This window comes from Physcomitrium patens, chromosome 13, assembly GCF_059467195.1.
Source record: "Physcomitrium patens ecotype Gransden chromosome 13, ASM5946719v1, whole genome shotgun sequence".
Taxonomy (NCBI): Eukaryota; Viridiplantae; Streptophyta; class Bryopsida; order Funariales; family Funariaceae; genus Physcomitrium; species Physcomitrium patens.
Genome location: NC_143422.1, coordinates 5972892 through 6042975, shown reverse-complemented (window position 1 = coordinate 6042975; position 70084 = coordinate 5972892). Strand labels below are relative to the sequence as shown.

The 70084-nt window shown below is 35.0% G+C and overlaps 8 protein-coding genes across 22 annotated transcripts in view; 1 reads left to right on the top strand and 7 right to left on the bottom strand.

The window, feature by feature from the left end:
• The first annotated feature begins 10221 nt into the window (after nucleotides 1-10221).
• Nucleotides 10222-13925, top strand: LOC112290621 (uncharacterized). 4 transcript variants are annotated; one of them, XM_024537093.3, is made up of 5 exons: nucleotides 10222-10655; nucleotides 10835-11344; nucleotides 11473-12249; nucleotides 12547-13337; nucleotides 13579-13925. In XM_024537093.3, the coding sequence occupies exons 2-4, from the start codon at nucleotides 10880-10882 to the stop codon at nucleotides 12769-12771; spliced, it is 1467 nt and encodes a 488-aa protein (XP_024392861.1). In that variant the 5' UTR covers nucleotides 10222-10655; nucleotides 10835-10879; the 3' UTR covers nucleotides 12772-13337; nucleotides 13579-13925. The 4 variants fall into 4 exon arrangements, with proteins under 4 accessions (XP_024392861.1, XP_090111392.1, XP_090111394.1 ...); XM_090255266.1 differs by having other exon boundaries at nucleotides 10227-10655; nucleotides 13475-13925; XM_090255268.1 differs by having other exon boundaries at nucleotides 10260-10655; nucleotides 13576-13925.
• A 3697-nt stretch (nucleotides 13926-17622) lies between these two features.
• LOC112290150 (floricaula/leafy-like protein FL1) lies at nucleotides 17623-20067 on the bottom strand. Of its 2 annotated transcripts, none has more exons than XM_024536141.3 (4): nucleotides 19883-20067; nucleotides 18883-19282; nucleotides 18455-18747; nucleotides 17623-18237 (listed from the first exon to the last, which is right to left on the bottom strand). In XM_024536141.3, exons 1-4 carry the CDS (start codon nucleotides 19910-19912, stop codon nucleotides 17914-17916), a joined length of 1047 nt encoding a protein of 348 aa, XP_024391909.1. In that variant the 5' UTR covers nucleotides 19913-20067; the 3' UTR covers nucleotides 17623-17913. The 2 variants fall into 2 exon arrangements, with proteins under 2 accessions (XP_024391909.1, XP_024391907.1); XM_024536139.3 differs by having other exon boundaries at nucleotides 18883-19285; nucleotides 19883-20064.
• Nucleotides 20068-23910: 3843 nt separating this feature from the next.
• Nucleotides 23911-28912, bottom strand: LOC112290864 (putative envelope ADP,ATP carrier protein, chloroplastic). 5 transcript variants are annotated; one of them, XM_024537657.2, is made up of 12 exons: nucleotides 28845-28912; nucleotides 27717-28184; nucleotides 27098-27350; nucleotides 26825-26881; nucleotides 26624-26686; nucleotides 26233-26289; nucleotides 25996-26079; nucleotides 25544-25612; nucleotides 25328-25440; nucleotides 24947-25116; nucleotides 24649-24727; nucleotides 23911-24306 (listed from the first exon to the last, which is right to left on the bottom strand). In XM_024537657.2, the coding sequence occupies exons 2-12, from the start codon at nucleotides 28061-28063 to the stop codon at nucleotides 24201-24203; spliced, it is 1398 nt and encodes a 465-aa protein (XP_024393425.1). In that variant the 5' UTR covers nucleotides 28064-28184; nucleotides 28845-28912; the 3' UTR covers nucleotides 23911-24200. The 5 variants fall into 5 exon arrangements, with proteins under 5 accessions (XP_024393425.1, XP_090111390.1, XP_024393427.1 ...); XM_090255264.1 differs by having other exon boundaries at nucleotides 27098-27290; XM_024537659.3 differs by lacking the exon at nucleotides 28845-28912 and adding an exon at nucleotides 28521-28818 and having other exon boundaries at nucleotides 27098-27290.
• Nucleotides 28913-30335: 1423 nt separating this feature from the next.
• On the bottom strand, nucleotides 30336-33615 carry LOC112290742 (25.3 kDa vesicle transport protein SEC22-1). 2 transcript variants are annotated; one of them, XM_090255265.1, is made up of 6 exons: nucleotides 33110-33615; nucleotides 32607-32767; nucleotides 32237-32383; nucleotides 31663-31739; nucleotides 31289-31388; nucleotides 30336-30619 (listed from the first exon to the last, which is right to left on the bottom strand). In XM_090255265.1, exons 1-5 carry the CDS (start codon nucleotides 33295-33297, stop codon nucleotides 31302-31304), a joined length of 660 nt encoding a protein of 219 aa, XP_090111391.1. In that variant the 5' UTR covers nucleotides 33298-33615; the 3' UTR covers nucleotides 30336-30619; nucleotides 31289-31301. The 2 variants fall into 2 exon arrangements, with proteins under 2 accessions (XP_090111391.1, XP_024393148.1); XM_024537380.3 differs by lacking the exon at nucleotides 30336-30619 and having other exon boundaries at nucleotides 30889-31388.
• A 1964-nt stretch (nucleotides 33616-35579) lies between these two features.
• On the bottom strand, nucleotides 35580-38002 carry LOC112290167 (arabinogalactan endo-beta-1,4-galactanase). The gene is made up of 2 exons (XM_024536178.3): nucleotides 37795-38002; nucleotides 35580-37346 (listed from the first exon to the last, which is right to left on the bottom strand). Exon 2 carries the CDS (start codon nucleotides 37131-37133, stop codon nucleotides 36081-36083), a length of 1053 nt encoding a protein of 350 aa, XP_024391946.1. The 5' UTR covers nucleotides 37134-37346; nucleotides 37795-38002; the 3' UTR covers nucleotides 35580-36080.
• A 2593-nt stretch (nucleotides 38003-40595) lies between these two features.
• Nucleotides 40596-45376, bottom strand: LOC112290896 (uncharacterized). Its single transcript, XM_024537746.3, has 9 exons — nucleotides 45234-45376; nucleotides 44983-45070; nucleotides 44575-44879; nucleotides 43328-43500; nucleotides 42827-43142; nucleotides 42482-42703; nucleotides 42060-42108; nucleotides 41647-41757; nucleotides 40596-41493 (listed from the first exon to the last, which is right to left on the bottom strand). The coding sequence occupies exons 3-9, from the start codon at nucleotides 44689-44691 to the stop codon at nucleotides 41102-41104; spliced, it is 1380 nt and encodes a 459-aa protein (XP_024393514.1). The 5' UTR covers nucleotides 44692-44879; nucleotides 44983-45070; nucleotides 45234-45376; the 3' UTR covers nucleotides 40596-41101.
• A 16260-nt stretch (nucleotides 45377-61636) lies between these two features.
• Nucleotides 61637-63388, bottom strand: LOC112290815 (uncharacterized protein At2g23090). Of its 2 annotated transcripts, none has more exons than XM_024537540.3 (2): nucleotides 63013-63388; nucleotides 61637-62465 (listed from the first exon to the last, which is right to left on the bottom strand). In XM_024537540.3, exon 2 carries the CDS (start codon nucleotides 62307-62309, stop codon nucleotides 62064-62066), a length of 246 nt encoding a protein of 81 aa, XP_024393308.1. In that variant the 5' UTR covers nucleotides 62310-62465; nucleotides 63013-63388; the 3' UTR covers nucleotides 61637-62063. The 2 variants fall into 2 exon arrangements, with proteins under 2 accessions (XP_024393308.1, XP_024393307.1); XM_024537539.3 differs by having other exon boundaries at nucleotides 63214-63388.
• Nucleotides 63389-67762: 4374 nt separating this feature from the next.
• LOC112290743 (protein LURP-one-related 15) overlaps nucleotides 67763-70084 on the bottom strand; it is a 2802-nt gene continuing 480 nt past the window's right edge. For 3 of the 5 annotated variants that reach the window (XM_024537383.3, XM_024537382.3, XM_090255263.1), the window contains exons 2-4: nucleotides 69389-69793; nucleotides 68747-68959; nucleotides 67763-68395 (exon numbers count right to left, since the gene is read on the bottom strand). In XM_024537383.3, coding sequence (XP_024393151.1) covers nucleotides 68258-68395; nucleotides 68747-68959; nucleotides 69389-69658 — 621 coding nt within the window. In that variant the 5' untranslated portion in view covers nucleotides 69659-69793 and the 3' untranslated portion in view covers nucleotides 67763-68257. The remainder of the gene's footprint in view (nucleotides 68396-68746; nucleotides 68960-69388; nucleotides 69794-70084) is intronic. The other 2 variants (XM_024537387.3, XM_024537386.3) reach the window with 1 other exon arrangement.

Sequence of the window (70084 nt, the reverse complement as noted above, 5' to 3'; positions counted from 1 at the left end):
ACGGTTGTGGCTTTGGAGTCGAATTTCAGCAAAATTAGCAATTTTACAACAGGTTGAATGCATCAGTCACTTGTGCTGGACCTCATACTATTTTTTGACTGAGTCGATTGTTCTGAATAGATCATGTTCAAACCTGACTTGAAATTCTGTAAATCCAAACGGAATCTCTTCTTTTGCGGCACTTACACACAACTATTTGTATCGGTACGTGCAGGCATTGGGACTCATCAAATTTGTTGCTGGTAAAGCAGGCAAAGAGTTTCGTCGCAAAATTCAACGTCAGGCTGCAGCAGTTCGACAGTTATTACATTACAAGTTAAAAATTGTTTCACCTTGCAAGTCTAATAATATGCTTTCAGTTGTTTTAGACTGGTCTATTTACAATTACAGTTTTGGTGAACATTCTAACTGTCGGTTACGCAAGTCTAATGAAAAAGTTCTTCATGATTTAAGATCTTTATCTGCAAGTCGAGAAGTTCTTCACCATCTTTAGAGAGGTATTCCTTTGGAATAACAGTCTTTTTATTTTATGCAGGGGAGTACGGGATGCTTTGAAAGGAGATGCTTTGAACAAAGCTGACGAATCCCTTCAAAGATTTTCATTTTGCATGTCATGGTTCAGATGAGAAGAGACTTTGCCTACTACAGATTCGCATTTCAGAGATGATTAGATGACGATGAAGACATGGGCAGACTAATCACTGAACTTGTATGAGTGGTTCTAAAAGCAAAGTAGTCTCTCGTTTGAGATAAAATGTGCTGTTATAAGCACAGAGTACACGACGGTTGCAGTGGTGGTGAAAATTGCGAAGTTGACACCACGTTTGTGTGCTGAGTCGTTAAAAAACCTTAAATAAGCTTCAATGAAGGGAAACCTGAACGCCTGTTAGCTGCAGGATTATTATTTCATCAGGTACGGCATTCTTTGATTCTTGCATGTTGAAGCTAATATTGAAAGATAGGAAAATGTTGTGCTTTGTTTTTTAATTTTCTGATTGAGTGTCACCTTCTTTCTTTTTTTTCTTTTTTTTTTTTTTTGTTTTCAATCCAAGTTTCAAGGCCTTCATTTGAGATTTGTGTGAACAAAAAGCATCTTTACAATTTGTTTTCATTGGTTGCTCTACCAGATTAATTGTGCAATAGGAGTTGGTTTTTAGGCAAAAAGTATACAAAGGTAACAGTACTCTTTTTTACTCTATTCAACAATTAAATTTTCTACTCATTTAATTTTATTTTCTTCTCTCTCCTTTTTTTTCTACCATGTATCTTAGATCAAACTTGAACAATGTCCAAAAGCTTAAGACTTGTTACCATAAAATAAATAAATAAATAAACAATTCCAAAATGTCACTTATTATCCTTGTCAATTGGGCTAAAGAGGAATTCCACCATGTGAAATCACTAATCTAAGGCACAATTAGCAACATCCTTAACAAATATTAATTACATTTACAAAGGGATCACAAAAATATGGCAGCAAAACGCATCCATATTATCCACCATCTCCAACTTAATGAAGCTCTTGCTAATTTGATGTTATGATGTTAAACAAGGAAAATTGTACTTTTTTTAGAATTAATAAAATAAAAAGATATATATATATATATATATATATTAATTGGGTGATATTACACTAGAATTTTTAAATTCCAAAGTTGCTATAGATTCCACACATCCAAACTATATAGAGAAGGTAGATTAGTTAATATTGTGGCTATTGAGAAAATTGTGCTCTCTATATAAGCAAAATTTCTATAATATGTTGAACAAGACATCTATAATATACATAAAACATGTCTTTCTTACTAGATGGCATGAAATAAAAGTATTGCATACTAGCAAATTGAAGAGTTAAGGAAGGTAAAATATTACAAATATTAATATTTTTTTTATGCTATTGCTTTAATAATGTAGAATAGTAAAGCAAAACAATGTAGAATGACAAATACTAAAGTCTATTGTCTTCTTTCCAATACTACTTCCAAGATCCAAGCAATGGATATTGGAATTATTGTTATATTTAAGAAAAGATATTGATGCATCCAATTCTAAAATGCTATTGACAAGAATGAACAAGGAGAGACAAATATTTACAAGATCAACCAATTAACAAGAATAAATTAATGCAAATTAGCATAGAGTAGAATCTTAAAGTCTACTATTAAAAACTACTTTCAATAAATAAGATTCTTTCAATCAAGACGAAGAAGAAATAAAAAAAAAAAGATTCAATTAATGTCATATAATAATTTTTATGTACAAATCATATATTTATTGAAGTTACATCTAATAGAAAAAAAAAAAAAAAAAAAAAAAAAAAAAAAAATGCATTATATGAGCTTTTTGATGAAGATCTACTTGGTATTATTACATCATATAAAATTATAAAAGTTCCAATGAAAGTGGATCAAAGTAGAGAGCCAACTCTGATTTGAAAAGAAGAGTTATATGTTCTTTAAGCTACTATTTCTCATTTAGATCTATACAAATCCATAAATATTATTGCCTTCAAGGTTTTGCACAAGCTATACCAAGAACTTTGAATTGTCAATTACCAAAAAATAACATTAGATAGTTAGATTGTATAAGTACTTACATTGATTCATTGATAAATTTTAATGAGGATCTATTAGTTATTAGATATTAAAGATTATTGATTATACACCACAAAATAGAGATGATTCTCAAAATTTTAATTAATTAATCAAGGTTATTAATTATTAGAGGATTCATTATTATGATAAGCATTATACATGTATTATCTCTTATTTATAATTTTTATTTTTGTTTTGATAAAATATTAGTAACAAAAATAAAAATAAAATAAAATTTATTGGAAAAATAAAATAAATTATTGATATTTATGGCCTTGATAGAACACATAATTTCACATATCTATTGGAGAGTCATATATAATTTTCAATAGCAATGGAGCAATGTACAAATGCATGGAATACTAAAGTAATATGTCAATATCTTCTTAACAATTTTGACAAAAGTAGAATTGTCAATGTTATTACAAAACAATTCTATTGACTATAATTTTCTATTTTTTATTTTCAAAATAAATTAGATTAAAGATAAAAAAATAATTTTAAATCAAAAAATATATTATTTTATAGCAATAAAATTATTTTAATTCTTAGTGTTATCTTAAAAAATTAAATAAGATTAAAAAAAAGCTATTAAGATAGTTTTATACTTGCACCTAATTTTTTTGAAAAATAGAAAAAAATATAAAAAAAAAAAAAAAAAAAAAAAAAAAATGCAACTTCTATTGGCATTATTAAAATTAAAATTTATTTAACTATCTAAATATATTTCTTTGGTCTCTTTATTTACTTAAAATTTACCAAAATAACAATGTTGTTTGAAGTGATTCTTCTTTATTCTTAGTTTTTCATAAAAAACACCTTCAAAATATTTTTAAGTCATTTATTAGAAATTTCATAATATACCTCAAAAACATCCATAAATACCTTTCAAAAATATCATATAATATTTTTATCTTTAGGTTATATTGTAATATCTTTCAAAGTGTAGAATAAGATTGTAAGGGAAAAAAAACATTAAATTATAAATAAAATTTTGAAAACATGAAAAACACAAATAATACAAGATAATTATATAATTTTATTTTTTAAAAATATTATTCCTATTAAAATGATAATTTTATATATATATCTAAATTTTTAATATTTAATTTTTTAAAGCTATACATATATATATATATATATATATATATATATATCATATAGTTTTCTTATTAACTTATAAATACATATATATATATATATATATATATATCATAGAAATAAAATTAAAAAAACAAACAAACAAGCAAAAGAAATTAATTTAAAATCTTAAACATGTTCATAATAAGTATGTATATATATTTACATATATATATATATATATATATATATATGAATCTATTGAATGTTGATATCTTAGCTTTCAATTCTTATGTTATCAAATTATTCTTCTACAAAGTATTATCAAATTGAATATGTTTTAAAATGCCAAATCATTACTGAATACATCAAATGTGTATAAAATGGAGTCTCTATAATAGTATTCTTGGAATGCATAGTGTATTGGAATCATAATTCTAATAATAATAAAAAATTGTAGTTAGATTGTGTGTATATATATGTATATTAATTAGCTAGCTTGGAGTTGGTTGAGAATAAAAGAGCAAATAACTAAGGAACTGATAAGTCCAAAACACAAAGATTGTAGGTTTTCATGCAATACCTCTTGTTGTCATTCAATACAATAGATAAGCTGTGGAAGTTTGAATCTTAGATTACAACTTGATTCCCCTACTAATTCTAAGTTTTTGACCACACAAACTTGTTTACAGTATAATATATACTGTTGGCAGAGAGTGAGTGAGTGAGTGTGAAACAGTGAAGGATGGTCTTTCTAATTCTCCGTAGAACATCTGAACTGCATTCTCGGTGAGGTTCAATTCCTGGAACCCGATTTCGTGGGAAACAAAAAACAAAACAAAACAAAACAAATAGAATAATGTTCTGATCAAAGCAAAGCTCTACTTCTCATACATGTTCATGTTGGATTGACTTCAGAAACTTTGCGTTCTTTTCAGTGCAGAGGTGATGCGACCTGAATAGTTTCTGAAGAGTTGTTTCTATGTTTAAAAAGTATTGATGCCATTTCAGTTGTAGTGTTTCAGATCATACTTGCTGGACTTGGCAAGGTGCTAGTTTTGGGGGAGGGGGGGTGTGTTCGACAATTGAGCCCCCTGATTCGTCCAGAATTCCTTCCTTCCACATGAATGGCTCGCCCTTGCCAGATAACAAACACCATGTCTGGAAACACGGCGAGTTCAACGCAACCGCACCAGGAAGACCCTCCCATCCGTTCCGGCGAGTAAAGGAACGTGACAGCTTTTCGTTAAGATTCTTCAAAGCATCGTCTAACAAAGCCCTTCACTGGCGAACATCATGGCGGGCATAACCCAATCGAAGAAGAAGAGGTATTTGAATCCAAACCGATGCGAATCCAAACCACTCAACAGCAGCCCACATGCATCGAATCGCGTCACTGATTCCGCAGGAAGCTTACCATAAAACCAGCACATTAATTATTCCTCAAGGGCAGAATACAGTGAATGAATCAAATCAAATAAGGGAGATAGGGAGGGAGGGAATGAGGAGGGCATTGGCAGGCAGGCAGTGAGTTGGGCGGGGGGGGGGGGGGGGGGGGGGGGGGGTGTGTCGAAACCCGAGGGGCTGGGGATGCTCGATGGCTGGCTGGCTGCCTTGACTCCTGCAGAAAGCGAGGGGCATATGAACAGTGAAATCCCTTTCCACCCCTCCACCCCTTTCCTTGACGACCATCTCGCTCGCTCTCCCTCATTCTCGCTCACTAGGCGTTGGAGATGACGCCAATTCCACGCTTCTTTATGCACACAACTGGGCAGAGAGGGGAAAAGGTATCCTTTGGACTTTGTGGCTATCTATCTGTCTAACTCGCTATCTATCTGTCCATCTACTCTACTCTACTGTACTCTACTGTAGGCCGGACCCCCACTCCCCTCGCTTCCCAATGCTTCCCCTCCCTTCCTTTCTCTTCTTTTCTCTACTTCTCTGCATTGCCAGCCGGCTACTTGCAAAGTCTGGGCCTCGTTGGGTGCCACGACGCCATTACCATGGTGACGGGCCTCCTTCCTGCTTTCATTAGCATCAACCCACCTTTTTTGTTGTTTCCTTTTTTGTTTTTTGTTTTGTTTTGTTTTGTTTTTTTTTTTTTTTTATTAGCATTTTGCTGCTTCTCGTATCATTTGGTGACAAGCCTTCATTTGTTTGAGTCTGTGTTCTGGCTGCACCATCTTGTGGCTGGTAGAGAGTGCGTCTTAACACCGACATTGGGCACTGTTGTGGTAGAATCTGCGTTTTTGAAGTGCCCTTTTGTGGTGTGTGTGTGTGTGTGTGAGAGAGTGTGTTGTGTTGTGTGGTTGAATGGCTGCTTGTTTTTCTTTTTTGTTTTCTTTTCTTTTGATGAAAGATCTGTGAAGGCAGGGTTGGACTTTTTGAAAGATTGTTCTGATATGCCATACACTCCTGAATTCCTACATGAGTTGGAACTCATTTGGAAAGGTCTGATTTTGCTGACTACAATAATTTTTATACATAATTTTCTTGAAAATAAATATATTATTTCCAAATGCAAAAGATTCAAAACATAAGAAATATAAATGCGCTGGATTTTATTGTTTTGGTTGATGGTGTATTTTTTAAATATGTATAAAAAAGTAGTAAATTATATAAAATTTTGATGTTCTTTTATTGATTTGTATATTTTATCAGAAAAGATCTTCATATAAGTAAAAAAAAAACAAAAAAACAAAACAAAAAAAAAAACAATTATACCATCACAATTATCATGAGAAATTATAGAGGGTTTATTTTTTTTAATTTTAATATTATACAACATGTATGCGCATATATCCATAGTTATAATATTATTTACCCACAAACTATAACCATAAATATAATTTGAGGTATTACATGGTTTTCTTTGAAAATAATATGTATAAAAAAATTATTTATGTCTAATAACATACAATATAATAATGAATTGACATACAGACAATATAAGCAAGAATCACACAAAAAGGTTTATAAATATTACAAAAATTCTTGCTAAAATAATACAAATTAACAAACAAACAAACAAAACAAAAACTATATAACTTAATAGAAAATCACCATTTGATTTGTAATAAAAAGTGTATATTTAGTATATAAATATAGACGTACTACAAATTAAAATGCTTATCAAGTGCATTTGTATTAAAAATTAAAGCTTTTGCACTTATTAACTTAATAAGTACATTTTTGTAACAAATAAATTTATTAAGAATATTCAAAAATATAACTTCAAAGGTATTTAATAAATGTTTTAATTTATTAAACGAATCTTCTAGTATTGACTAAAGATTAAAATATTACTTTAAGGTTTATATATAAGATTATATTTTTACTAAGATTTATTAAAATTACATATATTAGTTGAAATATTATTGATTGATATTGGATACTAAATTTTTAAAAATTAGAATCAATTTGACTTTGTTTTGAGCTTGGATTAAGATAAAAATATGTTTATTATTATAAATTTGTGTACTACTAAAGCATAATATCAAAAGTATATATTAGATGTATAGTATCTTTCTTGGAAAACATTAACAAATGTTTTCAAAACCAATTTAAATTCAAATAAGTATTGTGTAATTACAATAACATCTAGAAGGTTTTTTATTTCTAAATAGTTAGTACAAAAGAATCTTCTAACTAATTTACTTGGTCAAAAAGTCTTGTAGTTCTTTAGATGCTTTTTACATAATTTTCTTGCTAATTTATTTATATAGAAGCAAGACTAAAGCCATCTTCAATTTTATAAATATTTATTTCATTCTTAAGTCTTAATTTAAGACTATTTAAACCTTTATACTTGACAATAATTATTTTAATTCTTTCTTCTATCATAAAAATATATATTATTAGCATTATTTTTTAATTATATAAAGATAAGTTTTTGAAGATATGTATCCATTATTATATTATTGAACCTTAGACGTAATTCTTTATTTATTTTTACTTTAACCAATATTAATATTTAAAATATTTTATATATAGTAATCATAAAACCATATATAAATTAAATTAAATATCTGATTAATTTTTTATTTGTCACAATAGACAATAAAAATATATTTTAAAATCTTGGCATTGAAATTTATATTTTGTTCAATTAGATACATAAAACATGCACAATAACCAAATGTTGTTATACGATTATCATCTAATTTCAACCAATCCGAAATTAATAAAGAATGTCTATTGAAGATTGAAATTTTCAATCCCTCTTTCTTTTTTCTTTTTTCTTTTTTTTTCTTTTTAATTTTTACATATAAAAGATTCCATGTAAACATGATTTGTTCTAAAATTACTAAAAAGATGTGATTGAATAACATCTTAAATCATTTATAAAAAAAATATTTTTAATAATTTTTCAGTAGTGCTAATTTGCTGAATGATATATTGGATTGAAAGTTGTTAAAGAACTTTAATTTTACAGCATAGATCAAAATTTTATAATTTACATTTATTCACATAATGTCTTTGCAAATACTTAAGGATTCTACAATTGTGTTTTTTGCAAAATAAAATAAAATAAAATAAAAAATTCACAGCTAAAAAATCGTATGAAGGATTAGATTTGGATTCTAAAAATAAAATATCTCGTGTTTTGAAAAACTATCAAAGAATGTAATTTATTACTTAGCATATTATAAGGATACGTTTTGAATAGATGTACATACATCATAGCAGAATAGTTCTAAAAATCTATAGTTTATTTGATACCATAAAGGCAAAAGCTTTAACAATGTTGTTTTCTAACAAAACAACCTCCACTAAATGATAGTTTTCGAATTGATTCAAAGAATCAAACCCCAAAATTCTTATATATATATATATATATATAAATATATCAGTCAGTGTAACAAAACTAAGGAAGCATGGTCCAGCTGCTGATGCTATTTTATTGTTTATAAAATTTAAGGAGTTGGTATACATCTTGTCATGGTTAAATATGAATTTAAAATGATTTTAATGCCAATTGGTTGAAGACTACTCACCTTATTTGTATTTTTGTTGTTTTAGTGTTATTTTGTTAAATTAAAGTTAACCAAACAATGTTTGCTTACCAAAAATAAATTCAACTCTCAAAGATTTCTTTGGAAAAGTAAAATTAGGCATGTGCCAAAGTGTGGAATATGTAAATCCTTGTGTGTATTAAAGTTAGGTTCAAAATCAAGTTTTATGTCAAGGAGTCCTATACCTAAAATTGGTATGGCACTTCCATTTTCTAAATACACATTTTCAAGCAGGTTTAACTGGTATTAATTTTGAAATTACTCCTTAAGCGGTGTCAGACGCTGTGTACGTCCAGAATATCATAGAAAACACTTGGAATTAAATAAACTAATGATGAATGAATCGCTGTAAATAGAAAACACATGTACAATATCAAACAACCTTGAGATGTTCCACCAAATATATAAACATTCACTATAAATAGGAATATAATGAGATTAATATTGTTTAGAAGCAAAACAACAAAGACTGTTACAATTGTAGTACCTTACTTCGTTTTGTTTGTTTTTTTTTTGTTTGCTGTTTTTCAAAATCTAGTAGATTAAAATAAAATTAATTAGAATCTAGTTAAGATTTATAAGGATATTGAGTATATGACTTTCTTTTACATTATATCAGAGCTGTATCCTGCAAGTAATGGATAGACCACCTAACAAAGATGTTGGATTGAAAATTATCTGTAAATTCTTCCTTTAAATATATTATTACAAAATATTTCTTTGTGTGTATGGCTAAATTATATGAAGTGGAAGGTTTGATGAATACTATTGTTACGTATAAATGCATGGTACAAAAATGTGCTTGAAAACATGGATAACTTTTAATTTAGTAAATCTCTTCTTAAATGTGATAACGGTACAATCTGGTTCAAGGAAACCATCCAATATTTTGCAGCCCTACTTCTTTAGGGTTCATTCACTACAATTGTTCAACGAGACATTTCCTCTGCTGAAATGATAATATGTTTGCAACAGCATTTCATGTGAATAATAATATTAATAATAATAATAACAAATAATAAATAATGCCCAAATGAGTGGTTGGGTGGGTCACAAACAAGGAGCTCACCAGGCAACAAGACAAGGCTGCAGTGAGAAAAGGGTCCATTCCAGCTAGCATTAGGCAGCGGCCAGCTTTCACGGGAATAGGGGAAGCGTTTACCCGGTGATCAGACCGGCAGAAGTCACCAGTCACCAGCTAAACTTAGAAAACAGTGACTGACTAACTCCTGATTACCGCCAACTCTAAACCCCTAGAAAGAAGACCCAATGAGAAACTGAAGTTAGGCATAAGGAAGGAAGGAAGAGAACTTGGCGGCGCTCTCTAAGTTTAGCCCCAAATGGTGATGGCCCAGTTGCAGCCCAATTCCGGCAATGCCCAGTTGCAGCCCAGTCCCAGCCCTGCCCACTTCGCGGGACCTCTCTTCTTCTCCTCGTCAGCTTTGTGCTTTTTCGTTCATTATTATTTTATTATTTTATTAGTTTGTTTATTTATTTTTCTGTGTGTTGCCAGCCTCTCTTGTTACCGGCTTTTCTCGGACGTCCCTTCAACTCTCGGGGCTTCCACATTCTTCCCAGAAGAGAGCTCTCTTCTCGTGATTGCTGACATCGGCGTGGCTTGTTTTGTTGCGCCTATTTGCGCAGGATTTGGGTGTGCAGAGCGGGAGTGTGATGGTTCGGCACGGGTGTGCGGTTTAGGAGGATAGGGTTGCTCCCGAGGGTGGATTTGCTGCAGGGGAGGACGGAGAGAAGGGAGGGAGGCGGAGAGAGGATTACCCTGCACGCGTAATAGTAGTAGTATTAGTATTTGTAGTAGTGCGTGTGTGTGTGAGTGTTGAATGGAAATGTCGGTATCGCGGTCATGTGGAGCATTGAAGCGTGGAGAGCGAAGTGAGGCGCAGGACGATTTGTGAAGGTGGCGTGGTGTGACTGTCGCGGGAATAGAGCAGGCACTTTACCCTTGTCGGTGCGGCTCTTCAGGATCTGAGAATCGTTATATTTTTTCCGTTTTATGGAGAAATGATAGAATTGTAGAGTTTTTTTTTTTTTTTTTTTTTTTTTTTTTTTTTTTTTTTTTTGTGAACACAGGGCTATTCGTTTTCACGATTTGACGCACTGTGCGGTTATCATCTTGAGGTCTTGCAGCGACCAGCAGTATTTTACGGTAGAGTTCCGTTGTCAGCTACGGCGATGGGGAGACTGGAGCTCCGGGAGGAGCAGAGTGTGAGGGGTGTGTTGAAGCAGGCGGGCCACTTATGGCGCATGTGTTTGGTTCCTATCTGCATCCTTGCCTTGGTCTCGGCCTTTTACTATTATGCTATGGAGACGTTCGCGCTGAGTCGAGGGCTTGCCTTCGCTCAGCTTGATGGCAACTATAGCTTTGCCAATTCTTCACTGGGTCATGCTCGCAATTCTCAAGATCTGAAGATATCTCGAGAGAGTTTCGAAGGTAGTCTTAAAGAAGGTACGGAGGACAAGGGCTTCGTGGCAAGACACCTAGCTATGTTCCTCTCCTCTTTTGATGAAGCTATCATGGAAAGCTTGGCAGATTCCAGGGAAAAAATGTCAATGCATGAAACTAGGGCGTCAAATTCAAGAACGGCCTCTTTAAAGCGGGATGCCTTGCATGCCAACTACGCAACTCAAGTCTCTGAGGTATTAACCTTCTTACAGTTCTAAGAGCTTAAGTTTTAGGCGACTTTTAGGATGTGAGAGTTTCTGAATTGTGTAGATACTGAGATTCGAAGATCGTTATTTAATTTTAATTTTAATTTATTTTATAGGGTCCTCAAACTACTGCGGATATCCCGACTCATATGGGAGCAGAGGAAATCCCAGAGGAAACGATCAATGCCAACGGTGCTGGTGACATGGAGCCCCTTCCCAAGTTTTCCCTTAAGTTGAGAGTTTTGGGGAAGAATGAAAGTACCGAGTTCGAGGATACGTACGAGGAAAAAGTTGGTTTAGTTGTACCCTCTGCTCGTTTGATGGGAGGGAGGAATGTTGACCGACCAGTTCCTCAGTTAGGTCTTACCTTGCTCTTTATGCTGAGCGTGCTAGCAGGCGCTTTTATGGCATTTTGTGCCGTGATTATGTTGCAACATGCGGCTCTTTTGGGAACGGTTGCCTACAGCGTTATCAGTGCGTATCTGGGCAAACAAGTTGGAGTGGTTCGAGCTGTGAAATCTGGTTTACGTTTGGGAATGATCCGATTGATATGGCTTGGTATTCTTCATGGGACTTTCCGGGACTTGATGTCTTTGTTCATCATGAAGTCCTTTGTTGGGGGTGGAGTTCTGGAGCCAGAGAAAGCAGAGCGGCTTGTGCTCCGACTGTCTATGATGCCATTCTCGTTTCTAGCGCCCTTCAAGGATGTTGAGGCTACTAGCTTGGCATTGGCCGCACGGATTGGAGGACTTGTGAGCGTGGATTATATGCTTGAAGGAGCTATCTCATGTATCTACGTCATGGCATGTTGGGTGACTATTATGGAGAGGCAATACTGGGGGTTTTCTGCACTATCACGAGGATGGAAGTTGGTCTCCAATATGCAGCACCAGGTGTGTTTATTTCGGGCACTTGTGACCAGGATACATCTGCATGTTTTATTTTCAATTCTTTCATCCTCTCCTTGAGGTAGTGGGTTGTAGTGCTGTTGTGCACTTTAACTTCGTTTCATTTTTTCAAAGGTCAATTAGACCTTAATTTTGCTTCATTAGTTTTCCATATTAACTACACTTTATGTCAGCTTCAGTTAAATGGATTTGAGCAGGATTTAGTTCCTACTGATATTAGTAGCGACATCAAATTCTAACAATATCTGTGTTTCAGATCCTAATTCTAGTGGGCATGTACAGGTGCTAGCTGTCAAGCTTCTAGAGAGTATTTTATGCGGCAGAAGTGCTCGCTGGGTTCTGTCTCAATTTATGGGGCCCTTCCTTTCGATGTTGGTCGTTTCGGTTGGCCAATTGTACTTCATTATATGTTGGCTGGTCTTATATCTGTCAGCTCGTTGCAAGCTTGATACGAACCCTCGATTCAGTCTTGGTGTTTTAGAGGATTTTTTGGACAGAGTCAGATGAAAGGTATCGGAAGATTTGCAGTCCAGTTGCTTTTTCAAGACAAGCTCTGAATCTATATCATGATGGTGTCCCTACTTGCATTCTGGTGTGGAAACTGGATTAAAATCTGGGCAGTCTTGGATGCAGAGCTTTTCAGTATCTGATTGCTTTCACTCATCTCTTTGAAGATCCCACATTAAAATGTAGTGATGGAAACATCAAGTCCTTGACAAAAACTCACGACTAGATATATGAACTATTTGTAGAGCACTTGTTAGCATCTACAGTCCATAATTTTGTGGTGGATCATACTATGTGATTCTCTCTCTATAGTTTATCTATAAGTCTCGAAAGCAGTTTCTGGGCGCTAGGGAATTGTCTTGCTGGAGTTTGTGGCTCGAAGAGGGGTTTTTTTTCCCCAGTATTAGACAAGTTCTATTCAGATATTAAGAGGGTGAAAAAGTTACAATGGTTATATATCTTTTTGAATTTGAGGCATACTGCTGGAATATCTTTCTGAGGAAATTAAGAATGCTCAAGAAAGATTCCTGCAGTTGAAGCCTTGCACACGATTTTTCCAAATCAAGGTATGTTCTGTAACTCAGGCTATTCTGCTTTGGATGTTACGAGTGGTCTTTTTCGGAATTATGTTGGTCAAGGCCCTGGCTTGTGATATTTTTTGGAAGAGCTCTAAATCTCTAAAGCTTTTTGCTTATTGCTTCAGGTGTTAAACTCAATTTTATCATTCCGCTTATGCTCTGTGGGTACTGCGCTTGGAAGTACTGCATTTACTTTTTCATTTATTTATCGATAGTTCTTGTTCAGCAGGCTGTTGGACTCGTGGCATGAGCATCTAGTAACCTGCGCACATACACTCGGAACCACTCTACTTTGAGGAAAGTTGGGGAAATAGTGCAGCATGTAGTGGTAAATATTGGATGTAGAATGTCCTTAGGTGTTGATTTGAACTGGTTTTGTGTAAGAGCTTTTTTTCGAAGCTACATAGTGTTGCTTTTACAAGTTCTAGGTGAGGGCTACTTAAGATAGATTCATCTTGTCACTACAGTTGGGCTGCTAAAACGCATCTCTCGTTTAACAATTCATGAAGCTTTGGTGCTGCCAAAGACTTTGACCATCTTTTTCAAAAATGAATTTTGAGCATTTTTTGACTTCCATCATCAGGATTTTATGATCGTGAATTTGCGACATGGATGTCATGTAATGTGATCATTTGGTGAAGCCAGTTGCTCGACTGCCGTAACTCGTGCATCGCACTACAGTTCTGTCTTGGTGAAACGAATATTCTCAGTGAATAGTTTGTAAGAGAGACAATAACTTTTTTTGAGGCCCTCGAATGATAATTTATAAGATAGAAATGAGGGAGTTTCCATCACTCAACACCAATGTAAGCTTTTTTGGTGGAACTCATAGTTAAGAAAAACAATGTCATGGAGATTGACTTTTACTTCCTTATAGAATCTTCCACACTATTTTATAACTACTTTCATTCTTCTAAAATCTTTTAATTTGCAAGGGGCAGGATACTGGTCTCAAAGAAAAGAGGCCCTGAAGTAGAAAAGTTCTAGGAACTGTCCACAAGCAGTTGTTTTGGAAAATGGGATGTATTCACTTTAAAAACATGTTCTCTTGCTAGACTTTAAACTGCTACATTATGTCGGAGGCATTCAGGCAGGGGATGGGATGGGAGGTGATCCACAGGGATATGTTTGAACAAAATCTTCCATTAGAGCTTATTTTTTATATTTTATTTTCAGTGTGTTTGTCTCTTTTGTATAGATGTTTGTGACCTAATTTCGCAATTAAATTTAAGTATTATTTTAAAATGATACAGGATTCAAAACCCAACTTGTTATGCACGTGGAACACTGATAGTACAATGAAACCAACTGGTTGATCATATGATGTTAAATGTCTCTAAACTGTCTAAAAATTACAATATTAGCATAGTTCCATTAAGATTCAGCAGAAAAAGAAAAAGAAAACCTAATGGTATAATCTTCAGAACCAAACAATCTGATAGTAATTTAACAATTGTTGTTTGAAACGTGGCATGTCTCCATCTAATAACAAGATGAGAAAAATGCTTCTTGTGTAGGTCGAACAAATTATGGGTGATAAAAAGAATGATTGGACCAAGAATACATATAAAATAAAATGGAATCTTAAAAGTGCCACAATGTGATTCAATAGTGCATGAAACAACAATCATGTAATTACATTGTTTGGCTTGTATTTTAGTCTTAATTTGTGTTGCTCTTAGCCTTGCCCTAAGCTACAAAGAGTAAAACACTTAGTACACATTAACAAATGACTAATTCAAAGCAGTAGAAATATCTCATTTTACATTTGTTATACATGCAAGATATGTTTTCATTGTAATTTATACTAAACTATAATTGTTAAAGAATATTAGATTATATGGTAGTGAAATTGAGATTAGTAATAAATGTAAGATATTTCTAATGCCACCACAATTTTTGCTATTGCCACTACAAATCTCTTAGCCACCACATGCATCTTTATTCATTACATTTCAATCCAATCAAATTTTATTTGTTCAATACCTTTCAAACCATTTGATTAAACAATTTTTTTGATTGGAATAAAAAGACTAAAAAAACATGTTGAATAAGTGGCAGGTTGTGGTGGCAATAACAAAAATTGTGGTGGCATTAGCAAAATCCTAAATTTATCTTATATATTATATTAGGTGAAGTTACTTTAGAAACACAATTTATTGTAAATGAGAAAAAATACAACTTGTAAGTATAATTTCTTAGAGAATAATTTATTATGTTTTTAAATTAATAATAATACTCTTTGTTTTATTTTATTTTATTTTATTTGCATGAAGTAAAGTTTCTTATATGGATAAATTTATAAAATTTATCTTAATCTTTTATAAATTCTTTAAATAAATCATATATCTATTTAAAGGTAGAAAATTGCTTATATATATATATATAAACTTATGATGATAAGGAAGTATTTGTTAGAAATAAGTTGTGCAAGATATGCAATAGAAAAAAGATAACATCCAATATAAGTATTTTTTTTAAAAATAGAAAGATATAGTCAAGAATTAAATTGATGGAAGAATATGACAACTTGAGTGGTTATTAGCACAAGAAGTAGCAAAAAACAAACTATGAATAAATTATGACAAGTTTTTTTTTTTTTTTTTTTTTTTTTTTTTACCTTACTAAGTATTTTTTAGACATATACTATTAAAGAAGTATATAGACAACCATATTAAAAGTAATGGAGATTTGGAAGCTTATGATTGGATGGATCTACTACAATCAAGGAAAACTACATCTACAATGATCTAAAACTCACAAAGAATTGTATCAAAAGATATCTCTCAAAGTAAGCAATTTAAATTCTCATTTTACCTAATAAATGTTATATATTAATTATATATATAATAAAAATAGGAGAACGTTAAATAGATCCAAGCTTTTATTAAATTGACCCACCCATTCTAACCATTATGATAATAAAAAAAATTAAAATATAAAAAATATCTATAAATTTATTTCTTTATTGCTAAATCTATATAATTAATGAAAATCAACCACATTCATTATGATTACCATATTCTTCATCATGAATGGGTCAATTTAGTAAAAGCATGAGTCGATTTAACATTCCCCTAAAAATATTTTGTCTTTCTAAGTTTAAAAAGAACATTGAATATCAGAATGTTGGATAATTAGATTTGTTGATACAACTTGATTGCATTCAAAACATCTAATTTCTGATTAGATGTATTTTTAGAATAATTAAAACAGCACTTTTTTTATTAGTAAAAAATATTTTTTTTATTAAAATCTTAATTAAAAACACAGTACAATTTATTTTGATGTTTTAACAAGCATATGACTTTTACTACAATGTTGAAAAAATAAATCATTACATTAATTTGCTTGAAAGAAATATCTTCCTAATACTATTCTTTTATACTTTGTAAACCACATTGAATAGAAATTAGTAAAAATAATTCTCAGGTTCTGAACTTTCTAAAATTGACTAATAAGATTACCATAGAAGCAATAGTTAGATTAAACTTCTTTAAACTCACCATATATTCTTGTACGTTACAATTTCTATTTGCGAAAAAGTGATGATATTCTGCATAGACAGGTTATCAACAAGCAAACCTCTTCCTGGATTTCTTTTCTAAAATTAAAGGTGTGGGTTCTTGTCCAAGACATGCAAGAGAGATTAAACCACTTATAGATTATGGAGTTTAGAATAACATTTAGTACTAAATCAACCCAATTCTTTAAGAGAAAGAGAGTACTGTGTCGTGATACTCTGCATCAAAGATCAAACGAACTCTACGAACATCGATCTTACGGACTCTTGCAGCCAAAGCGAGGATGATGCCAGTAATACCATATCCAAGGAGAAGTAAGCTTTGTTACAGTTATAATTTCACGATTCTGATGCAGCTAATTACGATGTTATTGGTCAAGATCTCATGGCCGCAGCTGATCACTGCCGTCCTCCCTGTAAACCCAGTTCTTTGATGTCCTCGGAGGAGCAAATCGCTTTACTAATTCTATGAAAACTTTGTCCGGATTAAGTCCACGTTTAATCACCTCCTCTGATTCTGATCATTGTTTCCATGAGAATTCATCAAGGCTGTTTTAATCGTTATCAGTGACCTGCCCACCTCAGAAGCGCAACACAAATTTCTCTTCCACTTTCCATTAAAGTCGCCTGGGTTAAACGGTTTAGGCGTGTGAACGGAGAGTCATTTTGGTTAACAAGACGGTTCATTCGACGACCAAATTTGGGAATTTTGAAGCCTTAGGGTTAGACACGCTGTATAAATAGCTTAGATTCCAGTAATTGCTAATTGCAATTGTAATTATGATATATTGCAACTATGAAAAGGACAGGGGGGGCACAACCTACAGAGATTTCTACAGATTCCTGTACAAAATTAAGCCTGTCATCTACATTAAAAACAAAGTGTGTAGATTGGTGCAGTAACCCCGTACATAAAATGTGTAATCCTACCCGTGTGTTCCAGGAGACTCCAAATGTGAATCCGATACAATGTAAGTTTAGAATGAAGAACTACTCCAACCTCAAACCTTGACATAAGTATACTATTTAATGTACAAGGGCTCATTCACCGTGCTTCATCCTCTCAATGTGACACAATTGCCGGAGTTTCGTGGGGACATACCAGATCCGAAGCTTGTCATTCCGATTAAAGAGGTCATCAATATCCCACTCATTCTGCCTTGCTAATTTAACTAGAGGGAAATAGCACGCTTGACACCAGGCACCAACATTTTCTCCACGCTCTTTGTACTCTTTCCTAAGGTTATTTGATGTCTCCACGTCCAGACAATGCAACGCATAGCAATGCACGTAGTCCCTCATCTTCGGCTTGTTGATGTAGCCAGCACCAGTGAGTTTTGCGTGACGGAAAACCTCGTTGGTGACCTACATTGAGACACACATTAATGGTTGTTACAGCGTGATTCCCAGGTATTCACATCGCTATTACAGTACGTAGGCAAGTCAGAAAATGCGACCGCATTAGATAAAATGATCCACAATAGAAGTTGAACCTTGAAGTATAATTCTGCCTGAACTTCACCTACCCTCTTCTTAATCTCTAGACAGTAGAGATTCCAATAATAATACTCTCAGTACATACCTTACTTGGACACTTCTCCCCTTTCTCTTTGGCAATGTGCTGCACCTCCTCCAAGAATTTCCCACATTGCTCGTATAAATCAAACAAATAATCCAAACCATTCTTCTTTCCCTTGGCAGGTTCACCAGGCTCTGTCACAATAAAGGGATGTTCACGGGGTCTCTCCTCTCCGTCCTCTCCGACTTCCTTCGACCGCCTTTTCCTCTGTCTTCTTTTAGCAACTTTTTTGCCCTCACTGTCACTGTCGGGATCAGTCAGACCCAATAGTCCCAAAGCTTCCAGAGAACCATTGCCTGCACTCCACAAAATGAATAAGAATTAAGCCATTCGCTAAGTAAAGACGGCACATTTTAAGATCTGCAGGTCACGAAACCATCCGACAATTGCCAACATCAGCTTGGAGGAAGTGATCAAAATGACGTACTCACCATCCTTCAAAAGTAAACCATCAGACGATTCCTCTAGCCTACGTTTCTTTTCATTGCTTCGAGCAGCCAAATCCATGCGCTGTTGCTCCATCTCCTCCTCAACCAGCCTCCGCTTGGCCCTAACAGCCGCCTTAATACCAAACTGTTCGCCCATCAAGAGATCCAAGTGATATTCCTCGATCATAGATTTAATTACAAAATCTACTTCCTCGTCTTTCATGTTGATCAGCGTGCTCAACGTGAAACCCATCTGTCCCATGACTGCAACAGTTGACGGTTGAACTCCGAAATCCTTGAAAAGCTCTTTCAACCTCCGGTTTTCCCTGCCGACGAGCGCTACGCCATCGGGTCTCTTATAGAGCAGGGCTGTCGGTTCAGCCTGGACTATGTCAAACTGGGCCTGCTATACCAAACAACATGCCACAACAAAGCAATCACTTGATAAGACAGTCTATTAGCACTTGTAGAGCATATTATCTATTTCAAGCGCTGAACACATGAAAATAGGAAGATATGAAATGTGTGCTCTTGATCAATACTAAATGTTCATAAAAACAGCGAACGCGTTTCCAGAAACTGTGATTAGTCTTTCTCAAGAGTTGCTGAGCCAGGGAGTAACACAATTTATTTCAAAGAGCAGCAAAATAACAGTCGTCTGGGCCCATACTATGACTTTATAGCAGAAAACGAGATAGCGAGAGTGATATCGAGCAACGATTAGTCCAAAACTGCAAACACGTCTCCGTTTTCAGCGAACTCTCCATGATCTCAAAAGACTCCCTCGTCTTCGTTCATCTGACCTATCATATCTTCTTAACACGATTGCCATAAAAAGCTACTGAAAGGTACATGACGATAGCCAACTGGCTCTCACACGGAAGCAAGCATGCTCCCAAGTGAAATGCTAGGCAACCCTCTCCGACTACACCCAAACACCATAGGGACAGCTCTATTGCAACCAAAACGACCGATGAGAGGAGTCTAAAGCCAAGATTTTTACCATGTTGTGCACAGGGCAGTCGTCCACCATTCAAACTCCGCGGGGGGGGCAATCCAGTCAAATCCCAATGCTTTCACTTTTGCTACCTTCCGCCACCGAAAAGCCTAATTACACCACATCACCCAATGTCCATTGACAACCAATGCAGCATATCACCTACCTAAAAACCAACCAACCAACCAAAAGGAAGGGAAAAAAAAAAAAAAAAAAAAAAAAAACCCCAATTCTTAGCAACACTCTAACACAACCTAACCCTAACTACGAATCTCAAACGAGTCAGCTCCCGCAGCCTGACTCCGTTCCGCGCCTCGAGAGTGGAAATGTCCACGATTGTCCACATGGTGCCGAGTTCCGGCAGTCCAGCTGCGACCCAATTCCGAAAACCCACAAACAGAGCTGAGAGGGGAGAAATTTCAGTTGGAAGCGAAATGCACAAACAGAGCCAAGCGAGAAGCAGAACACGGAGATGGCCGAGAAAGAAGACTCAAGAAAACTTGGGGAAGAGAGGTTGTGGCATTACAACTGGAGTGGCGAGAGGAGGGAGCAGTCACCGTGGCCTCAGGTCCTCCTTCTGGTCCTGCGCGGAGAAAGGGCCCCCCTCCCTCCCTCCCTCGGTCACGGCCTCCGCGCGCTCCCTCCGAGATTACTGCGCAGCAACGAATCTCTGGTGGCGGTGTGAACGGGTTTCGATCAATAATGGTACCCGGTTATCAATAGAGGTCACGGACTTCAACCCTGGACGAATAGACCCTTAAAAGGACGCCACAATAATATGTGGAAAGTAATGGTAATGTGATGTTAGGAACGTGACCACTCCATTATTACAATGTGAGTGTGTGTGTGTTTTTTTATTGGCTTGGATGAGAAATTGTCTTTAATTGAATCATTAGTGAAACAATTTGATTAAAAAAAATTGGTAATGTTATTTTCTTCTTTATTGTTACCAATGTGGGATTGGGTAGCAAATCTTGTCTAATGTATGTGGTTTAGTTTGATTTAGTGGATTTTCCATCTATTTAGTTTTTTTCATTAATTGACTTATCAACATCAACTAGGATTTGAATACTTTAGTAGAAAAATCCCTTGACTTGACATTCTTGTTAAGTCAATTCTTATATGGGTTTTGCTTGGTTATAATGATTAGTCATATAGTAAAGTTTTAGGGTTTCTCTTCTTTTTACACTTGCATTCTTGGAATCTCCTTTTGTGGTGTGAGAGATAGCTTGACTTATTGGTATTTAGATTCTTCTTCTTTCTATTCATATTTGATAGTGAATAATAAATATCATTTATGATTAAATTATTGACTAATATTAATTATAAAATAATATCATAGGTGTTGCAATGTTAATAGAATTTATACAGATTATTATTTTTATTTTTAAATATTAATTAAGCAATTATTTTTTAAAATAGATGTTAATTTCTAAAAGATTCTATAAAAGGTTTGAAATAAGATATATTATTTTTTATTATGATAATTTAGAAAATATTGATTAAATTTTTAGAAATTATTATTAATTTTTATATTTAAAAAAATTATCCATAGAAATCATTGGTCAAAAAAATTATGTCCACTAAATATTGGAGTGATATCTTTATTTTGATAAAAGATATAATCAAATAAATAGATTTCTAGCTATTAGTAATAAATGGAGTAGTGAAATAAATTTCTAGCTATTAGTAGATACATTTATGAGAAAAAGAAAAAGAAAAAAACATACAAACATACAAACAAACAATTAGCAATCAAAGAACTTAAGGTGTTAAAGATTAAACTTATCTACAATCATTCATCAAGTATCTTTAGACAAATTCTGGCAAATTTAGGCAAATCTATCTATTTTTTTTTTACACTTTGATACTAAAAGCATATTAAAAATTCTTAATATTTAATTTGATTGCGCTACAAGAAATTGTTATTTATAAAATGATACAAACTTGTAGCACATAAATATCTAATATTGTATAGCATTAAACATAGAAGTAGGGACATCTATTTTTTTTATAATGCTTCAAAGGCCTAAATTCAAATCAAATTGTTAAAAAAAATCTTACTACTAAAGTATTAAAGTTCCTTATACAACTTTTTTCTGGAGAGAAAATGTAATGTTATGTCTATACAATAAACAATTCTTTTAGTACCTTTTAAAATTTTCTAGAATCTTCGAATATTCCTATGACTATTTTGATTTTGAAAAGCTTATAGAATCTTTAGTTATCTTATGTCATATGTTATAATCTTCCACATACTTTTAAAATCTTTTCATAATCTTTGAGATTTTTTTTGTTTTATTTTTATTTTCATTAAAAGATTTTTAGACTTCTGAGACATTTTGGTAGTTCAATACTTCATTTACAAAAACCTATGACAACAAACTAGTTTACATAGTGAACAAGTTTGTTGCACATGGAACCTTTTCTAAGAAAACTTTTTCTTTTATAAAATAATCTAAATTAATTAAACCATATATTTTCATTTAAAAGTACCAACAAAAGTTCTAGCATTTTAGGGTTTAGGATTCAGGGTTTAAGATTCAGGGTTTAGGGTTTCTAATTACTTCTGATTAAGCCAGGATGAATGTAGATAGATAGCTAGAGTTTCTATCCTCTCTTGAAAATCAGAATTAGCTTTAAAAAGTCTGCTTAAGTTTAACCATTTAACTGCAACAAACCTATGACAACGAACTAGTTTATACTGTCCATACCCACCTTGGCTTAAGAAGTATTGCACAAAACAAATCTTGCTACTGCTTCAACTGCAGTCAAAAGTCTCATTGAAGAAATCGAATATCAGCTTCAATGACTGCTTTTGTGGGAGACTGAGTGCTTCAGTGTTGTTATCCGACAACGTCAAGAGCCTCATGAAGCTTGTGCATGTTATCGTCGAGTATCTCTTTATGGTGAACATGCGACAAGATGTCTTGAGTCCTGGTAGTTAAGGCGTGAAATCAACAGAATTTCAGTACCAAATCATCTAACATGTCTTCAAAGAGGAATTTCACGTGGTTTTGAAGTACACAAATACAGCCAACTCGAAGATATCTATATCCTTGCGAGGTTTCATTAAAGAAGCGAACACCTGAGATGCAGGATTTTTTTTTATTATACGCATGGTTCGGAAGTAAAGCATGTCGAATTGACAGTAGGGCTGGGATGTTACTTGCTAAAACTACGAAGTCATCACCGACGAGTTTGTTGAGATCCTCTTCACGCTTCTCAGAAATATTGAAGGTAGTCTTGAGCACCGAATTGGCCATGCATTCGAAGTATCCTGTGGTATTTCTTCACCTGTCATGACGCTAGAGAGTCTGTCCATTATGAAGCAATTTCTGATCAAATTGCTGGTAACAAAAAAACACAGCACATGTATACTGGTAGAAGAGCATGTCGAGCATAGAACAAGAAATTTTCATGTTTCAACACTCGGATCCCGCTTACTCACTAATCATCTCTGACAATAATGATGCATTCATAGCACATGTAATCCCATTCGAAGAGAACTTAGTGGAGAAATGTATGTCCTCGTCACAAGGGCCATGTTCATGACATGAGATACACACAGAGTTGCAGTGTAGGATTAAGTGCTGGGCTTAATGGGAGGGAGAGAATTATTTGGTTGTCGAAACCGAGTATGATGAGGACAGGAAAGACAAACAAAAATTCTGTCGAAATATTCACCTAGCCGTTGAAACCGTGAGAAACATGAACCGCTTGAATCCGCACTTGTTTTTCAACCAGATATCTGAAAATCGGGAATTGATTGTCATTAAGGTCTAACATGAACAATCACGAATTAACATTTTCTGAAGTTCTTTCAGCTTTTGTTATTCACCTTCGCTATTTCAAGGCCAGAAATTGTGTGCTGGGCTTCATGAGAGGCCAGAGCACCCAAACAATAAGCAAGAAACAATCCACGAAAAATAATAGATGTAGTACACATGGTTTGTCAAAAGATGTCCATTCGTAGATAACAGACATCAAAAAGTCTGAACATCACTCTGCCTGTGCACCACACAATACGTCTCTATCCAAAATTAAATGGTCAGTAGACACTCGATTCTGAATAATAGTATACAGATGGTAAAACACGTCGGATCACGGTGGAAGATCTGCGTGGATAACTGAATGTGTTATCAATAACCAATTACTCCGACATGAAGGTCTGCTCAAGCAACATATCCTAGCCTGCAAAAGTTCTCACCCAGCGGTTGGAGAAGGATCTTGAATAGAATGATGAAAATGGCTGCTGCTACTCGAGCCACAAACTGTGACTTAAAATCTGAAATATTTGAATGAATTGGAATTCTTTCTAAATCTAAGAGTTGGTTAAGGATTTCTGATGCTCCTCAAGGACTTTCTGGTATTCCACCTGGCTAGCGCTAATTAGGTTCTTGGCGGCATCAAAAGTCGTCAAGCGAATGCTGTCAGAACAAAAATTGAGAAATGTCAAAATCTCGATGCGAAGATGGAGTAAAAGTGGAAGTTGATTCCAAGGAGAAAATTAGAGTGTCTTCTGCGTTTCAAGACTGCGTGAAAACCTCAAAAACTGAACTTGAGTAGAGATACAAGAATGGTAAACAGAAATCAACGTACTTGGGATCAATCTCAACTACTGAAGATACAATGATATTCAAAGATCATATTTTTGACGGAGACTAATGAGCATCTTTCCACGACTTAATGGGCATTGACATGCACAAACATGGCCTATATCTACCTATATCACTTAGCTCAACCTTTCATGGTTAACATACAATCCATACCTGCTGTTAGGAAGGTTTTTCAGCACGTTTGGAACAAAACCACGATACAGTCCAAAGAAACCATCTCGATTAATGATACCTGAAAAAAATCATTCCACTCAAATCAGACATAAACTACTACTTAATGACAATCACTGGTTACAAATTTCTGATAATTCATTTTCAAACAGACAAGAACACAATACCATATGCTGTGATGCAAACATGCATTTGTTAACCAAAATTAGAAAATGGAAATATGTAGTGGATATTATTCATCCTTCTAAATTCATCTGCAAGGACATGTAAGTGGGAAAACCTGGAATTGCATCCATAAAAGAGTTGAAAGGCGAGCCCTTCATTTGCATTTGTCGCCGCGCAGTATCGAGCGGGTAACACATGGCCGTCGCAAAAGAGGCAGATACCAAGGCAGTCATGAACGTCGCTTCAGGTTTTTTCTTGAAATCCTCTGGAAGAGATTTCTTCACTCTGAAATACCAAAAATAATAATTATTCAACCCCGCGTGGGTATAACCCAGAAACCTGGCACTACCTGCCTGATATATACAACCGGGAATACAGGTAGCCATCTGATAGGTCAGCATCAGATATATTACTAACACATTGCGTCATATAGAAGCTCTTGAAAAATCCTTTCCAACAGATGTAGACTCGTGACCACTTGCGCAGGAGGACTTACAAGTCAAACACGCAGAAATTTAGAGCGATGTACGGTGCGATGCCCAGCAGAGATGGTCCAAGCCCTTTGTAGAAAGACTTCAACCCCTCCTCTCGAAGCATTGTTCCAACCACCTAAAAGAGGAAACAATCAAATTAGAGGCACTATACAAGGTTATGGGATTTTGCATATCCACATAGCATTTCAACTTGACAGACATGTAGAAGTCAAATATACCTGACCCATAGATCTGGTAGTTGGATCCACAGCCAGCCGCAGTCGCAAAACATCTAATGGATATGTCACCTGAAAGCGAGTAATAACACAAATCGTGTTAAGAAATTACAGCTTTATTCCACATTAACAGAGTACCGTAGTCTACAACTAATTTACATCTACTGTGCAAATTTAAATTGGGATTCGAGGGGTAAAGTAGACAAGAAGAGGCAACTGTGATGTATACAATAACTCTTATAAAGAAGCACTATACACAAAGCTCTCCACGCTCACCCTTTGACGATAGAATTGTCTACTATTAAGAACAAACGGAAGCGCCCCACAATGAGGTCAAGCTTTCGGTGCTCGCACAAACCTAGATTTCAGAAAGGACAGCAAAAAGATTTGGAAGAAAAATGCTTCACACACGTTTCAGATGAATGAGTCCCAACTTCATAGACTGCAAATCTTACCAAAGTGGAGGTCATCCCCGCACATGCGCCAGCAGCAAGTCTACCAACAACTGGAAGTTCTTCATTGTCACCTTTGAACAATTTCTGGGACCCAAAGACACCGCATACTGGATATCAGAAATACATCTATCAACACAGACTGGCACATGATCACTTCAGTAATCTGCGAGACAAAAACCCACCCAAGACACGCCCGACTGCTTCCAGATAATCAAGGTAATCAATGAGGAATGTTACCTTGTAAACCTCATAAGCAAAAAGTTGCACCGCACTGTAAGGTATGACACGGACAACCTGCACATATCCCATATCAGAATGGTCAGATCTTATTCAGAAGCAGCAACTGACAGGAAAGACGTTTTACCAAGAAAGTTGGTCCAGTAGAGAAGGTACTTTGTTAGGAATTAGAGCAGATGACCCTGTTGAAAGACATTGACAGTCCTCGGTTGAACCAGAAAATTTATTTTGAATTCATGTAGCACTGTTCGACTTGAGTTACAGGTGGGAATGATACGAGAACTGGAATGCAGATTCTTTTAATTCAAAGTTGCACCAAAAAATCTTCAAAAGCTCCAACAAACAATCATGACCTAAAACCTTAACTGCTGCTCATACTTCGATCAAGTACCTGTGGGACATTTCCTTTCCAAAACCCTGCAATACCTTCTTCGTTCCCTATCTGAGCTACTGCCTGCAACCAAGAATGGTACATGAGCAGAGCTCTCTGAAAAGCAAAAAATAATGAAGACTTCCATATTATGATAAGCACACAAGTTCAAGAAAATTGCAACACTGCAACAGAAACTTGACAGAATTCAATTTTGTGTACCTGTAATAGTCCAATGCCCTGTCTGCTACCTTCCTGTGCCATTCGAACACCATGCACCTGCACATCCAATCTTGACTTTAAAAAAAAAATATATGCAATTGGCAAAGTTGTGTAAAGTTGTAAGCACTCCCCGAAATATTGCGATCGCTACCATTTTAACATTGATTAGAAACAACAGTAACTGAATTTACTACACTAACGTCTCCATGCACGGCGAACCACTGTAATTCCAACAGCACCAAATCAGGAAACATTTCGAATTTGATTACGAACCTGCATAAGAAGCTTCACTCGATCCAATGGAGCGGTGACTGTCTTTGCTGCTGCTCCCGCCACAGCTCCGGCGAAGAACAAGGCCAACTCCCTTGGTACGAAGCTTACGAGAGCTAGTGGATGCTTCATTAACTTACCAAAGCCAGGAACCTCTGGAACTCTAAAATGTGCCTCCACCCGCTCCATCTCCTGACTACCATCCCCCGCTACATAACCTGCGTTAGCGGTTGTTGCGCCTGAAAACGTTGATATGCTGGAAAGAAAGTGATTGAATTGGGAGTCAGACGAGCTCGCTGAGGACCCGCACGTGGAAAAAAAAATCACCTTGGCTTCTAATGGCTTCTCGTAGGTGTTCACTAAAGTACTAGAGCTCACAAATCACAGAGTTCATTATGGATGACTGTGCAAATATTCACAGTTTCGCTACTGGTGCATAAAATAAAGATACGACATATTCTAGATAGCCGAGACATTCATGAGAAATTCAGGTCACTACCCAGAACTATAAGTTTTGTGGACGCGAAAAGGAAGTCACACATGGTATGTCATACATTTCGGTAGCATAATACCCCCAAAGCAAGAACAAAAGGATCACATGCTCATAGAGGCAGTGCTGAACCTGGTAGACAAGAAAGCAGTTCTCACAGGCTTTCCTTGCTCACTGCCTTGTGCTGCTTGACGCCCCTTCCATCTCCACGCATTAGGCAACTCAATTTTGCAAAACATATTCGAGCGAGATCCCAGCTGACGCTTTTCTTCCCAACCTGTGTAAGCATTTTGAACTGTATTCTCAACCGCATTGAGCACACCTAAAATGTGCTCATTGGCCATGAGTTTCTGTACACCAAAACCCTTAGGGTTTGGACATTCCCAGCAAACTCTGTCAAGTCGAACGCCTTTAAGAGTAGTTTCCAACAGGTTTCTTCTTTCAACGGATGTTGAACTTGACCGGGAAGCGGGTGCCATGAGGCAGCGATGCTCCTTCTGAGGTAGCGAGTCAATGTGGACAAATCACACCTCAAAACGACGGTCTCCTAGACCATGGCAGTCGTGAACACCAAAACGGCTACCAACGAAGATGAATTACCTGCACCAAATTACCGTAAGTCAGGCGCTATTCTTTGGACCCTGACCACCACTTTGCTCGACTCCTATAACAACAAATGGCTCCCCTTAGTTCCAATTAAGCCGCAGAAAATCCACAACACTAAAACGACACACAACCAAAAACATCAAAAAATAGTGTATCATTGCTACAACAAAATTAAGAGAACTCTCTACCGCAGGCTAGCATGCTGCTTCCAAAAAAAAGGAAGCTGCATACAACGCCATGAAATGCCGAACACACTGATAAACACTTTCACTAATCTAGTATTCCCATGGAGCAAAACTTAACAACAGAGTTAAGCTCCACCTCCCGCACCAGAATTATCCAAACAGAAACCAAAACATTCCACTATCCAGCCGATGAAAGAATCACAGAGCCCTTCCACTCTCAAGTAACCACGCCTCTCGATCTATTCCGTGCCTAACCCCCTCCTCCGCTAAAACCCTTGCAGCGACTTCGGAAAAAATGGCCGCAACTGAAAAAAGGGAGTTCCCGCGACAAAGCCGAGAAATCAGAAGAGCACAATGAAGGGAGGAGAAACAGCATCCGAGCAAAGCAGAGTAGTCGAGTAGAGTAGCCCAGGAAGGTCATTCCCAGCACCACCACAAGCTCTCTAAGCTCAAGGCTCAACCAACTTACCGACGTGTAGCGAAACGAAGCCGCTCTCTGCAACTGGATAGACCTCCCTCCTCTGTTTCCTTTAGCACGGGGGGGGGGGGGGGGGGAACATGGTAGGTAGATTCCGCAACCCCCCTTCCCCTACCCCCTCCTGATTGGTTGGTCGGTCTGTAGCAGCCCCATGTTTCGTGATGTTGTAGGTGTTGTGGTAGGTACTGCCCCTCTCCCTTCATGTATTCTGGATATAAGAAAGTGTGAGGACTCATAATTAGGAGACAAAAACAAACAAACAAATAAAAATACATAAATCAGTAGTACGGTTTCGATGTTGATATGATGTCTTTTTTCTTTCTTTTTTTTCATTGCAAGGTGTTAATTACAAATAAAATTGGTGTTAAAGTACAAAGAATATATGGTGTGTGTGTGCATGTACGTGATTATTGAAATAACAATGATGATGTGTGGATATAGGTAATTAAGTAAATGATATGCTATTTTAATAAACCTGAATATCAGTTATTGTGATGGAAATATACCTAAATACGAGTATAAGTAAAGGTGGTCGTAATAGTAGTGTGTGTATAATACATTGTTGGAAATGGAAAGGGGAATATTAAATTGGCCCATTCTTGCTTTTATCTTCTTGTACCAGATCATATATTCCTCAACAATCTAAAGAAAGTTAACCTCCCTCATCAATCTTAAAAAGATCATCCTTTCCCACCAATCCAGAAAGGTCATCCTCCATCACCAATTCCTAAATTTTGCATTTATGAAGTTCTTAATTGTAATTGTTTGAGTAATTACTTGTAATTTCCAAAAAAAATTATAATAAAAAATATTCACAATGGAAATCACCAAAATTCAAATTCATGCAGATTTAAGTGCTAAATTCTACTTGCACATATGACTATACCCTACTTCAACATCAACATCTACTCTATTTGTTTATTGAATGAAGCCAGTTTTACAGCAATCAAAAGTTCACTTCTTAAATATTTAAAAGTCTATTACAAATGTGTACTAAAAAAATAAAATAATAAGTGTGTACACATATATTTAATGCTAAGAATAAAGATAACAATATGAAATAAACTTAAGATGTTTTTACAGAATTCAGTTGTAATTTCGACAAATCAGAAACAAAACCCAGTAACAATAATTGTTTTAAACTCAAATGAACAACTGTACAAACATTCTTGTCGACATTTTATGTACCTTGACTAATCATGTTATGTAGCACAATAATATCTTTAACATTTTTTTTTATGTTATTTGAAATTCCCATCATTGAATAGTTTTGATTGTTGTTATAATTTTATAATTAAACAAATACATATAACCATGTTGCTCATATTTCCTAAGTTTTATGTAAAATACAAAGAACTTGTCAAAACATTTACATATATGCATACAAATATATTAAGGATCATAACATTGAACTTGATGTTTATGCCGATTAATACTTAGCGATTTTCATTCCCAATCATGAAATCAACGATTGACTATGGATTAGATTGGCGTAAACCAGTGGTCTTTGTTTTTATTAATAGAACTTGCAACCTATCTGCATGAGATACACCTCAGTGCAATTGTACAAACATGTCCATTTGATAATTTTAATTGTGGACTGAAAAAGTTTAAAAACAATTTAGAGACCGACACAGCTTGTAATCGAGTGATAATGCTTGACCTAAAACAATACGCAAAATGTCCAAGTCGCTACCATTTGCAATCCCAAGAACACAAGAATCAGGTCATGCCGAAACTTACAAGCGTTGCAGGTAGCTCCATACCTATGCAACAGAGAAATGACAACGAAAAGTATAACTTTATCATCACCACTGTCTGACATTTAAAAAACGACGGAGGCTCATCACGAAAGACAAAGAAAATATGGCCCACGACAGCAATGAGACTAATATGATGAACTACTAAGTTGAGAGATAGAAACAAGTTCAAAAAATGTGTATTATGGATGATAATCATCATCCTATCAGAATGAAATTCGACGCATTAGAAAAACTTATTGATGGGAAAGAAGCACCAGAACAAGTCAATCATGTCCACCACTGAGTAGAATTCCCTATTTCAAACCGCAAAAAAATGTAAGCACTTACAGTTGATTGCTACGTTGGTGACTCGGACTCGAGAGATGACCGTCTTGAGTCATACTGTTTAGGTAGGCTAAAGATAACTAAGTGACCTACAAGACCTTCTTCAGTTTAAACGTACATGAAGTTGACGTTCAGTCGCAACTCAGTCAACACATTCGACTCTTCCAAATTCAACAGTCTTTTAAGACTGACATCTTCACAGTTGTGATGCGCGGAATAGGAGGATCATGTAGACAGGAACTCAACGGAACGAGAAGATGCTCTATCAGACTATAAGGCGACTATTGATGAAAGAATTCCAACTTATACGACCTTGGGAATGGTCCGTAAGATGCTTCCTATCCTCACCTTCGAGAATTTGCTAACTCCAGAACAATCGACGAAACCAGAAAAGTAGTAGCACCACCCCAAGTACAATCCCAACAGGTGCCCATTTTCTTATCAAAGCCTGCAATGATGTTACACAATCCAGGAATCAGTGATTAGGATGAGCAATCGGATGGGCATTCGCAAACTACAATTAAGATACTGAATGTTTGCCACAAGATAAATCAGAACCCAGAGTTCATGTCAGCTATAACTAAAAGAAGGAAGTAGCGCAAGGTAATTCCACATTTGTTATAAACGGATAAAGCAGTATGAGGTCGAAGTCCTCGTAGAAAAAGGAAAAAAGGAGCACATAATGTAGGCGCCACCTCATCTAGCTGAAGGAGATTACATACCTGCCGATTCAGATCTTTTGCTTTGTCTGCATAGAACTTGGATTCTGTGGACAATCTGCTCGACATCTGGCTCACCTCTGCAGGATACACAAGCATTATACTGTCAGTTAAGTGTACAGATCTGGTTGAAGAAGTATTCAAGCAATCTTGTATCACCAGTGCCATGGTGCAAACAGTGCATCTTTGAGAACTAAGCTTGGTGAAGAGCAGGGACTCCTTGATAAGGAGATCCAAACTGATGTCACAAGGACTTCCAAGTCCACATGCTAAAAATTGTCCGTCAAGAATTCATCTCTCCTTTGCTCAAAAGTGCCTAACGTGGGTATTGCAAGAGCAAGAGCATTGCTTTGACTGCATAATTAAATCTGCAAGTTTGTCTACCATGATTTAAAAGATTTATTCCAGGCCCAAAAAAAATTTACATATATACCTTGAAACAATTAGAGCGCTCAGCAAACAACACAGACAGTTCAGCTAGTGCTTTGAGCTGGGAAAATCCAGAACTTAAGGCATGAAAATCCATGTCGGAAAGCAACCATGGGTGAAAAAAATGACGAACAAAATATATACGTACGGTCAAGCCGGTCTCCAACGCCCAAAACCTCTTGAATGTTGCGAGTCATGATTTGGGTAACTTCGTATAAATCGTCATTGAGCTTAGACAAATTTCTCTGAGTTCGAGTGTCCTGATAGAGCTTTCTAGTCTTTTGAATAAATGTATCTGCAAATTTGAACGGTGAAAACCAAAATCTTACGTGCTGGATGTGAAAAGGTAATCTGAATCGGCTATGTAGAGAATAGGGCGCAATAACCGCGAATAAAACACGAATATGGCAGACCAAACTGCACAGAGCAGACTCAAAAAACAACGTTGGTTCTTAGTGAAAAAAGTCAGTCGACATACCCAAGCTGGACCTAATTTGCAGTACTCATTGGGAACTTACCGAATTTGATGAAAGCATAAGGTCTCGCAACCGTCTCGATTTGGGACCTGTTAACTTTCTCAAATTCCCGCTGCAACTCCTCAAGGTACTGGTACGCAAGTTTCTTCGGATATGATCGCTCGCAGAGAGTAAGATAACATACACCTCCTTCTATAATGTAGCTGAAATTCTGTTGAAGAAACTCTTAAATGCACAATAGTGTGACATTACCAAAAGTACACGTCCAGGAGAGAAAACATGACAAACAAGTAACAACTATCTAGTGCTGAACAAAAGACACAACAGACTCGTTTCAAATTATCAAAAATGAAGTCCATCGTGTAACCCCAAATAGGTTAAACACCAACATAGACGCCAAGCCGATCCGATCTACATTTACGCACGCACGCTCATCTCCAACGCCAAGCCACAAACAATAACGCTAGCCAAAGACGGTACACGAAACCGATGGTCGCCCCAAAGATCGGATACAATCCCAACCACGCATGCGACAGTAAGGATACTGGAAAAAAAAAGGCCCGGTCTCCACAGACATCCGGGAGGCCTCATGTTGGCGCCGAGAAAGCTCTTTGCACAACTGTTTCGCTTGCTGCTTGTAAAACTCGATATCCTTCTGATCGCGGCCATCGTCCAGCCCCTCAGCGAGCGGCAACCCGTCCGTCACCCTTGCTATGAGGGTGAGCTTCACCATGGCGATTCTCCACGGATCTACCAATTTTCAAAACCGTCACACAACGCGCAAGATGCGACCAATCAATCAAGGGAGGGGGAGGGAGGTGTAGAGAATGTAGAATAAGTAGGAGGAAGGGGTTGCGGAGGAGGGAGAGGGTCAAGTGAAGTGCTGGAGAAGGATATGGATAGCAACAACAACAACAAGGGCGCTCACAACCTCAGTTGGTGCCAAACAAACAAACCCTAGTTGGATGGATATATCAACCACCTGGTGGCAATCAATCTACGCTGCCACTCACTCACTCACTCCCTGCAAACAAACAGAGAGCGCATGGGAAGGAAGAATAATAAGGCTATAAAATGAAATGGAAGACCAATATAGACTCCCTCACTCTCTCGCTCTCCCTTACAAGCGTGAAACTGCGAAGCCCCCTCTCCTCCGCCCCCCTCCAGAACCTGCCATGTATCCCCCCCCCCCCACCGGGATTTCCCCCTCTGCCACGTCAAATTTACCCTCTGGCCAGGCCACGTCATTGGCTCGCCACGCTGTCTTCCACGTCACGGGCTCTTTCTCTACCCCCTTGGACGGGGGGGGGGCTCCACCTGCTCATGCGACTGGTGCGCCCGGTCAATCTGACTGGGCCACAGTCTGATCTGGGTTTCATTTTTTATCCCGCGTCATTCTCTGTGAAACAACCAAATATTCGAGGTATTTTGGGGGTGTAATTTTGGAAGTTGAAGGCGATTAGTCAATCTCGCCTTTGAGATGATTCTGAGTATACCATGTTCGGGTGTTATGGTAATTGAATTAATTCATAAATGTTGTGTTTGTGGTGTTGGTCTCTTTGGCATTTTTAGGATTCTAGTGGAAGTGAAGTAAAATTAGGTGTTCAAGTGGAGGAAATTTTCATGAAGATTGCTAATATGCTATTTATTTGTTTTATTTATTCATTAATTTATTTATTGCTTATTGGAATATGTTTATTGGTATAATAAGTGATTTAGAAATAAAAATAGTCCAATTCATTTGCATAATGTGTGTTTGAATTTGATGTATGATATCATGCTCAATCATTTGAGTTGTAATAACTTTAAAATATTTTTAGAAATATATAGGATATTGTTATTCTCATTGCAATTTTTAATCCTCCATCCACCACATGCCATCTTTGTGAAAAAAATTCAAAATAATTTAATCTTTTTTGTTTAATACCTTTCAAACCATTTGATTGAATTATATTTTATTGAAAAAATAAAATAAAATAAAATAATAAAAGTATATATATATATATATATATGAGTGTGTGAATGGTGGATTGTAGTGACAATAGAAAAAAATATGGTGGCAATAAAAATATTGTGTGTGTGTGTGTGTGTATCTATATATATATATATATATATATGCACACTTAATATAAATATATTCAATTGCATGTTTTTTTTAAAAAGGACTATGATCATAATCCATGAGTTATGTACCTTAAAAAAATTAAATAGTCGTAAAATTAAAGTAGTTCACAAAAGGACATTACTAAACTTTTATTGTACAATAGCATACTTGATGTATAATTTACATGTTATAAAACATACAAATGACATCAGTTTTATGATTTTATAAAACTTTATGTCTTTTGTCAATAGCATTTGGCATGTGAAATAGCTCTATGCATATTTCAAAATATTACATTCTGACTACTAACTCTTTCTATTCTCAATTTTGTTAATATATATATATATATATATATCCTTTTAGTTGTCTATATAATAATCATAAATAACCAATGGCACATCAAATCTAACTTATAGAAATTTATAAGATAATGTAATTTGATTGTTGTATAAACATTTTTTTCATTAACGTTTTTTAATATTTATATACCATAATAATATATGTATAGTATATAAGAATCATATTATATATATAAAAAAAAACATGTAATTTCTACTTAAACTTTGAATTTATTAATTGTGAATATATTTTTAAATTTTTGTTGACCAAATTTTTATAATGAACAAAGAATCTAAATCATATGGTTCTATGCATAAAAAAAAAAAAAAAAAACAAACAAAAAAAAAAAAAACAAAACAAAACAAAAAAACAAAAACAAAACAAAACAAAGCTGAATTCAACCACAAGCATCCATTTTTGCCACCATGTATTAACATGTTTTGATTGATGTTAATACTCTTTTTAGAACAGTCTGAACACAATATACAAGGGTTCAATGACAAAACCTACAAAAAAAATCATAAAACTACAAAGAAACCAAATTCTCACAAAGAATTATAACACGTCACAAATTTCAGATTTTCAAAATCATTATAGAAAAAAATATATACCTCCAACACCAAAAGGATATTTTCTTTAAAAAGTCCAATGAAATAAAAATAAAAAAAAAGTAAACCTAGAAAATAAAAAAAACTAAAGCTCTTCAAGAATACAATTCTCCTAAAATAAAAATGAATAAAATAAAATAAAAACAAACTAAAAAGTAATACAAAAACCCTAAAAGATAAACATGAGAAGAAGAAGAAGAAGAAGAAGAAGATACCAAAAGAATACAATCTGTGTTAGGTAAGCTTATGTGCTACAGCTCCCCCGACTAAATACACTTGGCTTTCGGTATGTTCTGGAATACTTTTAAAGTACATGAATACGTTAAAGTACATATACTTTAAGCGGACGACCTTAAAGGAGGAAGCGCATCGACACCGAGCGAAGAAGATTGAGAGTGAGACTGCAGCAGCAGCATCACGACGTGTGTGTGTGCGTGTGTGTGGATTCAACCTCGGCCATGTCGCCTACAATTCGTCTTTTCCTTCATGGCTCCTACCGAGACCCCAGAAATGGTGTCGTCGCGTGTGCATCGTGGGCTGCAATGGGCCCTTCGCGTAGAATTCGTAGCATCGAAGGGCAGGAAGCGGCCTCCCTTGCTCGTTCCACAGGGCGCGGTAGCCGTAATGGCAGCCTTCGCCGGGGTACGCTTCGCCTGGAGGGACCCAAGCTGATTCCCAATAGCAAACCCCAGCTCCTAAACCCCTCGGGACACTGCTCACAACCTTGAGAAGCTCTGTCATCAAGGATTCTTGTGTTTCGGGACAGTTTGGCGAAGGGGCCCACGACTCGGCCACTTCGACGACGACCATGGGCTTGTTGTAGCGCGTCGCTGCCGTTTCTAGAGACGATTTTAGGTCGGAGAGCTTGGCGCCGTCTGCAGGGTAGAAAGACAAGCCTAAGTAATTGAAGGAGACGTGATTTGCGACCATCATGCCCATGAACCATGTGACCAAGTCCTTGTCCTGGCCGTTGTTGATGTGCACCATGCTTGCAATCCCCTTCTCCTTCACCGCTGCCAGGCCGCTCTTGAGGAGAGATGTGAACTGTGATATGTTGCTGAGCGCACCTGTGGGCCATAATATGCCGTTGGACACTTCGTTGCCGACTGCAACGATGAAGGGCGGCGTTCCTTGGCGCTGCAAAGCTTCGATGATGTAACGGACATACTCTTCGACAGTCTTGCACAGCGTTTTACAGTCTTGGTTTGCCCATGCTCCAGGGGTGAACTGCTTGCCTGGATCGGCCCAGTAGTCCGAGAGGTGAAGACACAGCAGAACTTTCAGGTTGGCTTTTTTGGCTCGTTTTGCCATCTCCAGCACACTTGCGTAGTCGCTAAAACCTGCTGGGGGGTTCACCCACAAGCGGAGTCGGACAAGATTCGCGCCATGAGCTGCTACTATCTGTTCAGGAGGCTTACATTCCGAGGAATCGAAATCGTAGTATTTGACGCCGCTTTTCTCACACTGGAGTACTGTTGAGAGGTCGTGGCCTAGCAGCATGCCTCCAATTGTTGCCATGATTGTATGAAGTCTGCTCTAGCCGCCACAGATGTAGGGGATGAATTAGAGACACTGGTGCGGTTGTCAACGCATTCACAGTACACGAACTTTCGACTGAGTCTGTCGAGAGATCAAACTATAGCTTTTGCAAAAGCCAATCTCAAATCGAACTCACTACAACCCGTCTCAACGTGGCTGTTTCCCTCCGAAGCAAAAACCTGCAAGGTCTATCTGCACAGCACGAACAAAAGCTTCACTTTTTTTCAAATAGTTAAAAAAAAAAAAAAAAAAAAAAAAAAAACACACACACACACACAACAACAACAACAACAACCACAGCAACACAGAAAAAGATTTACAAAAAATTTGCAGGAGATCACGCTTCGATGTGACACAATTGAACCAGTCACACAATGGAAGAACTATAGAGAAATGACCAAATTTCCTAGGACGATATCAGCAGAAGTGGAAAGCAGCGAGATTTCACACGAATGCTCTCGCTGCTGCAACTTAAAACAAAACCCCCACAATTGAACTGTGACTTCGAGAAATCAGTGAGAGGTACAACAAATCCCAATCTCCTCCACTGATGAAACTTTTCAAAATAACTTCTAGTTCCAGATTTACTGTCCTACGAGTTCACTCCGGATCAGGCACAAAAACCCACCCACCCACCCACCTGAGTTGCTACGGATTGCAACATCCAGAGAGAGGGAGTGAAACCGCTTCTACTTCTTCGAGGTGGCTTCCAGGTTGAGGAAGAATCAAACAATCAATCAATCGATCGATCGATGATGATGCCCTAAACTCCCCTTGACTTGACTAAGCTGCTGCTGATGTAGTAGGCCTACTTGTCCGTGTGTCCCCCGTCCCTCCCTACCGCTACTGCTGCCTGCGACTCCCACTCCAAAACCCCCAGTTTTGGACTGAGCTCCACTCCACCCATCGACCCACCACCACGTCCCAGGTGGGTCAACACTTGGCACCATCTGGCCTGCAGGTTCTTCTAACACAGACAGCTGGGCTACCTCAAACTCACTCACCCCACCCTCAATCTCAGTGAGTGAGTGACATGGCACCAACAAGCCTAACAAACAACAAACAAGCCTGGGAGCTGATGTGTGAGCAACCTTGGACTCTACCAAAGCATGAATGGCAGGTTGTTGGCAGAAAAATGTAATAAAAATCTCTCTTTATATGTAGGGAATTGTCAAATTGCCCCAAGCATTTACTAAATCAACCCACCAATTCTAACCATCGTCAAAAAATTCTCCACTACTACATCTGTATTGGTTGAAAACCAATGAAAAAATAGTTAGGTCCACAACCAATGTTGATAGGTGGGTTGATTTAGTAACTGCTGGGTTGATTTAACAATTCTCTCTCTCTCTCTCTCTCTCTCTCTCTCTATATATATATATATATATATATACACATATATATACATATATATACATTTCTTTAGTATTGAAAAGAATGGTATTTTGAATCTCTTGTGTACAATTTAAACATGCTTAATGGACTCATTCATAGGAATTTATTTTGTTTGTATACAAATTTTAAAGGATCAAAAAAAAATAAAAAGAGACATTAAATGAGTAAAAAACATCTAGAAAGAATATTTAGGAGGTTTTGTAAGTGAGAAAAAAATAGGTACATGTTTTTATTCTTGGGATGTTCCAAAATCCCCTTCTAGGAGGTTGAGTTTGGTCTTTTGGATGGACTTTTTGCCTAGTGTACAACACCAATGGGTCTTAAACACCAATGGGTCTTTAAGTTAGCCTAATAAGCATCATTTATTACAAGTTTAAGTATTGTAAGAAATAACGAAGTAATCTTTATTTCTTGAATGTGAATTAGGCCACACAACTATTTATGTTTTATGATTTATACTCAATTTTTTTCTCATCTGAAAATCTTGAAAAAAACATGAAATAAAAGAAATTAAGAGATAGATGAAAGATATCTCTTTTTTAAAATAGTATTTTTTATTTATTTATTTATTTATTTTTTTATAATCGATGAGATGTCTTTGTCAACACATTAAAATTTTAAAATGTATTTTTTAAAAAATAAATCAAAATTACATACAATAATGAACATTGATTTTTAAAAAAATTAACAAATATGACCATTTTATGGAGAAAACATGATCAAAGTTTTTATTTTTAGTTGTTTTTATAGATTTGGATCTCCACAATTCAAACTACACAAAAAGATTTGAACAAATAAATATAATTAAATTTATACTAGAGTTATACTATGGTTATACTAATAGTGGATTTTACCACTAAAATGTTTACAAATTAACAAATACAAAATAGAGTAGTAAGTTATTTTCTTCATTTTCTTAAAATATATATTATTATTTTTTAAAATAGTTGGAACTTCACAAATTTAGAATCTTTCTAAGTAAACTATCAAAACAATTACCTTATTTGACACCCCCCATACAACTGCTATGCAAGAATGTTGGAGACATCACTTTCTGTCTATTTTTCATAATTCTCTTATTTATTTATTTTTCATAAAATAACACTATTCCAATAAATTGTTGCCGAATATCATAAGGGGGAATAGAATGGAGAGATGACTTACACCTTTGAAGATCCTTTGAAGATTAAAAAATATATATCATTCTTTAAAAAAAAATCTGTAACAATCAGTTTTCATTTTGCATAGTCTAAAACATCTTTTCACATCTCCACTCACCTTGTTTAATACCCTGAAGTACTAATTTCAAATATACAAAATTGTAACTAATTATTTAAAAAATTCAAATGTATTTTTTTGTAAAAATACTCAATGAATAATCAGTAATCTTAAGAATATGCAAACTAATAAAAAACTTGCAAAAATATAATACAATTGAATAAAATATTGTTAAAAATGGACCAAACAAAAAGGAAATAAGAACTGGAAACTCTTGTGACATATGAATTAATGAAAATTCTAGATATGTTGTGATGCAAATTAAAAGGTCTGTTGTGGATATATATACTTACATTTAAAAAAAAAAAAAAAAAAAAAAAAAATTACAACAACAACAACAACACTTGAAACCAAAAAAATTAACGCTATGCAATGCATACAGCCTCCATTTCCTATAAGATACAATGTAAGAAAGATGATAGGACCACTGCAAATAAACACTGACACACATATGAATGAGGGCAAGAGAATTAACCTACACACACAGCCTTCTTGAGGCCTAAGATGCAAAAGTGCAACATTGTTAAAGAACACGCAAGTCTGCAGTTGACCACAGAAGCCCCAATGCTGGGCTACTGACACCTCAGTACAAGGAGCATTGATTGATGAGAGAAAAAGGAGACTGTCAGAGACCAAACTACTTGCGCAGCAATCTTATGTTTCGACCTCAATGACTAGCACCAATTAAGGCATTGAGGGGCACAGGAAACAGCCTGCTGACAGCCAGCACAACCATCCACGTAAGAGAACCTAAATAAACATCGAGTGTAAGAGCTTCAACGTCATCAACAAAGATTCACTTGTGAAGAATGACATAAGGTTGTTGATTCATCTAATTGAAAGGAGCCACTGATCTTCACTCTGAGCACAAGTATTCTTATGCCCTTCAAATCCTCCAGGAATCCTTAGAACTATGAGGTCACGTGCAGAACCCATAGATACCAGCAGAATCCCTCCGACTGACGAATGTTGGACCTTATTTCATAACTAAGCTCAGTTCTACAAGAAGAAAAAAGCAGCTTTGCGAACTAGTCTGAGACAAAAATTGGCAAACTACAAAAGTCATATTCCTAATAAGTATGTTAACATCTCAAATGATTGTTTTTCCTAAGCTTCCTGCCCTGTAATAATGGGATTGTATATCCTTTCCCCACTTCAAGACTGAGTGGCAAGTAACATCAATCATGTTGTCCTACTCTCCACAGTAAGAGTAACCAAGAAATTTTGGTGCCCCTTGCAACAATGCTTGGATAACCTGATTCCTGAACAATATATTACAACGAACCATTCTCTTTCTCGTTCTCATTCTCATCATCAGGCTCAAATTCAGGAAGCATGGGCACGAAGGTACAGCAGAAGGCTTCCTTGTCTTTCAACAGCAATGCAGTACCATCTGGTATCCACTTGAGTTCAGATGCATAAAATCCGGCAAGCGGTATTTGTACACAACAAGCGCCAGTTGGGGTCCACAAGTACAATTGGGAGGTTCCTGTGCAAACAGCGATGCGAGGGTAAATAGGATCCCAAGCTGCAGACCGTATTGGATCTTTTTGAAGTAAAAGAGCCAAGAGCTCCAAACGCACGACATCCCAAATCCACAAAGCATTCGGCATGTTGTCGTTCTTTGTGAAAAAATATTGGCTATCTGCACTCCACGCAAGAAGACCTACGTGCACAATCACATGTACCAACTCGGGTTATTCAGGTGTTCGTCCGCAGGGTTAAAGTCAAGGCACGCTACACCAGACGTGTTCAAGACAATTCAGATAGATAGATGAGAATAAATTGCCAGATATAAGTGCTAAGGCTAGGCACTCACCAATCCCTTGCTTTGGATTGGGCTTGTCCACTGGTGGTTTATACGAGGGGATGGTTACAGGGACCTCGACCACTTTGTAGAAAACCCGTCGTAAGGAGTCACAAGGAAGGCCTACGCACAAACACCCACGCAGGTGTGCTAACAATAAATTGACCGCATACATCAGCGTACAATAGAAAACTAAAATGAAAGAATAAATTGATCCATAACGTATAGAACGAAATATAGAGTCGAAGGAGTTGACGTTCGAAAACAGGTGGAGCAAGATGTAAAAATTAAGAAAACTATATATATATATATATATATATATATATATATTAGCCAAATACTACATATCCTAAAAAAAGATCAAAGGGACTACAATCGTTAGTGATAAGGCTGTCTACCGGTCATAACATCGGTTGCAGTTTTACCTTTAGCGTAAATCGACTCTAAGTCGGTACGCCATGGTTCATCAACCTCCTGCAACCACCATTAAAGACTGTAATACATCAGAGCCCGCACTGTTTCACACCATGGTAAATTAGAGCAAGTGGTAGAAACAATGAAACAAAGAAAACGATCGTGCAGCACAATACGCACAAACATGAGGATCCCAATAGTTTGCACGTTGTATGGCTTGCGCGGCTAAATAATACATTTTAGATTATATACCAGGGGTTATATATTAATGTCTGAAACTGAAGCATCATTTACCCGATCAAAGGTAGAATACACCCTGTGAGCTAGCTTTGAAGTAACTCAATCTTGACCCATTTTCGGTGTCTCGTGCACCGTGTCCATGTGTCAATATAAATTTTTAGCAACACGTAGTCAAATCAGCCTGAGCACCTACCTTAAACACGATGGTTGTTGAAGGAGGCCTGATTTGTGCTGGATGACTAAATTCAGCCGCAGGTTTCCACGTCAGATGATTGAGAACTCGCACAACTTGGTCATAGCTGCCAACACCTAAAAATTGGCCACATGGTGACCAAGTCGCTGACTTGACTCCCAACGCATTTTCGTAAGCTGCATACTTGAAAAGGCAACGGCCATCAGGGGAGTAGACCAAGACCTGCAAATAGAACCAGTACAAAGTTCAGCAATGAACGGAAGGCAACACAGCGAGGCAAATATTCATGTAAACAAAGACAGAAAAGAAATTGAAGGTGCATGATATGCAACGATCTGTACACACCTTATATTCAAGAGGAGAATCCCACACGGCAATTGTACTGTCATTGGGTGACCACTCTAGATCAGCGAGGTCCGTGGTGCCCACTTCAAAATTGCCCATGGCCTCCCATCCCTGGCATGCCAAAAGATGGACATAATCTCTACAATCTCGCCGAGTGCCAATAGCTATGTACTTGCCATCTTTCGAGAAGGAAAGAGCCTTCGTAGCATGCTTCGGCCACGGGACATGCACACACGCAGTACTTACAAGAGACCACACGGTGAGACGGAGTTGAAACTCGGATGTTGTAAGAATGTGACGGCTATCTGGACTCCACCTGCCAGAGTTCCCACGCAACTACTTCAATCCCACAAATGTAATGAAAGAGCGATAATCGGTATGCCCGGAAAGAAAAAAGAGTACAGCATCAGAATCTGACGAAAGCGATAAAGTTGACTTGGATTACTGAGTGTTCGACCACGCATTTCCTTCGGCGAGTACAGAAAGGCCAGGATTACCTACCTGGCATGCACTATTCCGATTGAACCTTCGTCAATCTTACAGGTCCACTCAGACTGTGATACAGACCATGCTTGAACAATAGCTCGCTTGAAGAGACCACATAGAAGATACTCCGAATCTGGGGCCCATTCTACATAGCTAATCTTGTCCAAGCAAGAGTACAACTGCACAACCTGCAAACCCAGACCCAAAATGTGATCCAAATTGTTGTAAGAAACCAAATCTAAGCACTGATGCTGAAGTTCATACCCATTTTCGATTCAAGGAATATGAAAGAAGACGCAGGGATGGTTTATACATTCCACTAGTTCTTAAAAAATCTGAAAATGATGATTTACAACTGAACTCGGGCCAGGCCAAGCAAGATCGCACATACAGGAAGGACGGTGGAGAAGAAAACAGGCAAGGCAGTCAAGCGGCGCAGCATGTAAGCACAGATTACGTGATAATGCGATATTTTATCCCCGAATACTAATCGAAGAGGACATTAAGAAAAAATACCGAGGTATCGAAGATTCAGTGCGGAAACGGGTGACTACCAGAGGTGGCAGAGGACACCAAGAGCATACTCCTCAAATGCAGAGGTTTGGGAGGAGGAGAAAATAAAATACGTGAAACCTCATAAAATCAAAAAATAGAAAGTGTAAATCACAAGCTCTCACCAATGTTTATAAAGTCTCATTAAGTGATAGTAGCGAGGAAAAGAGTTCGTGGGATATCAGGGCTTCAAAAGAAGTAGACACAACCGAAGAGCTACCATGTATTCGAAGCTTTTCAACAAGATAACTTAACCAATAATATGGTAGAATCTTGTTTCAAGAGATACCTCTCATCCAAGTTCTAAAGCTTAAGACAGACTTGGATTAAACAGGAAGAAATAGTTGAAGAACTTATCCCTTAATAAATGATCGGAGAATGCGCATCAAGCCCTGACTAGGCTGTAGAATCTTCCAATGGAGCGCATTGGGCAAGAAACCTAAGTACCCATCGAGTTTTTCTCTTGGAAACAAACTGCGTCGTGAATTGAGTTTAGTTCCAGAGGGAAATGTATAAATCCGCCGGCAAATACACTTAACTTGGTTGCGGGGCCTCTCGTACAACGGCTTATTGTCCATCGATTAAGTCTTGCCTTCGTCAGCCTCTGAAAAGAAGCAGAATACATAACATGTCTCTAGCTAAACCATACTTTTCTTTTTGTTTTTTTAGCCCTCAAGGAAGCAATGAAAATGTGGGGAAGGAGAGATCACCTTGAGGGAGACCACGTCACGGATTACAAGACGGTAGTCGACTGCAACAGCCAAAAATCGGGCATCAGGGGAAAAACAACAGGGACCCGAATGCTTGTAAGTGTCGCTAAATTCCATTACTCCTGCTCCACAAGGAAAACTCCACTACTCGCTTGGCAGCACAACCTTTACATCCCACGTTGCCACTTCCAACCCATCATCGCCACCCTGCTTCTCTAACAAGGCACTCCTACTCGATCATCAACGCTGCGGAGCGGCTTTTCCCTCAATCCTCTCATTCTCTTCCCCCATCTCCACAACAAGAACTGCGGACGAAGAAACGAGATCCATGAAGCTGACGACAGTAAAAGTTTGAGAAGCCACGATGCGGGTTCAGAAGCGGGGATGCGAGGAGGGGTTTGAGAAAACCTGCAACAGACCGCGGAGATGGATTGAGTGGTCTCCTGCCACCATGGATGGTAGGGACGAGGCTAACTTGTGCCGGAGAATTCCAAATCTGGCACCGAAGCAGCAAGACATTCCACTTTCACATGAGTATTTCCCGTTCAAATTTTGAAATCTACTGGTGATTCCACGGTAAGAAAAGCACGTGAAGGCCCCAAAAATTTTCGGCACCCAGGTCGAAGATAGTTACACAGGATTGGTGCAGGAATAGTCACCTGTAACCGCGGCTGCGAGAATAAACTAGTTTTCACTTGCCACAACCCTCACGATGACGGGAGTTCACTCCTGCCTCTTCTTTTTCTGCCTCTCGGGACCTTTTGTCCATCGGCAGCAGAAATTGGATCACGGCATCGTGCGGTAATGTAGCGGGACTGTGGGTTGTAACTGTTTCCGCAGGTGCACAATCGAAATTCGAGGAATCCAAGCGATGGTTTTGACAGACGGGATACGCGGACAGAGTGGACTCCATTAGAGGTCCATTTTAAGACGGCTTTGAATGATATTCTCGCTTGCTGCAGTCCAGTATAGAAGCAAATTGTAGAAAAATAAATTAATACATAAATAAACAGGAACCACATCGGCATTTCCGTGCTCCTCTTGAAGATGGACGAACGCTGTCTCCGCAACTACTCACAATTACCCACTTCACGTTGGTTTTTCCGAACAAAATGCTTTTGGGAACATTTTTATTTCGTTTCATCTTGTACCGACAGTGAGAAAGACGTCGTGTGCAATTTTGCCATTCTTTCAAACACTGTTCTTATTCTTCCGGGTTTTGCATGACAACCTTGCGCAGAAACACAGAATTACTGTTTTTCAAGGCAAACTTGGAGAACTATTCCAGGAAGTCTGGGAGGACGGATACCATTGCCGAGGGACTCATGACAAAACTTGTGCTGCTCTGGAGGCCACAGCCATAGATGCTTATATTTGTGGAAAGATTGTGTTCAAGCAATTGCAACAGCTGCAAGCAACGAAGATGTGCTAGCCTGTAAGTGGAAAGATTTGGCATGAATTAGATTTGCGTGCCTTGCCCATGTCAATAACCAAATAAAACAAAAATTTACAAAATATTTTTGGAAATATTTTTATGGATTGATAAACATATAATAAAAAGTCAATTAAAATATAATTAAGGATCTGAAAAGATGCATATTATGATCTCTTAAGTGGTAGAAATATATTATTTGAAGATTGTAAAATCTAAAGATAAAAAAAATCAAAATTTGATAATTTTCTTCAAAGTTTTTTTTTTTAAAAAAAATATTAATAATTATCATTTTATTGTATCATCTTACAAGCAATGTGTGTAGATTTTTATTTTGGTTTAAATGTTGTTTTTATACTTTTAATTTAATTTTTTAATTTTTTTAATTTTTTTTTGATTTTTTTGTGCTTTATATTTTATTTTTATTAGAAAAAAAATTGAAAATTAAAAAATTGCACATTTAACCTCCTAAATGTATGTGATACAAGGAAATTATATGTATATATATATATATATATATATATATACGGTTAAGTTATCATTTGTTATGTTATAAAATAAATAGATGATTTAAGGTTTATTGTTTTATTTTATTTTAATTTTTTAGTAAAATAAGATTTAGATTTTTTTCTTTAGTCTATTTTTTAATATTTTTTAAAATAATAAAATAAATATTTATGTATATATTTATTAATTATGTCTTACATGTTCAAATAAATAATTATATTTCATTACTATGAGACTATATTGATATTGTATATATATCATAATTTATTATAATTCAATATTTTAGATAATTCAAAAATAAATTTTATATTGATAATACATTAAGTGTCAAAGAAAAATTATTAAGATTTATAAAGATTATAAAGTGCAAGAAATAAATAAAATTATAATATATATATATATATATATATATTTATTAAGAGACATGAAATCAACCTACTATCATGGACATACCTATTTATTTAAATTTATTACCTATATGATTAGATTGAAGTAGGTAAAAATAGATTAATTTCATAATATCTTTTTGAAAAGCTTTCTAAAAGCTTTTTATATGTGATTTTGACTTTATATGTATTTGTAGTTAATTGGTAGGTTAGGAACTTGATCAACAAATTAATTATATGTCACATGTGTTGGTAGCTTGTGGAACAAGGTAATTATATGGCATATATGTAGAAATTTTTTCTTACAAGTTAAGATATGTGTCTCGCAAAGTTAACACACGTTGGATGTCTTATAGAGCATTGCCATATAGTTCTTAATTAGATAATATATATGGAGGCAAGAATGAAGCCTTCTTCACTCTTGTTAATGCTTTTCTAGTTCTTAGTCTTCTTTCAGGACCTTCTAATCTTCTTGTCTTTAACAATACCTATTCTAGTTCAATATATAACCATCTTTGAGCATTTTTTTAATTATTTCAAGTGATACTAGACTATATTGAAATTCTTTTTTATTAAAATTCATGTCTTTGACAATTTGACAAGAATGCTAACTTATTATCCTTATCTTCTTTCAAGAATGAGTAGATTACTCTACTTTTATTATTGTGTTTGAAGATTATAGACTATCTACCTTTAAATAAAGAATTTAGTTTTTTAATATTCATTTTTTTTTTAAAAAGAATGAATTAGTTTTTTTTTGTATAAATTTTTATTTGATATTAGAGGTTGCAGATTACTTTCCTCAAATTTGACTTTTTGAATTTGTCTGAATTGTCTATAAAAGAAAAAATTATACAAGATACTCGTAGCAAAAGTGAGAATAAATTTATAACTATTCCAGATCTTCACAAGCTTATTAGTACTCTTAGGATAGAAATCTCACATATTTTTGACATGAATCATAGGAGTACTATTCCTACATCTATGGAAGAAGTCAACAATAAAATTTAAAATGTGCATCAAGAAGTTGTATAATTAAAAAAAAAAAAAAAAAACTGATCAAATTGACAATTGAATCTAAAGAGTCTTGCTACTATAAGTATAAATGAGACAAGGATAAGTATATTGAAGAAGTTTGATGGAACAAGTTCAAAGTTTTGAGGATTTTTACAATAAGTAAAATTTTATCTAAGATTGTATCTTTCTCAATATGTTGATAGATTTATTCAAGTTAAATTTATAAGAGAACTTTCATATGAGAGTGCTCTTTTTTTATTGGCACCTTTAAAGCAAAAGATTCATGACTATTCTATAATTTGAATTCATTCTTAAAAGTGTTTATGATTACAATTGGAAAAAGTGATTGAGAAAGGATAGCAAATACTAAGCTTATATTTTAATAAAAAGGATCACGTTCAGTGACCACATATGCTGCTAAATTCTAAAATCTTGCTTCCAATATAGATTGGAATGACAAAATTCTTATCAATCAATTTTGATATAGATCGAAAGATAATATCAAATATTTATTGTTGACAATACTAAGAGCAAATTCATAAGAAGAATTTAATGCTTAAGCCATTGCATGTAACAATTAATTCTTTGAAAGATGTCAAGAAAAAATATTTGATTGGAGAGATATAAGTCAAGCCATGGCAATACCTTCTAAGTTTTTAAAAGCTTATTTTTCTAAGCCAAAGCCTATGCAAATTGATAGAATATATTTTAATCCTCTTTTAAAGCAAAAAATGATTCATTGTCATGAAGAAGATTTATGCTTATATTGTAGAGAACCTAAGTACACTACTCAATACTATACAAAGAAGCAACACAATCACAAAATTAAGAGCATGGTTGCCAAAGAAGACGATGTCTTAAAAATAAGTTCTTCTAATTACAAAAAAGATTGTGTAGCTAAAATCTTATATAATACCTAATTAAGGTTCTATTCTCTCTTCAAATCCTTTTTTTTGTTTCACAGTAGAATTTTTTTTAGGACCAAAATATTACAATGTATTAGCCTTATTAGATTCAAAAGCCTAAGCCTATTTTATAGAAAAAGACTTTGTCAAAAAATAAGAAATATCTTTAGTTAAGAAAACCAAATCTATTTAAAAAGTAATAGATAGTTGTTTATTGTTTTTAGGAGATATTACATATAAAATTATTCTTTTAGATGTAGCAATTAGCGATCATAATAGCTTAGTAATATTTAATGTGATTAGATCTCTTTCTAATTTAATTATTATAAAATTATTATAGTTAAAAAAGTATAATCCTCAAATAGATTACATTTCTTGTAACCTTGATTTTTTCCATAATTAAGATAAAGATTCTATTAGGTAAGTAGAAACCAATAAGATTGATATATTTAAATTATTATTGATAGGTACAAGAGCTTTTATACGTATTACAAAAGAAGGATCAATTTTTATTATTTATGTCACATCTATTGTTGATAAAAATAAATAGAATAAAAAATAAAAAATAATAAGATTTTAAGTGGAATTCCAAGCCAATATCAAGATTATCAAGATATTTTTGAAAAATAGTCTGTAGATATTTGTTTTCAACATCATTTCTACAATTATTCCATCAATCTTCAAGAATGACATCAACCACTATTTGGACTAATCTATAGCCTATCACTAAACAAGTTGGCTACACTCAAAGAATATATTGATGAAAATTTGGTTAAGAACTGCATGTGCCATTCTAAATCTCTAACCAAAATTCCTATCTTATTTAAGAAGAAAAAAAATTGATCTCTGCAAATGTATGTAGACTGTTGAAGGATCAATAAGATTACCATTAAAAATAAGTATCCTCTTTGTTTGATTTTAAGATTTTTTAATCAAGTAAATTAAGCAAAGTTTTATATAAAAATAGATTTATAAAAAACATATAATTTGGTATATATTTAAAAAATAAATTAAATAAAAAACTATATTTTGAATTAATTATAGGTATTTTGAATATAATTTTATATCTTTTGGATTCACAAATACACCAATTACTTTTCAACATCTAAAAAATAATGTCTTTTATGAATTTTTTAACGATTATGTTGTCTATGATTTAAATAACATTTTAGTCTATTCTAAAAAAACAAAAGAGCATAAACTTCATATTTTTCATATGTTACAAAAACTTAGAAATATAATATTATACACCAAGATGAAAAAGTGTATATTTCACATTGTATAAGTTGACTTTCTAATATATATCATTTTAAATGATGGTCTTATGTTGAATTTTAAGGAGATCCAAACTATCATAGATTAAAAGATCTCAAAAATAACCAAAGTTATACAATATTTTTTGAGATTTTCTAATTAATATCAAATTTTAATCAAGAACTTTTTTCAAATTGTGGCTCTTCTTACAAGTTTGACATGTTAAGACAAACTTAAGAAGAGCAAAGATGTTGAAGTATCTTTTAAAGCCTTAAAGATAATACCATTTTTATATCATATTGACTATTTTAAGTCATTTTTTATAAAAATAGATGTATCAAATTTTGCTATGGCTGTTGTTTTTTTTCACAAATGGGAATAAATAAAAAAAATCCACTTTGTAGCTTTCTATTCTAGAAAATTTATAGTAATTGAGATTAACTACAAGATCTACAATAAAAGCTTCTTAGAATTATAGATTTATTTTAAGAATGACAATATTATCTAAAAAATGCTTCAAATATTATTTTTTTAGTTTTATTTGAAAATAATATAATTTATAAAAATAATATAAAATATTATAAAAGTTTGGAATATAATTAAAAATAAAATAAAATAAAATAAAAATTTTATCTAAAATTTTTAATTTTATAATTTTAATTTTATAATTAAAGATAGAAGTTGTAGGATTCATTAATAAGAAGTTTAGAGGGACTTTATTGTTAAAAATAAAATATTTTGCCTCTTAGGCCATCCCATGTAGATAGATAAAATTAGTGAAAAAAGACTTTAATCCCATTGGTTGAAAGTCATGCCTAATAGGCTTTAAAATGTTGTTTGAAACTACATTGGAATTTGGAACCACTTTAAGGCAATTCATTCAAGGCAAGACAAATCATTTGAAGCAAGGCAATCCATTCAAAGTTTAGAGATTGGATTTAAAAAGCTTATTTTTTGGACTAAAATTTAAGAAGAAGAAATACATGATTTGGGGTTTAGATAAAAGAGATATAGTTGTTTGAAATTAAGGTGTGAATTTGGTATCTATTGTTATTCTTTTAAGCATGTAGAGAGTTGTAAAAAATTATTCAGTAATCAAAAAGTGAAATTAAAAAGTTGACTTAAAAAGCTATATTTTAAATTAAAAAATTAATCTATTTTAATATAGAATAAAGAAAAAGAATTTTTGGAAGTTACTATTCAAAACTATGATTTGTAAGTGAATTTTTTTTAGTGGAGGTTTTGATTTGGATCATATTTTAAGTTTTTGGATGAATTTTTTACTCAAAATTTCTATAAGTATAGATGACTATGTTAAAAAGTTGTATATAAAAAATTCATAGTATTTAAGCATTGGATTTTTGAAATATGATGGATTTAGTGTATGAGTGTCTAAAAATTAATATGTTTAGCACTTGTTAGAATCTAAGCAATATTCAAAGAATTGTAATGAATTTATAGTTGATTTTTTCTATAGACGTAGTGAAGGGTATAAGTTAATTTTTGGAGAATTTTGAATTCAAGTAGATGGTTGGATTAGAAGTTATTGAGTGATACATATACAAAAGGTTTTCTTATAGGAATAGAAGTAATTTTAGGATATATAATCACATCATGGATATTCTTGTATATCCTAGATTTATATATTTGATATAATTATCTTCTTTAAGATAAGTTATAAATAATATTTATATTTTATAAATTTAGAATTTATTTGAGCGATTAGTAGCAACTAATATTCTTTTGAAGCAAATTCTCTCTACTACAATATTGTGTATAAATATCATAAGAATCTAGAATACTTTAAATCTATATATATTTTGAATTTTTGCCAAGCTCATTGGAGCATGTCTTTATCAAGATTTGATTTCAAAGTTACTTAAATATCCAAAAAACAACAAAGTTTATTAAACGCCTTGTAGATGTTCTTATCTTATACCAGAAGAATGAGATGCAGCTTTTGGTCAATAAAGAATGATTTTTTAGAAACTAGAGCATTTTCATCTTTGAGCAATGAAATCAACATTGACTAACAATTCAATATTTTTTAAGGAAGTTCAATTAAATATGTCTTTTGATCCTTTTATTTATGATTTTGATGATAATTCTTCTAAATTTTAAGTTACTTCTAGATTTGAGTTTAAAAATAATTTACTATATATTAAAGTATAATTACATATTTCAAAAGGTGAAACACAACTACATATTCTTGAAGTTCATCATAACTTTTCAAAAGCCAAATATATTAGATACAATAAGACTTTAAAGCTAATATTAAAATAATAAAAAATTAATGGCGTCAAATGTAAAAAACAGTCAAAGACTTTGTACAATCATATAACATTTATTTAAAGATCAAAAATTCCTTCTCATTGTCATTATAGACTTCTTCAACTATTACTTATTTCAAAACAACTTTATTCTTTTATTTTTATAGATTTTATTATAGATCTTTTAGTCTGAGATTTGTATGATTCTATATTTATAACAATAAATTATTTTATTGAGATGGTATACTTTTTACCTTATACAAAATCTATCATAGGTAAAAAAGTAATTAAATTTTTTCTTGACAACATCTATTGCTATTATGGATTACTCAAGGACATTATATCAAATAGTGAGACTCAATATGTATTAAGATTTTGAAGAATTCTTTTCAAGATTCTAATGATGAACATAAAATTATCTTTGACCTTTCATCTTCAAATTGATGGACAAAGGGAACAAGTGAATGAAGTTTTGAAGCACTATTTGAGGTGTACTATCAACTATCATCATAATGATAAGACAATTCTTTTACCATTGGCAAATTTTCCATAAAATAATTTGGTACATTTTTATACTCAATATCAATTTTTTTTTAGCTAATTATAGTTATCATCTACAACTTACTACTTTTGATTTTTTAAAGTTAATAATCCAATGGCAAAAGATTTGACAAATTGTTTGTCATAGCTATATGTAACAATAAAGACTCAGTTAAAAGAAGCTCAAATGACAAAAGATTAATGTCGATGCTTATTGTTGTCAAGGACAAGAACTCGATGAAAAAAAAATTCAGACAAGTGTGCCTTCACTCAAAGAAAGGTAACAAAATATAAATAAACAAGTATGTATATTCAAAGAGAAACTGGAATGGCTATTGCCAAAAGACAAAGAAACTAGAGACCCTTGAAACTAGATTGGAAGCAAGAAAGGAATTGACAAGAGTGCAGAAGGCTTCACTCTTGTCTCTATATATACTATCTAATTAAGGGCTACGTGGCAACATTCTATAGGACCTTCAATATGTGTTGACTTTGTAGGACACGTGCCTTGATTTACAAAGTAAGTTTTTTTATGTGTGGGCCACAGAGTTAGCTTGATCTTTAAGCTAACAACATGTGTGGCACATGGCCAACTTGTTGACCACGTTTTTAATCCAAAAAGTCAATTAAAGACACCTATGAAGTCAAAGCAGCATCTATGAAGCTTTTAGGAAGCTTCCATATCAAATACTATAGAATTAACTTACTTTTATCTAATTTTACTTATTTCTACATATTTGTATACATAATTATGAGTATATCCGTGATATTACCTCCCCTTCTAGAGACGAGTTCCACAAGGAGCGGTCATCATATGTTGAAAAAATCTATGATGCGACGAATTGTATTCGCCACATACTCTAATCTTTGTTCTCTTTGAAGATGATTGATAGGGCCTCTCAACCATCAGTAGTATCCTATACTAGGGTGGGAAGACCACCTAGTTATTTGAACATTGTTGAAGCCTTCATAACTTCCTTCGAATAGAATATTTGAAATACCATCAGGAATTGTTCCTACCTCTAGCAAAATCACCAAACATCGGGCGTCTCTTCCCAAATCGTGATACCAAATGCGTTGTATCTCATCATCTATTCAAGAAAGAACATGTCGTTCTTGAAGATCTTCATCTCGATTGTGTCATCTTGAAGGTTGTGATAATTATAATGTCTCGTCCGACAGGTCAAGAAATGAAGGTTCTTGAGTCGAATCCACTGGTTGTTGGTTCTCCATCTTCTAAGCATCACAACTACAAAGAAGCTAAAAACAAGGATTGAAAGTAGAATGTTATCTTGCCTAGATGTTGTTTCTTTTATAAAGAAATTTTTCATCTTGATTTTGATGGATGTTGTCGATGAAAAGCCTCCACCGCCTTTGCTGCATTTACAAGATTCTTTATTGGCTCCCATGTGTGTTCACTAATATCATATCCGTACTAATGGACAAGATATTTCAATTTATTTGGGCGCCGCCTTGAATCTAAGACTTCTTCTACTTCAAACTCTTCATTATTGACCACTTCTATAGGAGGAGGTGGAGCTTGTCGTCTTCTTGGTATGTCCACTGTCTTGTATGGTTCAAGAAGAGACTCATGGAATACTGGATGGATTTTTATTAACTCTAATAGATGTAAATGATATACAACTGGATTGATTTGTGTAAAAATAGAAAATGGTCCTAGCCTTCGATAGTCCAACTTGTCACAAGGACGAGTGGTCTTGATATTGTGATGAAGTAGCCATACCTTATCACCCAAGAGGAATGGTGGTTGTTCTTTTTGATAGACATCCGCATTGATCTTTTGTTGTTCTTGAGCCTCTTTTAACTGTGCCTTCATTGTTAAATGTAGCTCTGATAAATGAATTACCAGATCTTTCGCAGCAGGATTATCAACTTTTGAAAAGTCAAAAGTATCAAGTCATGGATGATAACCATAATTAACAAAGAAAGGTGTTTGTTTTGTAGAAGAATGTACCGTATTATTGTAAGTAAACTCTGCCAATGGCAAAAGAGTTGTCCAATAATCTTGTTGGTAGTTAATGGTACATCTTAAATATTGCTCCAAAACTTAATTAACATGCTTCGTTTGTCCTGGGATGGGTAATGGTTGAAGAAGTCCTAAAGGTCAATGATGAGGAGTTTTTGATCTTCAGCAAACCTCACATGATTGTACAAAATCTTTGACTGCCTTCCACATTTGAGGCCACCAAAAATCCCTAGATATCAGCTCTAAAGTCTTATTATATCCAAAATGTCATGTTACTAGGAAGTCATGACAAGCTTGAAGAATACGTAAACGTGCTTTTCCTTCTCGAATATATAGGCATCCTTCGAAATAGAGTAGGTTGTTCTTGAATTCAAATTTAGAAGGATCATGAGATTTAGAAGAATTATTCTTGATATTATGAACAAGAGGGTCTGAAGACATACTTAACTGGACTTGCTTAAGAAAAGTTAAATCAATAATCAATGTTGTTTTTATTGCTCGAAGATGAAATTGCTCTAGTTTGAAGAGAACCATTCTTTGTTGCTCAAAAGCTGCATCTCCTTCTTTTGGTATAAGATAAGAACATCTAGACAAGGTATTGGACAAACCATGTTTTTTTTGTGGTGAATAAGTGATGATGAACTCGAATCTTGATAAAGACATGGTCCAACGAGCTTGATGATGATTTATTACACGTGCTGACATAAAATATTTGAGGTTCTTATGATCCATATACACGGTGACTGGAATGGAAGCGCCTTCTAGATAATGATGCCATTCTTGAAAAGAATCTAGAATTGTAAGAAGTTCTTTGTCATGGATCTCATAATTGATTTTTCCTATTGAGAATTTTCTTGAATGAAAGGCTAATGGATGAAGTTTGTCATTTGTTCCCATTTATGATAAAATCGCACCGAGAGCAAAGTCTGATGCATCTATTTCCATAAAGAATGCTTTGGAAAAATCAACATGATATAGGATTGGTACAAAAACAAACATTGTCTTCAAAGATTCAAAAGCAACTTCCGCTTCTTGATTCTATTGGAGTTTGTCTTTACAAGTCAAATGTGTAAGTGGAACTACAACTCGAGAGAAGTCCTTGATGAAGATCCGATAGTAGTTGGCAAATCTCAAAAAGCATTGCACATCTCTTACCGTTTTTGGGATCTTCCAATCTATAATAGTTTGAACTTTCTTAGGATCCATCATAAGTCCATCATTTGAAATAATGTAACCTAAGAAATCCACTTGAGTAGTGTGGAATACACACTTTTCTATCTTGGCATAGACTCTTGCATCTCTTAATTTTTGTAACACATGACCAAAATGAAGTTCATTTTCTTCTGGATTATTAGAATAGATCAAGATGTCATCTAGATAACAGACCACAAAATCATCCAAAAACTCTCAAAAAACATCATTCATTAAATGTTGAAAAGCTGATGGTGCATTTGTAAGTCCAAAAGGCATGACGTTGTATTCAAAATATCCATACCTAGTTCGAAACATAGGCTTCCTTCTTTGATGCGTACTAGATTGTATGCTCCCTAGAGTTCTATTTTTGTATAGATCTTAGCTTGATTTAGCTGATCAAGAAGTCTAGATATTAAAGGTAGTGGATACCTGTTTTTGATGGTAATCTTGTTGAGTCCTCGATAATCAACACACATCCACAATGATCCATCTTTTTTTATCACAAATAGAATTAGAGCTGCTGCCGAAGATTTAGAATGGCGTATGAAATTCTTGACTAGATTTTCTTCAATATACTCCTTGAATTCAGTCAACTCATTTTGTGATAAACTATAGATTGTTCCGAATGGCGATTGTGCTCCTTCTTGAAAGTCAATTGAGCAATCATAGGGACGATGTTATGAAAGTGTATCCGCATTTTTTTTTTCAAATACATCTTGAAATTCTTGATATTGGCTTGGAATGCCACTTGAAGTCTTTTCATCAGTAGAAACAGGTGTGGCATAAATAATATATGGTGATTCTTTCATAACAGTATGCAAGAAAGCTTTTGCACCTATAAATATGGGTTTAATTGAACTAGACTTATGACTCTCTACTTGATTAACTACACTATTAGTTATACTTTTAGAAAAAGTATGAGTTTGAGAAATCCAATCTATTTGAGGGTTGTATTTTTTTAACCACGATAAACCTAAAATGACTAGATTAGAGGGAGATCTAATGATATTAAATACTACAAAGCTATTATGACCATTGATTATTACTTCTATAGGAAGGATTTCGTGAATAATATCTCCAGAAGACAATGGACGACCATCTATGACTCCTACATGAACGGGTTTAGTTTTCTTTACTAAAGATATGCTATGTCTTTAAGTAAATTCTTCATCTAAGAAACACGTCGAGAGTCTTGAATCTAACAAGGCAGAGGCTTTGTAATATTTAGGTCCTAAAATAACATTTAATGTAAAACAAGGAGAGGGCTCTGAGGAGAGAATAGGACCTTTACTAGATATTGTACAAGGTTCCAACCGCACGGTCCCTATTATAGCTAGACAAACTCATTTTCCGACATATTGTCTTCTTTCATAGCCATACTCCTCAGTTTGTGATTACGTCGTTTCTTTGGACAATATTGAGCAGTGTGCTTTGATTCTCTACAATATAAACATAATCCTTCTTGACGACGACGAATCTTTTCTTGCTCAGTAAGAGGTTTGAAACATACTGCATCAATTTACATATCCTCTACTTTCGAATGTATGTGTTAAAGAGGTGTTGGTATTGCCATTGAATTATAGTAATGTTGAGATCGGTTCTCAGATCGGAATTCAAAAAGGTGATTGTCGCACTTCACAGCAAAGTCAATTGCTTCACTCAATGTTTGAGGATCAGGTAAGTTGAGCATTAATTTTTTTACCTCATATTGTAATCCGTAGAGAAATTCGCTAATAAGTGCAGTATCATCCCACTTGATTTCAGTTGTAAGTTGTCAAAATTGTAAAGCATACAACATTACTGATCGATTGCCTTATCATAAAATACAGATCTTATTGGTTCTAACACGAATTGCATCATGTTCTCCATACATAGATCGAAACTCCACCAGAAAAGCCTCTAGATTATTCAATATTGGATCTCGTCATTCAAAAAAAGATGAAAACCACGATAATGCTGAACTTGAAAGAAGCATACCAATAAATCTAACTTGCGATCTTGGAGTTGGATAGCTTTAGGGTTGAAGTTCAATCACAAATTACACTTGATTGATAAATCCTCGAAATTTGGAGTTGGTGCCATCAAACTTCTTAAGTATGGCAATTCTTGGTTCTCTAACACTGGAAGGATGTTCCACCATAAGAAAAAGGACATGGTTTGGTGCAGATGTTGAAGCAGCTCCAACGATTTTTATATCTTCACTTCTTGCCAATCTTGTTGCTCCTTGTGGTGATAAATTGAGTTGATTCATTGCAAGCATTAACTCCCTTAATTGCTCTTGCATTTGTGCCATTACACTCTTCATTTCAATAAGTTTTGCCATGATAACACTTAAAAAAGAGAAGATATCTAATATTGCTCAAGACAAATAGAAGAAAGGACTTGAGAACAAAGAAAATACTAAGGACAATATCAGTTTAGAAGAGGGTAATCCACAACTTCTAATATGCTTATATCTTATCAAGAAAAAGGAGTAATCCACTCTTAATCAAGATTGGACAAAGCTCTGATATTGTAGGTGTACTCTTGTCAATTTGTCAAGGATAAGAAATCGATGAAAAAACAATTCAGACAAATGTGCCTTCACTCAAAAAAAGGTAACAAAATATAAATAAATAAGTATGTATATTCAAAGAGAAACTGGAATGGCTATTGCTAAAAGACAAAGAAACTAAAGACCCTTGAAACTAGATTGGAAGCTAGAAAGGAGTTGACAAGAGTGCAGATGGCTTCACTCTTGTCTCTATATATACTATCTAACTATGGGCTACATGACAACATTCTATAGGACCTCCAATATGTGTTGACTTTGTAGGACATGTGCCTTGATTTACAAGGCAAGTTTTTCTATATGTGGGCCACATAGTTAGCTTGATCTTCAAGCTAACAACATGTGTGGCACATGGCCAACTTGTTGACCACGTTTTTAATCCAAAAAGTTAATTAAAGACACCTATGAAGTCAAAGCAGCATCTATGAAGCTTCTAAGAAGCTTTTATATCAAATACTATAGAATTAATTTACTTTTACCTACTTTTACTTACTTCCACCTATTTGTATATGTAATTACTAGCTTACATGAATACATCCATGACAATTGCAAGGAACAATAATAATTCAATGTAGATGACTAAATATGGTTACTTAGTTACTATATCAAGACTACTTGTCTTTGTAATAAATTAGACTATTGTATGTTTGGATCTTTTCCTATTTGTAAAAAAGTCAATCATGTTGCTTATCAATTACATCTATAAGAGTCTATAAAGATCAATTTTGTATTCTACATGTTTTTTCTTAAGCTATATAAGACAATGAATATTTTGAGAAGAAGAAAAATATCACTTCTTATAGAAGTAGATAATAAACAAAAATTTGAAGTAAAAGAAGACTTAGATTTAAAGCAGTTCTAGAATAGATTGGAATATTTTTTTCATTGGTACGAAAATGATATTAGTGAATGCATATGGGAGCTAGTAAAGAATCTTACAAATGCAATAAAGAAGGTTGAGGCTTTTCATTAACAACATCCATCAAAATCAAGATGAAAAATTACAAAATCCATGAATGGATAACCACTCTTTATCGAACATATCTCTAAAAAAGAAAATAATAATTTAGACATACATATTTATTCCAATAATTACTTATATGATTACAATTATTCACAACTTATAATAAAATAAAATAAAATAAAATAAAACTATTAAAAATATATATTATTAAAAATATATATTATTAAAAATATATTTTTTAATATAATAAATAATTAATATTTATATTTTAAAATATTTATAATTATAATTATAACTATGCAATGTCAAAATCATTAATATTGGCATTAATAATTAGAATGATTAGAGAAGCTAAATAAAAGTTAAAGTAATTTAATTTGATAATATCTTATGGAAAAGCTTTATAGATGTAGATTTGACTTTAGAAGTGCTTGTAAGCATTTAATAGGTTGAAAAGTTGACCAAGTTGGCTATGTAGTGCACATATTAATTACTTATTGTACAAGTTAGTCATGTAGTACACATGTGGAAAACTTACCTTGTAAGTTAGATACATATCTTATTAGTTGGACATACATTAGATGACTTATAGAACATTGCTTTGTAGCTCTTTAATCAAATAATATATAGAGAAAAAAAAAAAAAAAAGAATAAAGCCTTCTTCATACTTTTCATTGTCTTTCTTGTATTCTTCTCTTAGCTCAAGAATCTATATTCTTTTTGTATTTGACAATAGTCATTCTATTTTCTATATTATGTCTATCTTTGATTTGTCTACTTTTTTTTTGAGTGTTTTTAGAATATGATTTTGTATGTAATATATGATTTATATGTAACAAATAAATCATATATTACATATTTATTTGGTTTAGTATCTAAAAAGAATTTGACAAAAAATACTTATCCATGATTTTAAATTTTTTAATACAAGATCTTAAAAATTTGACAATAATATAAATATGTTAATATGCAGTTTATTGCTCTTACAATAGCTTGGCAAACAAAGAAGCATAAGACAAATATCTTTGCAAAAATTAGATTCAATGACTTGCATTCTTTGTAATACTATGTATTTGTAGCAAAAACTATCACTTAAGTCAATCTTCTATAGTGGATTTTACAACATAACATTCTCTTGCTTGGACAAAATCTTCATAGAACCATACCAACCATGTAATGATATGGATGTTGTTAAGCCCACTACACATATATAACAATTAGATCAATCTAAAAGAATTGAGATTTGCACAAAAACACATATCCTCAATGGTTTGGTACATTAATTTATGACCACATGTATATTGAGTAGGTCCTAAGTTTGGTCGTGCATATCTTTACTTCCTATTGTTTTTTTTCTTTTTCACCCCTCTTCTCAACACTTAATCACTTCTCTCCAACTCTCCCCCATTGCCTTAGCTTCTTGTCCCCTCAGCCCCATTGTTGAGGTAAACTTTAGCTTCCACTTCCTTGGCCCAATTTTTGCTCTCAGGCAGGCAAGGGCAGGCGTTTGAACTTTTGTTTATGTTCCCGACATCCAGTCATGGCTGGAGAAGAAAAAGTATCATGTCATGGTGCTACGGAGAATTCGGCCCCCTGAACGGCTTTTAGAAAAGAAATCTACCAAGTTTTGTTGGCATGCTTCGGAAATTGAATAATCAACACTGAGAACCATTTAAAGGTGGAACAGAGCTTCAGAGAAAGGCGCATGGTTTATTGTGGACTTCAGTTCCAGATAGAGATAGGGAAAACATTGTATAGGCTGGAGGGAATAACTCTAACGTATGAGTGCAGGAACTTAACTGAAGAGTTGACAACTAAACCAGGAAACATCTGAGCTTTTCACCTAACCATGTGAAGTATGACGATCACGTGACAATGACAGCCGCCCGGGTAACGCATGCTAACATCATTCAAATAAAAATCATTTTTTAGTACTAATGTACTAACAACATCCAGTACAACATCTGCACGCACAAGAAAAATCGTCCAGGGTAAGGGCGAAAACCAAAATAGGACTCATCCTGTGAGGAAAGTAAAAACCATGCAAACGGCAAATCCGAGAAGATCAAAACTTCGAACGATCAGTTTATTAATCATGGGCTGTACATGAGACCAAAGGCCAGTATCAACGTTCCCGATAGACGAAAAACACAAACCACAAGATTAAATTTATCTTCAAACTGTTAAATTCGAAGGCCCATTCTAGAGCACAGTATACGAGACAAAACGGAAATTGCAAGCTGAAATGAACTCTTTCAGTCTTTCCAAAATTGCAAGCTGAAATTATCTCTTTACCAGTCTTAGGGAATCGCAAACTGAAATTAATCTTTAGTGTTGCAGAACCATGTATTCAAAACTGGGGAGCCAGTACTGTGACTATAATATCCCATAAGGACCATCTCTAAGTGAGAACACATGCCTTCATTTCAGTTTGTAGATACCCTTTCAGAGTCACACATTACAAAGCACTTGACCAGGTACTTTAAGCAGACGGGTTAGCCAGATGAGGAAAGCATTTTGTCACGTCCACTTTCGGATGCTTGGCCTCAGCATGCTCTCTACACTTGGCCTCGTTGGAAGTGCACATGAAAGTCTGCATGCACACTTTGCACTGAAGGTTCATTGCCTTCTTGTTGGACTCGAGTTGACTTCCCTTGCCGGCACCCTTCAGCTTTTCTGCGTTCCGTTCTCTGGCCATCTTAGCCTTCTGTCCATTGCCACCACCCATGGTTACTCCTTACAAATGATAGAACCCTCCTTCTGCGCCTTGCCTTCCCTGTTCCCGCTGGCCGTCTGATAAGGTAGAAGTCGTCTCACCAAAAAAGGGTCTAAGATTCGAATCCAAACACCGGGTGCAAATTCGACACGTATTCACCTGAATTATCTGAAAAAACACACATCCTACCTCAGACAGGATTCAACAGTATAATAACAACAGATTTTGCAAGTCTAGCGTATTCTCATCCGGCAATCCAATCTTGACTTTCCCAACCAAGCCCCGCCACGACCATGATAGCTCTCAGTGAATGAACAAAAGAACAAACTGAACTGGCAGCAGTATTACAACTGTAGTATGAGCCACGGACAGGTGATCGCTAAATTTTATTGATAAACTGTAACACTAAAAATTATAATAAAACGGCAATCTCCACTTCATCGGCAACTCATAATCACCACCGCCGTTATTCTCCCCCAAAACACAACAAGGATTGCTTCACATAGGCACGCTTTCGCAGAAAATACAAACTAAGACGAGACACTCGAACACCATTCTTAACTTAAAAGAAAACACTAGAATACATCTGCTCAACACAGACTAAAACAATAAGGCCAAACCGATAGAAACACCGAAAAAAAAAAAAAAAAAAAAAAAAAAAAAAAAAACTAAAACTAAAACTAAAACTACTATTCTTCTCAATAGGAACCACAACCTGCAAACACGGTACCGAAACTCCACCCGAACCACCACCTGCTCAATTCATCACAGGCCCGCGAGAAACGACTCCACAGCCCGAGGAGGCCACTCAAAAATCGGATGCATCCGAGGAGACAAAAAGCCCCTGAAAACCGAAATCACCCATGCAATGAAACCGACAACAGCCGTACCAACTCCACCAACCACTGCAACTCACCTCGCGGAGTGCTAAACCCGTATTATCAGCGCTCGTGATACCACAGTGAGCTCCAGAACCGCGTAGCACCAAATCGAAGGGACCAGAACAGGCCTCACAGACACAAGAAGCGCAAGCAGCAAGCAGCGATGGCGCAGCAGCCCGCGAACCCTAAACGCGTCTTCGTTGCAGGTCGTCTTCTCGAGACGTCTCTCATCCTCCGCTACCCTCGCAACAAAAATGAGCGAGATGCGGCCCGGGTTCGGATTCCGAACCTCATCTTCAAGCCAGCCACGGGTCCGAACCAAGCCTACCTTCCGTGGTTCGGCACCGCGGTTGTTGCAATCACCGTCCTAAGGGAAGCCAGGCTCGGGTTTGGGTTTGGATTTACGTTCGAGTTCAGGCTCGGCCCAAGCCGAGTGGGCGATGGATGTGGGGTGGTCTTACGAACAGGTTAAAATAGGGGGTAGAGTCCACCTTCGCCCCCAACTAGGATCCCTCCTTTGAAATGCTATATGAAGACCCAATTGTGTTCCCCCGTTCTTCTCTAACCCAAGCCCCAAAAATGCCCCAAAACCCCCACTTTGACAAGGTTTGGGGGACCCAACACCTGCAAGTCCTTCCTCGAGCTCTTTTTTTTAGATTCAGGCGATGGTTGTGTGCTTAGAATGTAGATGACATGGCAATCCTAAAGCATCTCCATGCTATGTGATTGGAATCCTTGTAACCAAAATGGCCCTCCCCACCACATATTGCTTGCATCTTCCCCATTTGTACCTCCCCCATATCCTTTTGGGCAAAAAGGATGCACCATGCCACTTTCTTCTTTTTTTTTTCTTTTTCTTTTTGTCTCTATTCTCCTACATATGTGCATGGTTATCAGTTTTTATACAAAAACACACACTGAATTTGTATTGGCAATGTGCTATAAAAGTTCATTGCTTTTGAATGGCTAACATCTTGTCTTTAGTTGTGAAATGAAAGAAAGTAAAAATACTCTGAAATTTGTTAAAGAGTTGGATTTAAATGCAATTGAGAATCTATGTGACTGTCAATCATTTGTTAGTTGATAAGATAGAGGTGTATTTAATTAGAACAGGATGTACTATTTTTGTAATTTTAAAAATCCATGTGTGTATGTGTGTATGTATTTAAAATCATTTTAATTCAATTTGTAAACTTTTATCAAAAAATAGTTCCAACTTAATAAAGATGGTGCAATGCTTTGTTGAATATAACTCCTGTTACACTGTTTTGTCTTATATGATATCGAGGAAATGATTGATACTCATCAGAAATGTATTTTTTTGTTTTTTGTTAATATAAAAGAGAATGAACATGTACTTCATTTTAATATACCCAAAATCAGACTATTTTTATTTCAATTCTTAGAGACTCTTATGTTTTCATATATACATATAAATATATATATATATATATATATATTATTTTATTTTCATTTTTTTCCCTTTGTTTTCATTTACAAGCGTATTTAACATTGTTTTTATTTCAGTATGTGACATGAAAAACTATACTGAATTATTTCAGAACAAGTAGGATAAGTATTACACCTAAAAGAACTTATTGGTAACATGTCACATTATCTTTTAAGTACTATTAGTATGTAGACGAAACCAATGAATAAGACAGTAGTTATACCATTTGTTAAAAATAGTTGGTACATTGAAATCGTCATTTTTATAACTTTGGTGATAAGCATACGTATTCTATTAAAATAATTCCATTAAATAAATACATAATTAAAGAATACTAGCATTTTTTTAATTCTTTTCATGCTTACATATATATATATCCATACATACACACATGGTTTCGTAAAGTATGATTGTCTATAGAAATCATGGTTTTGCCAAAGAGTCTTAGGTAATATTTCTTGAAACAATGTTGTAATATTATACATGCACCTAGTACCCACTATCGAAGTACTTTGAGTCAAGTTAAACTTTTATACAGAGGATAATATTAATAAAAACTAATAATAATAATAATAATACTATAATTATGAACATTGCCAATCCTATTTCCTGTCATCATTGCAAATACAGTGTCAATTCATCCGCATGGATGAATTGTAATATCACACCAAATTCGAATTTGAAATTGAATTGTAACTTACAAAATAAACATATTATTGAGTTTTATTCATTTATTTATTTGATGCTTTAAAAAAACAGTTGGAGAGAAATAGAATACTATAGCTCCTAAAAACAGCATAATAAAATATCTAATCATAAAATACTTTTTATCCAGAGAAACAGGTGTGAAATTGGTAAATCAAATTTGAAAAAAACTTCATTTTGAACATTTACTAAGATTCCAAAACATAATACCAAGCTTGCCAATTTGTATCTTGATGTTTTATTCAAACGTGCTGGTAAGAATTTTGATTTTTACAACGATTTTAAAAAATTTTACAACGATTTTAAAAATCAAAAGTAAACAACGATTTTAAAAATCTTGCAAAAATAAGGGCTATCCCAACCATGTTCAAAGAGTTGTGTCTTATTTCCCACAAAGCTATTTTGGATGCATTTACAACATTATTTTTTGCATTTTGTTGAATGACTCTCTATAAAATAAACAACATGTTTTTACAACACGTTATTTTGAAATAAATATTTATTTCATCCATTCACAATCATTGAATAGATACATTACTTAAGAGAGACATGGTTAGCCCTTTTTTGGTTTCAAAATTAGAGTGCGAATTTTGAGCCAATGATTGACTTAAAGTCCATACCATAAAATGGCTCCAACATTTTAGAGTTGGCCAAAATAAATAAATAAAATAACAACATTCACGATATCAATATAATTATTTGATATATTTGCAAAATCTTTTTAATGTCATATTTCTAATGAAATCACAAAAAAAAACAAAAAAAAAAACACGAGATATTGACGATGGGGCGGGAGCTGACGTGGCTAAGGCTGCTGATGTGGACCTCGTGGGTCGGAATGGGCATAGCCTGCCCATCTCCCCCTATGGCCAGTTGTACTCTAGCTGGCATGCTGACCTGGCAGCCGAACAGGATGGTAAAACCCACTTTTCACATGCACTCCCACCACCGACCTCAGCGTGTGGAGGCGCCATCAATGAGTGAATATATATATATATATATATATATATATTCACTTTAAAGACAACCATCGCACATGAACATCAAACGAGAAGAGTTTTTTTTGTATTCATAATTTCGAGGGTTTATTGGTGCTTTCTGACAGAAAACATATAAATAAATACAAAAAATAATGATACTTGAAATTAAATTGTTTGACATTTGTGCCATCATAGTGAAGTGATAATAGTATTACAGAAAGTGTCTCCAACGTGACTTTTCGATCATTCGACTTACCAATCTTTACATCTGAATATTTATCATTCATCCAATTTCATTGACTCTGAGTGGCATGAGTGGCAGAAGTCTTGGCTCTTACATTCCAGAGTCATTACATTGGGCTGTCTCCTGCCAGGTCAGCAATGCTGAACAAAAGCAGCGAAGTGCATGGACAGCTGAGCTGGCACAGGTTGTTGCCAGCTTGCGGGCAGGAATCAGCGTGGGAGTGGATCTTGTTCACTTCGGGGTAATACTGGGCTGAGGACGTGTTCACACTTGAGCCGGTCGAAGTGCTCTAATGAAACTTTGATATGTAAGAGGTGTGATTGTGTGTATTTCAAGGCAGAATAGAAAGAGGATTGCTTTGCGTGACAGGAGTTTCATAATATCAGGTGAATGCGTCTTGAATGCCAAACCATTCCAAAGTCTAAAATGAGATTCATTGTTAAACATTTACTGTCAATTGACAGAGACTGTGTGGTGCATGTGTGTAAGTAGCCCATTTGTCAAAATTTGTTGACATTAAGACATTTTGTTTGGAGAATTGTTAATGTTACATTCCTAATTGATATTGCTACACCACACATGACCTCTGCATCACCTAAATTGATCAAAACGCACGCTTCTACACTTAGGGTGTATTTGGCAACTCAATATTTTTCAAAAAATTGAAATAAAAAATCAGTGTTTATGTGGTTTTGATAGCCAATCAATATTAATTAGTAAATAGATTTTGAATTAAACTAATTATGAGGATAAATATATCCATATATGAAAAAAAAAAAAAAAAAAAAACTTGTGACCTATTTTTTCATAAAATATTCACTATCTCCCTCTCAACCACCACCCTTTCTATAAACTAAGAAAGATAAATATGCTCAAATGAGAGAGGCATATTATTAGATAATCGTCTACAAAGAGGTAATGTGGGGTGTAACAATGTCAATTTGGGTTACAACCTTAATAATTCCCTTTGTTTATATTGAAGTCATGCGATGTGATGCGAAGAAGGACCACAGAGGAAGAGAATCAAGGTCGTTTTTGGAAGAAAAAGAAAGAAATTAAAGGAAGTACGTTGAAACAGTCAATTAACATTCTCAATTGAAGAAACTGTAATTTGAAGTTCAGACACTAATTTGAATGTGAATGAAATGATACAGACTTCAAGTTAATAATAATTGATGAGAATTTATTCTAGATAGATAAATACATAACTCAATATTTTTTAAAAAATGCGATTGATATATGTTCCCACATTTTAACCACATGAAGACTAGAAGGAGTCAATACTATTTGATGTCAAGCTGAAAGATAGTGCAAGAGACAGTGCGGCTTGATCTCCAGCCTAGAACAAATAAGATGTCGGAGAACTTCATAACCATGCACTTGACGAAGTAGTCATTCCAGTTGGGTTCCCTGTTTCAAATGCATACTTATCTTTAACCTCGGAAAAACTGCACTGTCGAATATTCATGCTATATTCTGACGAAAGGAATCTCCCCATGCTTTCCTATTACACAAGTCGAGCTATTCGTATGTTTTCGATCCAAATCTTACTCCAAACTGCTTATTAAAAGAGAACTAGCTAAAAGTGAAAGCCACCAATGGTCATACTACTGTTAAAGCTGCGCCTTCTTGGTGTTATTGTGCAATACATGAAAACCTACGTGTGCAGTCACCCATAGACCTCCAAAGTAATTCCCGTTTCAATCGTCATGGACATAAATCTTGTCCATGATGATAACGAGGGAGAAGATAAATGCTATATCTACCCCAGGATATATAGTTACATTGAAGATGCTCTTGTTGACAATGAGGTTCTTCAAGGATACATCCCGAGTTACCTGTGGATAAAATAGGCGCAGACAATATGTCAGAGTCTGTTCTTCTATATGAAAACTATTTTACGGAAGTCCATGACTGTCAAAATAATTCTTCTATATAAAAACTATTTGGATGTGCTCAATATTATTCTGGAAAGAACACAGACAAAGAAGTACAAGACTGGGAAAGACAATGGACTTGTGAAGAAGCAGAAGAATTTCGGGCTGATTTCAACGTATATGTGTCTGAGAGAGAGAAAGAGAAATAGAGACAAAGAGAGAAAGAAAGAAGGAAAAAAAAACTGTGTGTATATATATACATATATATAAAAGAAGAAGAAGAAGAAGAAGAAGAGGGAAATGGTCGCATACCTCTGCTACGAGCTCTTCACCAAAATATATACTGCATTTTTTGGCAAGAAAGAGACCTTCAATTGTGTAATCTGGTTTCTTCTGCGCCGTGTTTGAACGAAGGAAAATGTTGATGCCTGGCTTGAAACTGAATGCAGTGGTAGCTTTCAGTGTATACAGAGGTTCTGAATCACCCGGAGCAAATGCTCTCCATACATTCTTCAATCTCCATGGCTGAAAGACGTATCACAATATCATGCCATAGTTCATAGTGTACTAAAACACTAAGCCAGAGGCGAGCAAATAACTTATGCAGGGAATTTCATGGTACCATGAGGTTTCAACTAAGACAATTGTGTGAGAAGATGCATCACTGACTGCCACAAAGACCAGATGCATTTATTAATGTAAGATTTTAATTCTAATTTTATTTTATTTCATGCATAAAATTCCTTAAGTGTTTCACTCCACTTGAACGATTTGTTATCGAATTACATTATACAGGCCAAATTTCACTCGTGTGCTTCCGTAATCGGCTGTTATTCAAATTTCTCTAGATGCACCCGACAATGGTTGCGTACATGCGGCGCAATTCCATGTGGCAATGCTTCATGTTTCAAAGTATGTTTATTCACTTTGTCAATGGCCCTTTGAAAGACATACCTTTTCTTCCATGTAGACTATGGAATTCCCATGTTCATCCACTAACTCTCTCTTGGATTTGACCCAGTCCACCTTCTTCCCTCGCACCCGAAACACAACTTCTCCCATTGCGTCTGTGATGGTCCATGCTTTAGAGAGAATCTCGTTCTCGAGCCTGTATTGCGCAGTATTTGCAAGGCAATATCGCTGAGCAACTACACCTGTCACAGTCTGTGTAGGAGCGTGAAGCTCCTCGAGATCCAACAAAGAGAAGTCCGATTGATAACCCATTGCTTATGCCGTCAATGCTAAAACTCGAATGACAATTCTTCAGAGTACTAGTTAACATGCTTTAGAGTATCGATCATTTCTTTGCGCTCCACAACAAGAATTCAGGTGCGACGTGTGCTGCATTTGTCAACAAAACTGCAAGATTTTTTTTAGAACATGCAAAAGACGATTGAAAACCAACCCTCAAACGTAACCGAAGTCAAATTCATACATCCACACGTAAATAGTTTCTGCGCAAATAACACCATCTCTATTTCGACCTCTGATCCCACGAAGCGCGACTTGCTATTGCAATGCTCAAAACAACAATCCCTGACTCTGCTAACAATAATCTCCGCCATATTACAAACCCACTCATTTCGTCTATTACGGAAAACTGGCACAAGAAGAATCCAGAGCAGTCGACTCCGACACCACACGCTCAAA

Bases quoted from the DNA above. Each gene is read 5' to 3' on its own strand.
- LOC112290150 (XM_024536139.3), bottom strand. From the start codon at position 19,912: ATGGTGGACGACTGCCCTGTGCACAACATG. The intron at 19,286-19,882 runs GTAAAAATCTTG...TGTTTGGTATAG, and splicing joins ACTGCCCTGTGCACAACATG to CAGGCCCAGTTTGACATAGT. The intron at 18,748-18,882 runs GTGAGTACGTCA...TGTGGAGTGCAG, and splicing joins TGGTTTACTTTTGAAGGATG to GCAATGGTTCTCTGGAAGCT.
- LOC112290864 (XM_024537657.2), bottom strand. From the start codon at position 28,063: ATGGCACCCGCTTCCCGGTCAAGTTCAACATCCGTTGAAAGAAGAAAC. The intron at 26,882-27,097 runs GTTCGTAATCAA...TTGGATGTGCAG, and splicing joins GAGTGAAGCTTCTTATGCAG to GTGCATGGTGTTCGAATGGC. The intron at 26,687-26,824 runs GTACACAAAATT...TCTTGGTTGCAG, and splicing joins AGGGCATTGGACTATTACAG to GCAGTAGCTCAGATAGGGAA.
- LOC112290167 (XM_024536178.3), bottom strand. From the start codon at position 37,133: ATGGCAACAATTGGAGGCATGCTGCTAGGCCACGACCTCTCAACAGTA.
- LOC112290896 (XM_024537746.3), bottom strand. From the start codon at position 44,691: ATGGAATTTAGCGACACTTACAAGCATTCGGGTCCCTGTTGTTTTTCC. The intron at 43,501-44,574 runs GTGATCTCTCCT...CTGGGTTTGCAG, and splicing joins GTGACGTGGTCTCCCTCAAG to GTTGTGCAGTTGTACTCTTG. The intron at 43,143-43,327 runs GTAGGTAATCCT...GAACTCTGGCAG, and splicing joins ATCGGAATAGTGCATGCCAG to GTGGAGTCCAGATAGCCGTC.
- LOC112290815 (XM_024537540.3), bottom strand. From the start codon at position 62,309: ATGGGTGGTGGCAATGGACAGAAGGCTAAGATGGCCAGAGAACGGAAC.
- LOC112290621 (XM_024537093.3), top strand. From the start codon at position 10,880: ATGGGGAGACTGGAGCTCCGGGAGGAGCAGAGTGTGAGGGGTGTGTTG. The intron at 11,345-11,472 runs GTATTAACCTTC...TTTATTTTATAG, and splicing joins ACGCAACTCAAGTCTCTGAG to GGTCCTCAAACTACTGCGGA. The intron at 12,250-12,546 runs GTGTGTTTATTT...GGGCATGTACAG, and splicing joins TCTCCAATATGCAGCACCAG to GTGCTAGCTGTCAAGCTTCT.
- LOC112290742 (XM_090255265.1), bottom strand. From the start codon at position 33,297: ATGGTGAAGCTCACCCTCATAGCAAGGGTGACGGACGGGTTGCCGCTC. The intron at 32,384-32,606 runs GTAAGTTCCCAA...TCAAATTTGCAG, and splicing joins TTATGCTTTCATCAAATTCG to ATACATTTATTCAAAAGACT. The intron at 31,389-31,662 runs GTATGTAATCTC...ACATCATTGCAG, and splicing joins CAAAAGATCTGAATCGGCAG to GCTTTGATAAGAAAATGGGC.